This window comes from Rosa chinensis, chromosome 4, assembly GCF_002994745.2.
Source record: "Rosa chinensis cultivar Old Blush chromosome 4, RchiOBHm-V2, whole genome shotgun sequence".
Taxonomy (NCBI): domain Eukaryota; kingdom Viridiplantae; phylum Streptophyta; class Magnoliopsida; order Rosales; family Rosaceae; genus Rosa; species Rosa chinensis.
Window position 1 is genome coordinate 43,631,536 of NC_037091.1, and position 70,357 is coordinate 43,701,892.

At 38.1% G+C, this 70,357-nt stretch overlaps 8 protein-coding genes across 9 annotated transcripts; 5 read left to right on the top strand and 3 right to left on the bottom strand.

The window, feature by feature from the left end:
• Nucleotides 1–2,288: 2,288 nt before the first annotated feature.
• Nucleotides 2,289–6,735, top strand: LOC112201001 (dual specificity protein phosphatase 1). 2 transcript variants are annotated; one of them, XM_040519063.1, is made up of 5 exons: nt 2,289–2,419; nt 2,934–3,080; nt 3,852–3,976; nt 4,474–4,619; nt 5,893–6,735. In XM_040519063.1, exons 2-5 carry the CDS (start codon nt 2,976–2,978, stop codon nt 5,910–5,912), a joined length of 396 nt encoding a protein of 131 aa, XP_040374997.1. In that variant the 5' UTR covers nt 2,289–2,419; nt 2,934–2,975; the 3' UTR covers nt 5,913–6,735. The 2 variants fall into 2 exon arrangements, with proteins under 2 accessions (XP_040374997.1, XP_024197773.1); XM_024342005.2 differs by lacking the exon at nt 5,893–6,735 and having other exon boundaries at nt 4,474–4,719.
• Nucleotides 6,736–9,778: 3,043 nt separating this feature from the next.
• On the bottom strand, nt 9,779–11,017 carry LOC112199364 (probable aspartic proteinase GIP2). The gene has a single exon (XM_024340394.1). It carries the CDS (start codon nt 11,015–11,017, stop codon nt 9,779–9,781), a length of 1,239 nt encoding a protein of 412 aa, XP_024196162.1.
• A 3,217-nt stretch (nt 11,018–14,234) lies between these two features.
• Nucleotides 14,235–15,575, bottom strand: LOC112199365 (putative nuclease HARBI1). Its single transcript, XM_024340395.1, has one exon. The coding sequence runs from the start codon at nt 15,573–15,575 to the stop codon at nt 14,235–14,237; it is 1,341 nt and encodes a 446-aa protein (XP_024196163.1).
• A 7,306-nt stretch (nt 15,576–22,881) lies between these two features.
• On the top strand, nt 22,882–30,020 carry LOC112200364 (dual specificity protein phosphatase 1B). Its single transcript, XM_024341389.2, has 5 exons — nt 22,882–23,037; nt 26,223–26,367; nt 26,463–26,598; nt 27,063–27,183; nt 29,655–30,020. Exons 2-5 carry the CDS (start codon nt 26,263–26,265, stop codon nt 29,842–29,844), a joined length of 552 nt encoding a protein of 183 aa, XP_024197157.1. The 5' UTR covers nt 22,882–23,037; nt 26,223–26,262; the 3' UTR covers nt 29,845–30,020.
• Nucleotides 30,021–41,328: 11,308 nt separating this feature from the next.
• LOC112199366 (26S proteasome non-ATPase regulatory subunit 2 homolog A) lies at nt 41,329–43,923 on the top strand. Its single transcript, XM_024340396.1, has one exon. The coding sequence runs from the start codon at nt 41,329–41,331 to the stop codon at nt 43,921–43,923; it is 2,595 nt and encodes an 864-aa protein (XP_024196164.1).
• A 679-nt stretch (nt 43,924–44,602) lies between these two features.
• On the bottom strand, nt 44,603–50,327 carry LOC112198392 (probable DNA primase large subunit). The gene is made up of 18 exons (XM_024339505.2): nt 50,080–50,327; nt 49,641–49,806; nt 49,457–49,538; nt 49,292–49,351; nt 49,064–49,121; nt 48,699–48,718; nt 48,184–48,267; nt 48,017–48,081; nt 47,762–47,810; nt 47,621–47,668; nt 47,438–47,527; nt 47,158–47,217; nt 46,568–46,627; nt 46,232–46,306; nt 45,837–45,922; nt 45,337–45,430; nt 45,127–45,234; nt 44,603–44,924 (listed from the first exon to the last, which is right to left on the bottom strand). Exons 1-18 carry the CDS (start codon nt 50,207–50,209, stop codon nt 44,877–44,879), a joined length of 1,383 nt encoding a protein of 460 aa, XP_024195273.1. The 5' UTR covers nt 50,210–50,327; the 3' UTR covers nt 44,603–44,876.
• Nucleotides 50,328–52,640: 2,313 nt separating this feature from the next.
• Nucleotides 52,641–55,960, top strand: LOC112200833 (dual specificity protein phosphatase 1). The gene is made up of 6 exons (XM_024341841.2): nt 52,641–52,790; nt 53,142–53,276; nt 53,374–53,509; nt 53,864–53,981; nt 54,542–54,687; nt 55,435–55,960. The coding sequence occupies exons 2-6, from the start codon at nt 53,169–53,171 to the stop codon at nt 55,458–55,460; spliced, it is 534 nt and encodes a 177-aa protein (XP_024197609.1). The 5' UTR covers nt 52,641–52,790; nt 53,142–53,168; the 3' UTR covers nt 55,461–55,960.
• Nucleotides 55,961–57,253: 1,293 nt separating this feature from the next.
• LOC112196052 (transcription factor MUTE) lies at nt 57,254–58,775 on the top strand. Its single transcript, XM_024336328.2, has 3 exons — nt 57,254–57,390; nt 57,588–58,022; nt 58,522–58,775. Exons 1-3 carry the CDS (start codon nt 57,295–57,297, stop codon nt 58,597–58,599), a joined length of 609 nt encoding a protein of 202 aa, XP_024192096.1. The 5' UTR covers nt 57,254–57,294; the 3' UTR covers nt 58,600–58,775.
• The last annotated feature ends 11,582 nt before the right edge of the window (nt 58,776–70,357 follow it).

Sequence of the window (70,357 nt, forward strand, 5' to 3'; positions counted from 1 at the left end):
AACATTGTTTTAGGCCTTTTTTGTTTAATTTATAAAATAAATTACATGATTATGTATGGAGAAATTTTAAATACTCTCCCTCAATTACTTAATGCACACCACTTTTGTATGGGCAATAAGGCCAAGAAAAATGCATACAAATGAAGTTTTTCTCTTTATATTTCATTTTTTATTGTTATCCGTTTCTTTTTTTATAATTTTCCTCTAATTATTGTGTTGGATTAAAACCCATCACAACTTTTATTTTTTTGAAATGGGGGGTGGGGGGGGAGGGGGAGGGGCGCTAAACCCCGTGAGCTAGAGATGACAGATAAATCTTGACCAAAAGTGACACCCACTATTCCGGACGATGAACTTGGCAATCGAGTGAGCCACCTTATTGCACTCACGCGATCGATAGAAAACTTCAGAAACACTAAGTTGCCTAAGGAGACTCTTAATCTCAGAGACGATAACACCATCGGCGGCATAACAATCCTCTTCCATGTTTACTAGAGATACAGCTTCTAGACAGTCAGACTCAACGATCAGAGGGAAGAAAGAGCAATCTAGAGCAAATTCCAAACCTGTTTTGATAGCAAAGAGCTCAGTTGCCAAGACCGAGATATCACATGCCTCTTGCTTGGCAACTGCTCCCATTAGGACCCCCTCATGATTGCGAACCACACCACCTACATCCCGCTTGGCATTACCATTTACTTCTGCCGTAGCTCCATCCACATTAAGTTTGTAATGCTCCATCGGTGGTGGTTGCCAAATGCCCTGTGCACTTCGATTTGTGGCCGAGGCTATATCATGACTAGCGTTAGAAGCTTTGATATCCTCCCAACAGAAAATGGCCCGTTGTAAAAGAATATGAGGAGGAGTGGGAGCAGACCCATGAAAAGTTTGGTTACGTTCATACCAAAGAAACCAACAAACTACCACCAATAGAATCATGTCTCCCATACCAAGCTTAGACCATGCAAAGTCCATCCAATCTTGAAACGAGCCAAATGAAGAATGATTAATGAGATTATAGAAGCATACCTGCTGCCACACATTTTTACTAGCACCACAAGACCAAATAGCATGCAGTGGGGTTTCATCTTCCTCGCCGCAACGAAAACATACCCCACTTTGCAAAAGATGGCGTCTAAACAATATATATCCAGTTGGAACAAAACCCTTAGACATACGCCACAATAGATGTAACATTTTGGAAGGAGCTTTTATATTCCATAATCTTTTCCAATATTGATTCCCAGAAGACATCCCAATATCATTATACCCATACAGAGCTGGTAGCACCCATTCTTTCATAGCTAGATGATACCCACTTTTGACTTCATCACAACTTTTATGTTTGAATCTATTTTCTAATTTTGTACGACAAAATTGGTTGTTCTAATTCATTTTGTGTTATTTGTAATAAGTGAGGCAATTTTTCTAATTTAAATTATTTTTATATTATTTTTTATACATTAAACAATATTTTGATTATCGTGTCCAAATATTTTTAAATTTGGCGTACCGTCTTGTCATGTGGTGTTGTGTCACCGTGCCTAGGGCTGTCAATGGGTCGTGTCGGGTTGGGTTCGTGTCGGGTCAAGGTATTTATCGTGTTGCAAGATACAAACCCAAACCCAACCCATTTAATAATCGTGTCAAAAATTTAAACCCAAACCCAACCAATTTATTAAACGGGTTACCCGTTTCCAACCCGCTTAACCCATTTAATAAATAGGTTGTGTTGTGGTTGACAAAATGACTCATTTAAGGGTTAACAATGCGACCAATTTAACTAAAAAAATGCATAAATTGATTAAATTTGCTAAAAACTCCACAAGACAAAGAATATAAATAATTATATATAATTCATAAATAATTAAATCCAATAATTATAAAGAAAAATATTTCAAATTGTCTAATCCTATGATCAAATACTCCCAACGTCTAAAATTTCAGGATAAAATATAGCATAATCGGGTTATACGGGTTCACTTCGTGTTGGCGGGTTGACCCGTGGCCGACCCATTTATTAAATGGGTCATGGCGGGTTGACCCGTGGCTGACCCGCTTTTTAATCGTGCGGGTTCAACCTGCTTTATTTCGTGCGGGTTTCGAGTCGTGTTATTGGGTCGTGTCGGAATTGACAGCCCTAACCGTGCCTGTGTCAGAGTCGAGTTGGGGCGTAGTCGTGGTTTTTCGTTGTAAATATTTAAAATTTTAATAATTAAACTCTTGTTTTCGCAGGAAGGAAAAAAAAAAGGGGGTGGGGGGGGAAAAGAAAAAAATAGAACAAGTCTGTTCGGAGTTCGGACCCGACTCTCCCGCCGAGTCTCAAGAGCAGACCCAGAACTCAATGATCAAATGCTAGTTCCAAATAGACTCACTCTCTCTCAAGTCCCCAAGTTTCCGATCAATCCCAGCTTTCCCAGTGAGTTTCTCTTCTCTATATTTATCATTTCTATCATTTCAACTTCTAATTTCCTATAACTCTCCAGTCTCCATCATATTGAATTTCTGGTTTCATATCTGTTCTGGATGTTTATTTTGTTCTATGTGATGCGAAACTTACACATTCTAGGGTTCTTTCAACAAGTTAATGTTGAAGAAATTTCCTCTCTTGGTTCGGGCTTGAGCTATACTCTGGGTTGTCTGATGAAATTCAATCGTGGCAAACATCTTTTTAAAGTGTTTCAAACTTCAGTTGAAAGTTATTTATGTACTTGCTAGATTTTTCTGGAGACATTGTATGTTGTGCACGGTATTAGCTTTGCTCTTGCTCTGTGTATATATCCTTTTTGGAACTGTTTGTCTTTCTGTTTCAGTTACTAAGTTGTTGTCCACTGGATATGGTTTTGTGGGAATCTGATGCAATGCAACTAAAATGGCTTTACTTTGTCTATACTTGATTCTGTTTGTTAATGGTTTGGGGGTTTTTCGAGCAGGACAATAAGCGTAGAGGAGTTGAAAATTTCTTGTGACTAGCAATGGCTCGGGTAGATGATTACCTTAGGAAACAAGCTGCTGAATTGTTGCAAGCTTTGAATGAGGGATGCTATAAAGAGGACAATATCCCCTGCCAGATTGAAGAGGTTATTTGATTTTAATTTCACAACAAAGAGTACTTATTTGTTACCGCTTTGCATTGTTTTTGTTGCGCTGTTTCATGCAGTTAGGATATCATTTGTTCTTCTTGCTTTTCAATTTGTAGGGTCTCTTCTTGGGTTCTTTTGGAGCTGCAAATAACGAGGAAGAACTGACCAGGTTGAACATTACTCACATTTTGACAGTGGGTAGTGCAATGCCTCCTGCATATCCAAATGATTTTGTCTATAAGGTTTTAAAAGATGGGAACATTCTTCTGTGCTGTGGTGAAATAAGTTAATTATCTTCTTTTCGCGTTTTCTTTTTCTTTTTCCTGGGAATGTCTTTTGGCTTTTAAACCAGAGTCTACGTTTTTGAGATAATTTCCTTTAGTCTAGTCTCCTAGTTTCTTATTTCTTGCACTCAGTCTACTACTCAGTGTTATCTAACCATTTGTTTTGTATAGCTGGGATGATCCTTTAGCTTTTAAAAATTTTGCATCATATCTTTTCCTATAAAATATAAATTGTTCTCCTTTGGTATAGTCTGTTCTTCTCACACACGAGAAAGCATTCTGCAGTACTTTTCCCACTTCATTATGCCCCGTTTCACCAGCCTTTACATCATGACAATCCCTCAGAACTCCATATAAGTATCTAATGCCTTGAACCTATGAGCGTTTCTGAACCCTGTAAAACATAAGTTTGATATTGTTTCAAGCAAGTGGACTTCTGGAACTGAAATTTCTTTTTACTTTATGATGCTTTTTCAAAATTGAGGTAGTTTCTAACGGACCAAGTACAAACATAAAACAGCACTTTGATGAGTGTTTCGATTACATTGAAGAAGCTAAAAGATCTGGTGGCAGTGTGCTGGTTCATTGCTTTGTGGGAAGATCCAGAAGGTTTTGTCTCCCTGTCTACATTATTCCTGTTTCAGCTTATTGACTCATTTGTAGTGAGACATATATCATGGATCTGATGACCACACACTGTTGATAACTGATAAGTCCCATAAAATGTGAAGCCCTGAAGTATACTTCTACTGATCTCTTTCTTGTAAAACTTAGATGTAAATAATTTTTTGCTTAAACTGTGTAACTCTAATGAATTCTGACTGTAAATGGTTAGAAATTTAGAAACATATGTTTTCAATATTACAGCTAAAAAAACAGATGCTTCTACTTAAACCTTCCTAAACTGTAGTGAAGCTGATTTTAGACTATTTAAGTTAGAAAATATGCGGTGTGGAAAAAAGTGCTAGAAGAATGAAATACTTTGCTTCTTCATAATTAGAACTTGGAAACTGCAACAATTTGGACACCTTTTTATTGGAAAGAATTTGATTTGTTAATATTTCTTTACAAACAAGCTTGGACTTATTAATTGTTTGACCTTGCAGTGTGGCTGTTGTTATTCCTTATCTTCTGAAAAAGCACGGTATGACCCTCTTCGAAGCTCTTGATCATGTGAAGAGTGGACGAGCATGGGCAGCTCCTAATGCTGGTTTCAGTACACAGCTGTATGAATATGAAATGTTTCTTTCTGGTAAGTCATTATCTCCTAAGTGGCTCCTTCTCAAAAATTGAAATAGTAGGTGTATGAATTGCATCCTAAAAAAGCTGCACAGGTGTGGTATATTGTTGGTTTGGGAATTATCTTCAGTCTCCTGAACCATGCGTTAGTACTATAAAGTTTTCCATGCTGCCCCTGTTGGAACTTCTAAATGTGAGCATAGAGTTTGTTGCTAATGACCAAATATCAAACTCTTTCGAAATTACAACTTGATTTGTGTCCGTGTGGGAGACTTGAGCATGTCACGTTACTATATGCTGGATTATAAGGTGGTGTGAAGAGAAAAGTAGAAAATGCTTTACGATAGTAGCTAATGAAGAGAACAAGAAAGTGAAATGTGTGTCGAAATTGGAAAACCCGCTTTATTGTGTTGCTGAAATTAATTGAAAGATTTGTGGTTTTTTCTTTATCCCAGGTTGTTACAAAAAAAGAAAGCATGAGCCCTTGAGATTGTGAATAGGATATAGTTCAATACGATAATCATATGCCAAGAAGGCTAAAATTTTAATTTTAATTGCATTAAGATTTTATGTAGGACTTCCATATACTTTACTATGAACCATGAAGCCTGCAGAATTCTTGCGACTTCTCAAAGGTTAGTTAGATGACCAGTACCTTTTATTATTATAACTATAAGATTAATCAATGAAGAATGCATCTTCATCTAATCTGTAACTCCAATGAAGCTAAACTCTAGATGTGAAGTTAAAGTTGGTGCAAGTTGTTTGCCGGGAACTCAGCAAACAACTTGCACCAACTACAAGCCTTGCTCACAATCTACCCAAAGGAATCCACCACCAAGGTCTAGTGTTAGTTTTATGGACACAGAAGGGGATCTTTGCATGATGCTTGTAATGTAATGAAGGGTGGAAGAGTCTTTAGCTACTGGAAGTACCAAATTTCGGCTCGGGAATGAAAGATGATGACTAGTACTGAGCAATGAATAGAGAAAACTTCACCCATTCATAGCCTCCCAAGTCTTGATGTGTTTGACCAATAAAGATAAGTCTCTTTGTGTCGATTGTTGAAAGTGGTTCATTTTCAATGAGGATAAGGAGGAAATCAGAGACCAAATCTAGAAGACTTCAAGAGTGGCAACTTGACTTTGAATTCTATGTAGCTACATGTGCCATCAACATGTATGCATTATGTATCTTGATAGGAGCATAAAATGCATCGAATTTATAGTTCAAACCTTTATAGTTTATTTCTTAAAAAGATCAATTTAACTTAGTTATTTTCTTAGGTACTTTGAGAAGCAGTTAAGGAGAAAAGAGAGCTACAATGGGGAAATCAAGGCACTTCACATGAAGTAGTGATGCAAAGGATGGAGTCTGATCATTCATTGGTCCTAAAACTCAAGAGAAGATGGAGAAAATTGCCGTGCAAAACAGTTGCAGAGAAGCAGAAAACAGAGTACAAGAGACTGCCTTATTTTCTTCTGTTTTGGGAAGCTGTTTTGAAGAACCTTCGAGTGGAATTATGAAGAAAGGCCTGGCAAAATTTGAAGATCACATGTTCTACTATAACGTCAGTAAAAGATTTGGTCCAGAATGATAAGCAGGAAGCGGGAGGCTGTGCTCAAATTTGGTTCCTCGAGAAGACTGTTTCCATCAGCTTTTCAGGAAGCTTTTTCAAGGACTTTTATACTGGACTTAAGGGATGAAAATCATGAAGTTCTCTGCCTAGAATTTAAGAATATATGTTGTAGAGTAGTTTCGAATCAAGAATCATCCATAAAGGTGGTGTAATGAAGAAGTTACGATGCTGCATAGATGAGTAGAAGATAAGGAAAATCTGGAATTTCTGACAAGTCTTTATGCGAAGCATTTTCATGACCGTTGTTGGGCCACGTTTCAAGAAGCTTTCTAGAAGGTTTTTGCACGGTTTTGAAGGGTGATATCAGAAGTATTATGTGGCAGAATATCACCTTCAAATCTGCTGGGAACCCTTGTCAAACATGGAGAGGAAAATCAATCCTAGTTGAGAAAGGAAAGTGAATTAAAGGTTATATTTTCTGAAGATATTCTTGGCAGATTTTGGGACGAATTTTATTGGATTTTTGCTGCATTATACTTATCAAGAGACTATTAGAAAGACACTCAACAACTATGACAAAAAACCCTAGGAGAGTTTTTCTCTCAACCCTAGTTGTCTACGGCCTCCTTGCCTCCTTCAACAATTGCTTCGTCCCTTTCTCTTCCCGCCTACGTTCTCTTTTGACTATGGCCTCCATTGATGCAGTAACAGCGAGCTTCGCTGCTTCGCTTGCTCTTGCAGATGGGGGTCGTGCCCCAGATCTGGGGAAGATCGGTGGAGGTCCTGTTCGCAAGTCCTCCCAATTTTTTCTCCTTGGCAAGCCTTTGACCCGAAAACCTATCGACCCAAAGGCATTCATGTCTCACTTCAATCGAACCTGGCTGGTGGATAAGGAGTTTCGGATCCAAGAACGGGCTGGTGATCTTTTCTTGTTCTCCTTTGTTTCTGCACGTGATCGTAACAAAATTCTTCGGGGGGGAGTATGGTGTTTTGATCGTGCCCCTGTCTGCTTTGAAGAATATGATAGCGTTAAGCCATTGCATGAGTTTCCTTTTAAGCATCTTCGAATCTGGGCTAAAGTTGCTGGTATACCTCCTCTGTATGAAGAACTCGAGAATCTCATGTTGATTGGCAATCTGTTGGGTGGATTCTTGGACTATGACAAGAAGGAGTTTAAGAAGGGGGTGAATAGGGTTTTGTTCACCCATGACACATCCAAACCTATCCTGCTTGAAAGAAGAGTCTTTCTTGATACCGGAGTTGAACCTGTGTTGCAATTCCAGTTCGAACATCTGTGGGGGAGATGTTCTCAGTGTGGTTTGGTCACACATGCCGGAATTGCTTGTGAGGAGCCAACTGCAGTCAACCCTACTTCTAGGGTTCTTCACTTTCCAACAGGTTCGACCTCAGGGAATTCTTTTGCCTTTTCTGCCAAGAGCAAGGGAGACCTTCTCTATCCTTCCCCAGTCATTCCAAAGAAGAAGAGACCTGCTTTTCGCTGAGTGGAGTGTCTGAGCTCTGATCCTCCTTCTCCCCTTGATCCGGTTCCAACTGACATCAGTCCTACTTCTGCAGGTAGTCATTTGGAGCACAGGTTGGAGAGTACTGGGGCCTCAGGTGAGGAACTTGTTATGGACGTTTCTTGTGATCTTGTTGTCCCTACAGGTATGCAGAAGACACAGATTGATCTGGTTTCCAAGAAACGGGAACAGAGTGGTGCTAACCATCCTTCTCCCAAGAAGTTCAAAACAATCTTGGGTGGCAAGATTCCTACACTGCAGGCAGAGGCACTTGGCCTCATTGAAGAGGATGGTGACCTTACTTTGGTCACTTTGAAAAAGAGGTCTGGTAGGCCTCTTGGAAGCAAGAATAAAGCTCAGAGTGTCAATAAGAAGCTTGGTGGTACTCCGTTGAAGATCACTTATCCTACTAGCATTGGAACAGTTCCCAGCCCTAGCGACAAGGGCAAAGGAAAGATTTAGTCTTTCCAGATTTCTCTGCCTATTACTAGAAGTTTTAATCTTCTACTACTTGCATCTTAGTTTCTCTAGTTGTACACCAATTGAGGTCTCTAGGCGACTAGGTTACTAGCAAACGGAAGTTGGTAGGGAGGATTTTCTTTCTTGTGGTTAGGCTCCATAAGTGAGCGAACGTGTTAACAGTGAAGGTCACCTGTCCTTTGTCTGATAGCTTAGACCATTTATGATTTTGGTGTAAGACAGTGTTGGATGTACGAGCCTTCTGGCCATGGATAAATTGAATGAAGTTATCTCTTTTTCTCAAAAAAAAAAGATAGAGACTATTAGAAAGACTTAAGGAAGGTTCAGAAGATTGTGTGGCAGCCAAGCAAGTGGAATTGGAGAAGAATAAGGAGAACTCAACCTAGTTTTGAAGAGAAAAGTTAGAGGTTTGTAAACAATAAAATAGGAGGCTTCTTGGCGTCATTGGCATACCATATCATACAGGTTTCACGCCTCAAAATAACCCTAGCTCTCTGGTTTTCGAAGCTCCATACAAGCATAAGGAAAAGAAGCCACCAAAGTCGCCATCTGCCACCACCGTGACCATCCATCTTCAAGCAACATCCACCGTGTCTCTTCACTCCTTTTCTGCGACTTTGTTTTCTTATTTTCAATATGTTACTGTGTGTTTACCTTAGAAGAATGAGTAGCTAAATACTTTTGTGTTAGGGGCTAGTTTGAAGCCCTAAACTATGGTTCAAGTTTCATAATAAATTTCTATGTTTTAGTTACTTTGTCGATGAGATTGTTCTTTGATTCTGGATTAGATGAATCTTTTATATGTATGTTTCATGTGGTTGCAAACATATAGGATATGCATGTAATTGGTGCTAGGTTAAATAGCAATTCACCTAATAGTTTTGTGATTTTAACCGAAGTAGTAAAGCCTCTCGCCTAGGTGTGTACCAAAGATGAGGAATGCAACTAGACACGCTTGTTGTACTAGTTTGTACACTTGGATTGACATCCTTCCATATGTGCTTAATGCTTTAGAACTTGCTAAATGTAGGAGCCGCTTGTGATCTCTATGTTGCATGTTTTCAAAAGGTTCTAATAACGGCGCTTGTTCTTGTTAGTACATTATAGGGAAGTAATATAAGGTACTTAGCTTGCTTCTAGCTTTGCAACTTGGTCAATCTCTCTCTTATGACTTAGTAATAAACATAGGAAGAAAAATTGGAACTTGGATTGTGTTTAGTGGTGGATAACGAACTCCTAACTGCTCATCATCATATTCACAAACTTTACTTTAGATTCATCTTTTGCTCTTACTTTATTTTCAGCATAATTAATCAATAATTTCCCCTCAATTGTGTTTTTAAATTTGTTTTATTATAGTTTCTAGTTTTCTTTATTTTCTAGATTACATAAATTGAAGGTGAACCCTTGATCCTTGGCGTGGAACGATCCCTTACTTTCACTACTACAACTTGACAACAAAAAGGGTTTTTAATTGCGTGCTATTTTTAGCAGAGCATATCTATAAGACTATAACTAAAAACCTCGTCTAGCATAAGATGAATTCTGCTTTAACCAAAAATGAAACAAACAAATCTCATTTACATATATATGTTACATTGAATCTTTAAACCCAAAACCCAGTCCCAGATCAGTGCAAGTATTCTGATCCATCAACGTGGAATAACTAAATCCTAGCATAGAAGCACCCAAATCAAAATGTAACGGGGTATCCTCCAATTGATGAGCCCCTAATACAATTGAAGTCTTCTGCTCCAAACCACCATCCAAGAACCCCAAACACATAACTTCATCGCTCACTTGAACCATGGAGTTTCTACCATGAATTCTCCACTTCACCATCTCACTCTGCAGCCCCAAATCAACAACAGGCGCTCTTGAACCAACCCGAATGCCATCGATGTTTTTGGAACCAAAACATAGTCCAAATGGTGCCACAGAATCCACCCTAGTCATGTTCATAGCCACAGCAGCTTGCTCATAAGCTTTGACAAATACAGAATAGACTGAGCTCTCCATAGTAGAGTAGGGAACAACTGTGCTTAGCTTAATCCCTCCAAGACCCTCTTTGTAATTCAGAGACAATTGCTTCCCGTTGACTCTGATTGACTTCAGGTTGATGAAATACTCATGTGGTGAGTCAACTTTAGTAACCAGGGGTGTGTATGTGAGTGAGTCTGAAACTCCAGAGACAAAATAAGAACCATATTCCCCATTGTCGTGTAAAACGACCCCGTTTGATGAAGACAGGCAGAGGATGAACTGCGGTTTGGAACCAAATGCTGCAGCAATTTGCGACGCCACCGAAACTCGACTCCTTCCGAGTCCTAACATTCCTCTAGCCCCAGATGCTAGGCCTTTCAGAAGCAATTTGGGTGCACAGGAAAATAAGAAAAGGGAATCAACGGTGGTTTTGGACACATTAACGAACGGAAGGGCTATGATGTCTTCTGCCAAATCTCCTTGTGTGGCCATTTGGGTGATTCTGTTTTGTGGGAAAGTCTCACACTTGCTGGACTTGCTTTTTAGGGTGTTGGGGTTGGCTGATAAGCACTTGATTGAGCTGTGAGAGATGAGAGTTCTAGAAGATGAAGACCCGGAATCGGAAGCGCAGCCGAGCCAGAGGAAAGGGCCGCCGAGATCGATTACGAGGTTGGTGGGTTGGAGAGGAGTGCCGTGGTGGATCTGGGTCACGTACTGGAGGGTTGATAGATCTTTGGTGACGTGAAAGATGGCACCTTTTTGTTGTGGGTGAGTATGTTTGGATTGAGATGTGTTGAAGTTGTAGGCAAAAGAGCAGAGAAGAAGAAGGAAGTGCAGAAAAGCAGCCATGGGAGAAAAGCAGAGAGGATTGAGGAGAAGAGGGTGAAGGGTAGTTGGAAGTTAATATATGATGCGGAGGTTTGCCGCGGCTGGTTATGAAGGACTTTGACTGAGACAGAAGAATGGGAAATTGGGAATGGATAAGAGCAAGTGCAGCGGTTGCACTTTGCCCGGGCAAAAGCCATGAAAACCGACGTGGTGACCAGGCAAGAGCAAAATCGGTCCTCCACCGGTGAAAGTTTGCCCAGCCATTTATTGGCTTTTCTTGACTGAGGGGAAGAAATAAGTCATTCTGTTGCCTTATTTCATGACTGGGGAAGACGGGGAAGGAAGGGGGAAGGAGGGCTGCCAGCTCGGCCCGATGATTGCCGTGAAGCGACAGCAGCAGCAGGCGGTCCAGGCTAACGCGCTGAAGGCAGCGACTGGGTCTCCAACGGACGACGCGTGGCGCTGCAAATCCCAGGCGAGTGACTACACACTCTTGTCGTGTAATGGATCTGCTTTAGCCCAGCAGGTGCCACGTGCTGCAGACCCGTTGGGTAGTTTTGAAATTGGTGCCTAACGGTCAACAAATCTAATCCGTCCATTTCAATTAAGAAGAGGATCCAACGGTAACTAATTAATAACCAGTATATATGTATGTAACGTTAATAAACGGTAACAAAACGGTAAGAAAAAAAATTCTAAAAATTTCTCTATAAATACCTAGGATTTTCTTTACATCTCACACCAAAAAAATTAGAGTTCATAGTTACACCTTCCTCCTCTTCATATAGCTCTCATTATCCATATTTTTCATTATCCACTATGGCCGAACAAATGGGAGATCAAAATGAAGATGAGGTTACCCAAGACAAAAGGAGATGGACGGATGAGGAAGATGTTCAATTGTGCAAGTCTTGGAAAGTTGTAGGCCAATGTCCTGCTGTGGGCACAAATCAGAAAAAAAATGACTTATGGTTGCGCGTGAAGCGACACTTTGACGCAAATTGGCCGAAGACCCGATCAGCCCAATCTTTGCAGGGAAGGTGGAAAATTTTGAAGATAGAACTCTTTGAGTGGCATTGTGCATTAAGGCAAGCGAAACATTGGTACAAGAGCGGTTCGAATGCGGTTGATGAGGTATGTATTTGTTGATAAATCTTTTAATTTGTTGATACATTATAGTAAAATATTACATGATAAATAATATAGTAATTATAATATCGTTTTAATTGTAGTAATTGCTTTTCGTTACAATTAAGATAATTAATTGATAGATAATAATGTAATTACAAGGATGTTTATATTTGTACTTATTAATTTTTATTGTAAAACGGTGAGATAGTGGTTTATTAAAATTATGACCTTTATATTTGTTGATAAATCTTACTGATACATTATAGTAAAATATGGCTTGATAAATAATTATTAATTATAATATCGTTTTAATTGTAGTAATTGCTTTTCGTTACAATTAAGATAATTAATTGATAGATAATAATGTAATTACAAGGATGTTTATATTTGTACTTATTAATTTTTATTGTAAAACGGTGAGATAGTGGTTTATTAAAATTATGACCTTTATATTTGTTGATAAATCTTATTGATACATTATAGTAAAATATGGCTTGATAAATAATTATTAATTATAATATCATTTTAATTGTAGTAACTTGCCTTTTGTTACAATTAAAATAATTAATTGATAAATTATAATGTAATTACAAGGATGTTTATATTTGTACTTATTGATTTTTATTGTAAAACGGTGAGATAGTGGTTTATTAAAATTATGACCTTTATATTTGTTGATAAATCTTATTGATACATTATAGTAAAATATGGCTTGATAAATAATTATTAATTATAATATCATTTTAATTGTAGTAACTTGCATTTTTTTTTTTTTTATTACGTAGCAAGATGAAGCACATAAATTGTGGCATGCCGGGATGAAGAGAAAAACTGGGAAGGCCAAAAAACACAATTTTCAGAGCTTTGGTAGTTACGTTGCTGTGGAGGGCTTTGCACAATTTAAAGACATCCCTAGCCATACATCTGGAGGAACATCAAATGAAGGAAATCAACATATGCGCACACAACAAATTGCTGAAAATTCCCCCATCAACTTGGACATGGATGTAGATGAGGTAATTGCAGGTGAAACTACAGATCCTAATGTGAGGCCTCAAGGAAGGAAGGCTGCGAAAGAAGCAATACGGAAAGGAAAGAAGGCAGCGAAAGATCAAAGTCCTTTGTCAAACAGTCTCGAGAGTATAGCGAACAACCAAATAGAGGCAACCAAGGGCAAGAAAAAACTCGATGACGAATTCGCTCGAAGTCTCCAAGAGGAAGAGAAAAGAGCATGTATCCTCTTGCAAATCGAATTACGAAAAGAGCAACTCCTACTTCAAGAAAGGCAAGATCGAATTAAAGAGAGGGAAGAGCGAAATAAAGAGAGGGAAGAGCGTATTATGGAGATTGATACAAGTAAAATGACGCCAAATAAAAAGCGTTATTGGTCAAGAAAACAAAAGAAGATAGCGGAGAAAGAAGATCTTGAAGAGCAGCCGCCACCTTCTATGGGTGGATACAATCTGCAACCCAATTTTGGTGGTGCATTCCCACAACCAAATTTTGGTAGTGCATACCCACAACCTCCTTACCCCGGTGCATACCCGCAACCACCTTACCCCGATGCATTCCCACAACCTCCCTTAACCGGTGGATTTCCACCACCTCCCTTCACCGGTGGTTTCCCACAATCCCCTTACCCCGGTGGATACTATCCGCAACCACCTTACCCCGGGGGATATCCTACACAACCACAATTTTCTAATTTCCCTACGGGTGATTCCACCAACCCTAACCTTAATGATGAGCCTTCAAACACAAATTGGATTTCTAGAGAGGATGAGGATTATGATTTAAATAATTAGCCCACAATCTGCATGTTTGTAATTGTATTGTACTTATTCCTAGTTTTTCATTTATGTAAGCGACAATTTAAGGAAATAAAAGTTGTATTTGGAAATTCCCCTTATTAAAGCACACACCTTATATTAAAAATCATAGCACATAATAAGCATAATTCAAATCACATTGACATAAAAAACATAGACATTGGCCAATTTAAAAGCACACCAACTTTACAAAACATAATACAAGCCAAATTCAAAGCACACAAACATAACAAAACATAGATATTAGCCAATTATTCCAAAAAATGCTCATTTATGATCTAGATCTCCATGTTGCCTTGAACGTTCCAGAAATGCTCTATCAGATCCCCTTGAAGGTTTGAGTGACTGTTTGCACTTCTAATGGCATCATATCGATCCATGAATCCGTTGAAGTAATAACCATCTCTACCAACAGGATCGAAGTCATGACCAGTCGGTCCTTCCCAAACCTGGGCCAACCTGGGCCTCATATTGTTATCCTCTTCTTCATCGGACTCCAAATCCTCATCGCTGTCATCTGGTCTTTCATCCTCGATTATCATATTGTGTAATATAATACACGTCAGCATGATGAAATGAAGGTCATCTCTTTCCCAGCCACGAGCAGCTCCTCGAATAATACTGAAGCGCGACTGTAAAATGCCGAAACATCTTTCGACATCCTTCCTGTACCCCTCTTGAGCTTGGGAAAACTTCAGATCCTTCGGTCGTGTAGGCCTTGGAATTGATTTTACGAAAGTTGCCCATTGCGGATAGATACCATCAGCGAGATAGTACCCTAAATTGTGATTCCTGTTATTTGCTTGAAATTGGACTCGAGGGGCTCGACCAGTAGTGACGTCGTCAAACAATGGGGACTTAGCAAGGACGTTGAGGTCGTTGCATGATCCAGGCATTCCAAAGAAGGCATGCCATATCCATGTGTCATAAGAAGCGACTGCTTCGAGGATGATAGTGGGCACATGTTTTCGACCGCTGTATTCTCCAGCCCAACCTGTTGGGCAATTCTTCCATTGCCAGTGCATGCAGTCGATGCTTCCAATCATCCCCGGAAAGCCCCTTTTCTCAGCTTTGGTGAGAAGTCTTCTGAGGTCGGCCGGATTAGGCGCTCGGAGGTATTCTGCCGCGTACAGATTAACGATTCCTCTTGTAAATCGTTTCAGAGCCTGAATGGAGGTAGATTTTGCCATCCGACAATACTCACCACATTGATCTGCCCCTGCACCATAAGCAAGCATTCTTAAGGAACATGTCAGCTTCTGCTGGGGAAGTAGTCCGACTTTGCCTGCAGCATCTGATTTCTGGACCCAGTACGGGTCGGTACCACAAAGATCACTGGAGATGCGGTTGAACAAATTGTGACTCATCCTGTACCTTGTCCGGAATATCTCTTCACTGAAAACTGGACGCTCCACAAAGTAATCTTGCATCATGTCTTTCCCTCTTGATTCCCTAAACCGCTCCTCATTCGGTGCACGCCCCGGTTGAGAACCCCGTGGTCGTGATCCGGAGGAAGCTTCAGCTTCAGCGACTGCTGCTACCACAAGAGCATTAGTTGTACACAGCTCTTCAAGATCTTCATCTCGAGATTGTCGATACTTAGCCCACAATCTCTTCATTGAAAGGAGGGAAGGAGAGGAAATGTGTTGGATCTGGAGAATATGAAAACGAATGAGATTTGTGAATATCAGCTTGTGAGGAATGGTGTGCTGCTCTTGCTCAATTTATTTACAATTTTCACATAAAAAGTGATCAGACTTCAAGGACACGTGTCCACTCCTGGTTCGACGTAATCTGATATGAAATTTTAGATAAGATTACATCAACAATAACCGTTAGATTAAATAGTATGCAAATGATCTGGTCCGTTCAAAAAGTGTCGGTTGTGCCTTCACTCATTTCAAGGAAATTTGTCCGTTGTGCCTTCGCTCATTTCAAGGAAATTTGTCCGTTGTGCCTTCACTCATTTCAAGATAAATTGTCGGTGGCTCATAATTTGTCGGTTGGTCTTTCACTTATTTCAAAATAAAATGTCGGTGTCGGTGGCTCATAATTTGTCCACCTAAAAATATTTTTGAAAAATGTAAATTGCATAATTATGACATTAATTATCCATAAATAGTAATTATTAACAGCAAATTATATATTTTTTTTTAAAATTTTTTTGAAAAACGTATGAACAGTAAAAAATGAATAGTGAATTCAAACAGTGAAACCTACCTGTGAACAGTGATTTTTGGGTGAACAGTACATGAACAGTAAAAGGTGAACGGTGTTGACCGGGCAAGAAAAAAACGGGTGCAAACCCATGTCCAGTGGCAGTGAATAGTAGCTTGACCGGTCGAATTCTTGACTTCTCGACTTTGCTTTTTCTTGACTACGGGTGAACTTGCTCTAAGGGATTTGTGATTTGGTGACTTTAGGTGACTAGACTTGGTGTTGTTGTTTTGTGGTCCATTTCTCACTAGGACGTGGCCAATGTTTATCATGCTGGATAGGCATGTGAGTTAGGATTTCAGCACATTTTTTTATTATTCTAACATTTTCACACTTTTTGACTATGCTTATACACTAACCCATCATCAATTTTATTCCAAGAGAGAAAAGTGTTTTGAGTCAAGGGAATAATCACTTGTTAAAAAGAAGGTATTCTAAACATGTGAAATATCTATAAACTTTATCAAGAATAAATCCCTTATTTACTAGCTCAAGTAAGGTTTCCATGATTGATTGAGGAGAGTCTAATAGTTTACTATTGAAACAACTGCAACACATCAATTTGAGACTACAATTCATGTTATCTTTAATTCACACAAAGCTCAAATTCGACCCAAACATGTTTTTGGAAAGAACTTTCAGCAATTACTACTTCATATTCATAGTTTTACCATAAAATGATTTTTTCCTAGTGTTGATTGAAGTAAGCCTTTATTATATAATTGTAGTTTCACCAAGCTTCGTCTCAACTAGCCAGTTTTTTACGGAGACTTTCTCGCTTCCATTTGTGCTATCAATTCACTAACGCATGTTTATCATGTTGGGTAGGCATTTACCACATCTTTGGTATTGTTGGTCAAAATACATATTACCTTATTGAATTTCTTTATACACTAACTCTATTATTAATTTTTAAGGTGCTCTAATAAACAATACTAAATCCATGACTTGTGTGTGAACTTAAAATAAAAAAGATGAGAGCTTTCTTTCTCATCTTATTGGAGTTGTTTACACATTAACCCCATAATTTTTTAGGTGCTTCAATAACAATGCTAAATCCATGACAAGTTCACACACAAGAAATAAAAAAAGATGAGAACTTTTCATCGAATAAAAGATGAGAGCTTTCTTTGTCACCTTATTGGATCTCTTTACTCACAGCCCCATTATTAATTTTTTAGTGCTCCAATAAATAATACTAAATTTATGACTTGTATGTGAATTTGAAAAAAGAAAAAGAAAATAAGAGATCTTGTTAAAGGAAAAGCACATTTTGTACCTTCGTCAAAGTGACTGACGAAGAGGGAATCAAGGAATTGCAATCACATCACAATCAGCATTTACTATCATTATTGTAATTGATGTTAATTGATGTTTTCGTTGTAATTATATCCCTATATAAAAAGACTATGAAATGAAATGAGTAAACCAATTTCAATTCACTTTTACACTTTTTCAACACTTGACAACAAATTTTAGTATATGTGAAATGTATTTTAATACAGTGTTAAGTTTTGCGAGCATGTGATTCTTAGTTCTTTTTCAACCAATGACGGCAAATATTAATATGTTTTACTTGTTGAGATTTTTGAGCTGTGATAAGGGTTACCTACATCATGAAGCCGATTGTGTTTTGGAAAGACATTTAGCCATTACTACTTCATATTCATAGTTTTCACCATAATATGAGTTTTCCCTAGTGTTGATTGAAGTAAGCCTCTATTTGTTAGATAATTGTAACTTCACCAAGATTCGTCTCAACTAGCCAGTTTTTTACGAAGACTCTCTCACTTCCATTAGTACTATCAATCCACTAACACATGTTTATCATGTTAGGTAGGCATTTACCACATCTTTTGTATTGTTGGTACGAATACATATTACCTTATTGGAATTCTTTATCTACTAACCCTATTATTAATTGTTAGGTGCTTTAGTAAACAATAATAAATCCATGACTTGTGTGTGAACTTGAAATAAAAAAGATGAGAGCTTTTCTCATCGAATAAAAGATGAGAGCTTTGTTGTCACCTTATTGGATTTCTTTATACACTAACCCCATTATTAATTTTTTAGGTACTCCAATAAACAATACTAAATTTATGACTTGTGTGTGAATTTGAAAAAAAAAAAAAGAGTTAAATACTGGTTACTCCCTATACTTATAGGGTTTCGTCGTTTCAGTCCCTGACCTTCGAATTTCACCTAAAAAGTCCCTGAACTCTCAATTTCCGCTCAATTCGTCCCTGCCGTCAAAAACATCGGTTATCTTACTGACGTGGCATTCATTTCACACTAAAATGACGATTATACCCTCACTTACTCTTTTTTTATTATTTATTTATTTTTCTTTATTTTTTCTTTTCTTTTCACCCCTTCTTCTTCCGGCTCTCTCTCTCTCTCTCTGCCCCCTCCTTCTGCTTCTAAAGAAGAAGCAGCCGCAGCAGCAGCCCAAGAGGCGGAGCTGCAAACCCCAACCGGCCTCGTCAAGCCGGATCGGTCTGGTCGACTCGTCTCGGCAGCACGAAGCGTCTCCCGGTAGTCTCTGCTCCGAAATACCGATGACTGCAGCAAGAGGAAGCTCGAAAATTTCTGGGTTCGCCAGTGGGTTTTCCAGTTCCGGCCAAATCGCGGTGCCACACCTATATCAGAGTCTTCTTCTCGACCTCGCCGAAATATCCATGGTGTTTATTTGTTCAGATGATGATCCAAGTCAGAGAATCGAAAGGGGGAAGCTTTTGGGTTTTTTCGGCAAGTTTCCTTGCTTTTCCTGCGGCTCTGGCCATAAACCACTACGCCACTGTCATCACAGCCATAAACCACTCCAGCTTCGCCGACCGAAAGCCCTCCTCTTTGAGCCCTCAGGTTCCAAGCCCTCACTACTCTTCCAATGAGGACGAGAGCCTTCTCCGAGTCATCGATGGATTCAGAGCCCTCATGGAGTCATCGATGAGATTTTGTTTAGGTATGTTTGGGTTCTCAGAGATCGTTTAGAAATAAGTAAAAGGATTAGATTTTGATGCTTGGGAATTGTCAGTATTGGTTAGAATTCATTTGGGTTTGTTCAGATTTTATGATTTGTGATTCTGGTTCTGTTCATTAGTGTTTGGATTTTTGGTAAGAACTAGATGATATTAGTTGGTATTATAAGAATTAATCTGTGTTTGATTTGGCTACTTTGATTGTATATGTTGGGAGTTGAGAGGAATGATGGCTGTGATGGTGGTGGTGGCACTGGTGGGTGGTCGTTGACAATGGTTAACGGAAGAGGCCGGTTGGGGTTTGCAGCTCCGCTTGGGCTGCTGTTACGGCTGCATCTTCTTTGGAAGCAGAAGGGGGGGAGGGAGAGAGAGGGAGAGAGAGAGAGAACGAGGAAAGAGAGCTGGAAGAAGGGGTGAAAAGAAAAGAAAAAATAAAGAGAAATAAAAAATAAATAAAAAAGAGTAAGTGAGGGTATAATCGTCATTTTAGTGTGAAATGAATGCCACGTCAGTAAGATAACCGAGGTTTTTGACGGCATGGACGAATTGAGCGGAAATTGAGAGTTCAGGGACTTTTTAGGTGAAATTCGAAGGTCAGGGACTGAAACGACGAAACCCTATAAGTATAGGGAGTAACCAGTATTTAACTCAAAAAAAAATGACATGCATGTGATTATGTGAATTTGGTTATGAAAAGGATGAAGCAAAAGACTTAATTGTCTGTTGCCATCCCTAAAGATGCCCCAACTACGTAAGAAGGTTCAATGATATTATGAATAAATTGAATTTTGAACTTAACTTAGTTGGGTTCAATCTGCAGTAATGTCAGCTTACTTTATTACTTGAGGAACACCACTAACCAAGGCATCTTTACATAGAGTTTTTAATTGGACTAAATATTGTTTAGTCATTGAGGTTTTAACAAAAAAACTCTTCAATTCTTGGCCTTCTAATTTCACACGTTTAGTCATTGTACTTATTAATTTTGGACCAATAGGTTATTTCCGTCACTCTCCGTCCAAAAACTCCATTAAATAGCTAACGTGACAGTCATTTCGCGGCAAAATGTCTATTATACCTTCATTTTTTTTTTCTTAATTTATTTATTTTTCTCTTTTTTCTTTAATTTTAAATCTTGTTTATTTTCTTCTCTCTCTTTTTTATCTTCTACTTACCCATTTCCCTTCCTTCATTCTCTCTCTTCTCCTCCACCTCCATCTTCATCATGAGCTCCATTGTTCAGAACCTCCAGAAGAGAATGCCTGCAAACCAGGGCACCTTACCCATCTCCCAGGGCTCCGGCCTCGACTAGGCTTCGACTCTTCTGCGAAGGCTCTCGTCCCTCTCCCTCACGTTCCAGCCCATCTCCTCCCCGGCCACAACCTGGGCCCTACAGCAATCTAAGTCGGTCTCCGCCATGGGCGAGTACGCCACCATTAAGAGATGGTAGGACTGGGGCTGAACTTGGGTCCTCTCCAGAAAGCCCATCTTCGCTCAGGATCTGGAGATGAACGAGGAGGAGACAAGATTCTCGGCTCCGACAACAGAGGCAGCTGGCGACAAGTCTTCTTCAAGGTCCAGGCCGAGCTTCGGAAGCTCATGAGCTCCGACAACCTCACCACTCCTCCTTAAACTTATAGGCCGCTAGCAAAAAGGATTCGGGAGCCCAAAACACCATAGCCTCCGTAATTCCAATTTGGAATTGGAATCATACAAATGGGTCCTCTAAATCTTCACCCGAAAATCTATTTCTTGATCTAAATTGTTGCTGATTCCCAAAGTTTGATTCTTTTATGGTTGATTTGGGGATTTAGGGTTTCAATTTGGGTTCTTTTGGATTGGGTCTTGATTTGAGTTTGGGGTAATGGTATTTATGTTTTGGGTATATGGCTTGCTTTTGATTTTAGGTATATGGCTTGCCTTTGATTCTCTATTTTCTAAAACTCAGTGATTTGGGTATGTGGCTTGATTCTCTGTTTTCTTTGTTTATGTGAGGTGTTGAAGCAGGTGGCAAATGGGGAGGGCGGTGTTGGAAACGTCGCAAAGGAGGTCATAGAGGGTGGAGGAGAGGACGGCGTAGGGGGTGGAGCTGGAACAAGGAAGAAGGAAGAAGGAAGAAGAAGAGATAAAAAGATTGACAAAAAAAAGAGCCCCAAATCGGATCATCTTCTCTCTCGGCCTCAATTTCCGGTCCGAATCGAGCTCCAAACAGCTAATGTATATGTTGTATATGAATCAGACCCTTTAATCTGGGTGTAGAGGACAACAAGAAGAGAGAGGAGGAAGAAAAGGGCACGACATTGAGGAGTCTCGGAGGAGGAAGTCAGGAAGATTGAGTAGGTGATCGAAGGAGGAGAGAGAAGAGGAGGAAAAAATAAACAGAGAAAAAAAATATATAAATTAAAAAAACAAACGAGGTGAGGGTAGAATAGACATTTTAGTGAGAAAATAATTGTCACGTCAGCTATTTAAAGGAGGTTTTGGACGGAGAGTGACGGAGAGGACCTATTGGTCCAAAATTAATAAGTACAAGGACTAAACGTGTGAAATTAGAAGGCCAAGGATTGAAGTGTTTTTTGGTTAAAACCTCAATGACTAAATAGTATTTAGTTCTTTTTAATTTTACTAAGGTCTCTAGGCAGGAGCTTAATTTTGATAGTCTAAAATGGATGAGTTGCCATACATTGTATTCCTTAATTTATTTATTATTTAATAGATTAAAACTCACTTCATAAAATATATATATATATATATATATTAAATAAATAACCACCACAATTTAAACAAGAGCAAAAGTGATGATAATTTGCAGTGGAGGACAAAATGTAGGTGACTGTGATACTATTCACTATTCAGGAGGCTGGCGCTGCAGGAAAGGCATAAACCTGATTATTCTTTGATGGTGTTGTTGACGTGATTAAGGAGTGTGTTTGGTTGGATGCAGTGATTCTGAGTGAAACAAGTCAATTAATAGGTGCTTTATCCATTCCTTTATGATATGCCATATTTATCCTCGGAAAATGGTTGCATTATTGATCCATCTGGAAGCAATAATGTTTGTGGAGGATCGATTGGCTTTCAGGATGGTGCATACTGGGTTGAGTCTTTGGTGGAGGTCCCAACTGACGAGCAACAAAAGACAGCTGATAAAGATTGTTCAGATTGGTTGGAGTCGATCAATTTTAATCCTGAGGAAAACAACTTCTTTTGGAGTGAAATGCAATGGTGTTCGTAGCTGATTGACATTGGCATGGATTAAAGTATTGTAGAGAATTGGGACTGAGGAATATGGCAATTTATGGTGAAGCACTCAATGTGATTAATGGACTAAATTCTTCTAGATTGGACCTTAGTGATATTGGATGAGTTTTGGATGCAGTTAGATTGATGATGATGGAATTTAATATGGTTTGTGAAGAAACGTTCTAACATGGTGGCTCATAAACTGATAAGATCAGCTTTGTCGTTGGTGCAAGCTATGTTTTGCAAAGAAATAGAGCCTCCTTAGCTCCATTATTTCATTAATGTTATGTAGTTTGCTAGAGCTTTGTGGTGGTTCTCGGTTGGAGAACAATTTGTCCCCATATTGATGTATTCATTTGAGTTAATAAAATTACTCCTCCAAATATATATATATATATATATATATATATATATATATATATAAATTAAAAAAAAAAAAAATTAGTTGGAGATGAATCGAAGAAATCACACTAGTTCCTTTTTGTTTTGTTTGGGCCTTTGGGCCTCCAATTCACCTAAACCAAAAGAAACCGTAGCGTTTTCTCAAAGTCTTTCCATTTCACCAATTGTTTCTGTGTCAACTCTCCCGCCGTGAGAAAGTGGCAGCCGCCTTGTTTCTCCTAGGAGGCCAACCCGAGCGGTAAGCTTTCTCATCCTATTTCTCTCTTCAAACTCTGCATCGCATTTTTGGACTGCAAGTTTTCTTCTTTTTCTTCGCTGAAAATTGTGTAAAATTGGTGTTGTACTGGTATTTGATTCTGGAGACTGTTCGTTGTTGGACATTTGAGTTCCGAAATTGAGTTTGATGAGCAGGAGTGGTTGTTTGATACTATTCTTCATTGATATTTGAGAAAATTTGAGTTTGATACTACTCGCATTGTTCATGTGGTGATGATCTAGATGTTTGCTGGTTCAATTTGATGCGAATTTCTTACATATTATACCGTGTTTTGGTCACTTGAAATTGAATCCCTCAGAGTACAATTGTGTTTACGCTACTTCGATTTTTGCTTCTGAGTTGTATAGATTTGCTTGTTTGTTTTTCTTATTCTTTTAATCTCTGTAGGTTCACATTAGAGTTCACAATCCAATGTCAGATAATATGCAAATTATGTTGGAGTCTTTAAATTTCTTTCTTTATTCATTTTTGCACTTTGATTGTTTTCTGTTAAGATGTTATTTCAGGAAGTAGTCAATGTTATAGTTTTGAGTAATCAGCCATACACTTCCCTTAAATGGTGGCCCTTTCTTCAATGTCTCAATTTCCCTTCCCATCAGTTTGCCAGAAAAAAAAAAAAAAATCACAAACTCTCAAACTTGCAGTTCTCTCGTGCATCAGAGAGATAGCTGACAATCACCTGCAGAGAAACTGGTGACATAGAGAAATCCCTAGTCAAAATGTGGTAATCAGGTTTTGCAGAGATGCTATCCTACCCAATCCCAAATGCATCTTACAGGGCCTCTCTCTCTCTCTCTCTCTCTCTCTCTCTCTCTCTCTCTCTCTCTCTCTCTCTCTCTCTCTAATCAGGTTTTGCAGAGATGCTATCCTACCCAATCCCAAATGCATCTTACAGGGCCTCTCTCTCTCTCTCTCTCTCTCTCTCTCCCTGTATGTGTGGTATTCATTGCACTCAGCCTACCTGGTTTATGTTTAGCCAAGCTCTCTCTCTCTCTCTCTCTCTCTCTCTCTCTCCCTGTATGTGTGGTATTCATTGCACTCAGCCTACCTAGTTTATGTTTAGCCAAGCTCGTGAGTTGTATAAGATTAGGCTGAACCCCAGTATGATTTTTGTTGTTTTGGAGGCATATAGAGTTGAAGGTTTTTCTGTTAATCTCAATACATTCAAGGTTGTTTTTAATATGTTGAAGAAGCTAAGCTTGGTGATGAAGCTTTGACGGCTATAGGGAAAATGCCAGAATTTGATTTGCAAGTGAAGCTTTAAGGTTGTTATGATAAGGGTGATTTGGAAATGGCTGAAAGTTTGGTGAAAGAGATGGGTATGGTGAATTTTTATCCTTTTTGATCACATACGTGGAATGATGAAAGATTTTGTAATCTGGGTCGGTTGGATGATCCTTGTCAGTTGTATAAGTTTATGAAGTAACATGGTTGTTTGCCTAATGTTGTGGTGTACTTGGCACTACTTGATAAATTCTCTAGGCACACAGATATGGTGAGAACCTTGAAGTTATTGGACGGAGATGGAGAGGGAAGGTGGGGATTGTAGTCCTAATGTTGTATGTCTGCGATTCAAAATCATTGTGACAAACGTCGGGCAATGGAAGCATATTTTGGACCAAATAGAAGTTTGTAGTTAATTCCTGACTCGTGTCATGGTTAGTTCTTTAATTAAGGGTTATTTTGCAGAGGAGCAAGTTGAAGACGAGTAATGAGTTGATTGATAGAGTTGTAGGAAACCGAAATGTTACAGAAATTGATTACTATAGTTATCTTGTTGGGTCCTTAAAAGTAGTTAGAAGATCTGAGGAGGTAGAAAAGTGTATTTAGGATGGTGCTTGATAGTGGGATCAAACCAAACAGTTTGATGCATAGCATTATCAACAGAAACCTTTGTTTGAATGGTGTACAGTAGATTATATTATTGCTCATTTCATGAACTTGAGAAGCTGGAATGCTTATCTTCCGTTGACTTTCATACTTATTCTATTCTTTTAGTGGGGCTTTCTCAACAAAGGCACTTAGTGGATGTTGCAGCTTTCAAGGGTAATGCTCAGTAAAAGAATTAAACTGAAAGCTCCCTATGTTGACAGTATTGCTCAGTCCTAATGAAATCCAAGCGGAGATGCGGAGTTAGTCTAACAATCGGCAAGAACTGTAAGGTGACATCGAAGAAAAAGAATATTTAATTGTCTCATTGGCTCTTGTTGGTTGATGAACTGAGTTGTTCAACTGAAGAAGAAAAATTCTTTTGTTTAATTGGTAGTATTTACAAATGACGAGACCTTGTTTCAATCTGAAATGGAATACAGTTCTTGGAAGTGGAAGTGGAAGTGGATAATGGCAATTCCTGGCCATATCTGACTACTAGGGGGAATGCAAATGTCTTTCAAAGCCTAACACCAACTCATTGATGAGAGAAACTTCATTTATTGGGAATTGTTTCATAAATTATAGCATTTATCATGACAAACTTTTACATTGTGTACTGGATTAGTTTGGAAACCTTAAAAGAACCTGAAGAAGGTCTTGAATTTATGGTCCAGCCAGGAAGTCATCTTGAAATCTCTAAATGTGTTAAAAAGTATGTGGTGCCTTAACTAAAGAGTCTGTATAAATGAGCGGCGATGTGAGAGTAAATAAAGTTCATCATAAAGTTGCATAAATTCGATACTAGAACCAACAGCTTCACTTGAAAGTTCATCATACAGATGCATGTCATCAGCCGAAAAGCTTCTCTTGTTAGGGCATGAGAGATGTACGGTTATACTCGAGTAAGTCAAGTTCATCATAAAGGTGATGGATCACAATGAAGAGCAAGCTGTACCAGAATCTGATACCAAGTATAAACAGTTGTGCTTGACAGTTCATACAGATGCATGTCATCAGCCGAAAACTTTTCTTGTTCATCATACGCTGAAGTTCCCCATACAGTTGAACTTGCTCTAGTATAACTAGCTGCTAGAATCTTGTTTTTCTTTTTGAACTCTGGCTGTACCTGCCTTGTTCCTGTTGATAAGTAGTTGTTTCCCAGAATTCCTTTCTGTGGGAGAATTTGACTCACTTTATTAAATTGTGAATTTGGGACTCATAGTATGTCCAAACTTAAATTGCTGTCTTATCATTTTTGTATTCTTTTGTTGAAGGGAATAAGTGTACGGCCGGGGGAAGTTTCTGTAATTAGCAATGAATCAGGTAGATGATTCCCTTAGGAAGCAAGCTGCAGAAGTATTGCAATCTATGAATGACAGATTCTCTACATGGGACAATGTTCCATGCCAGATTGAAGAGGTTGTTAGATTTTAATTTCACAATCAGTTTTACACCATTGAGTTCAGTCCCTTTTCCTGCACCTAGTAATTGTTGTCATGGTTTCCATTATCCAGGGTCTCTTCTTGGGTTCTATTGGAGCTGCAAACAACAAGGACGAACTGAAAAAGTTAAACGTGACGCACATTCTGACAGTAGCTAATTCTTTGCCACCTAAGTATCCGAATGATTTTGTGTATAAGGTATTGAATGGTAAGAGTCTTCTTCCTTGATCTGGTGAACTAGGCTTTCTGTTTTCTTTAAGTATAAGATTTTTTAATCTGCAATCTAGTATTTGATATAATTTACTTCAATCAATTGTCTCCAAGTTTCTTGATTCATGCACTCAGTTTGCTACTTGTATGATATATCAATTCTTTCGTAAAGCTGGGATTGTTTCGATCTCTTTTATAATTTTGTATCATAAAGTGATTTTCAAATTATCTTATCATTTTTAGTCTAAACGTCTTTGGTATACTCCAGGAGAAGCATTGACACACTGATTTGAAGCACTTACCCTCCCACTTTATAAACGTTCGGTTTCACCAGCCTCTAGTTTGCAGTCCATGACATTGACTTTATGAGCTATACATAATATAGGTCATAATGATTGTTTCAAGCCAAGGTTCTGGAATTGATTTTTGTATATTTTTTTGTGCTCTTTGAAATTGAGGTAGTTACGGACACAGAATGCACAAACCTACGACAGCACTTCGATGAATGTTACAACTATATTGAAGAAGCTAAAGGATCTGGAGGCGGTGTGTTGGTTCATTGCTTTGTGGGAAGATCAAGAAGGTGAATTTCCTCTCCCATTTTATATTATCATTTGCAGATTTTCTACTTATTCATAGTGAAGAATTATCGAAGGTATGTCAAACTTTGTCAATTAGTTGCATAGACGGTGAACCCTTGAAGTGTGATTCTACTTGTTTCTTTCTTGTCAAACTTGTTGTATATAATCCTCTAGCTTTAACCAATGAATTCTGAAAATAAATGCTTAGAAATTTGAATGTGTCAAGTTATTATAAAGGTAAATCTAGTTTGTTTTAGCCAAGTTTGGTTGAATCTCAATGAGAGTAATGCTTTATACAACCTTTAAAATGAGTTGGTAAACATGCACTGTTGGGAAGAAACTACGGTTTTGAAGGAAACATTTGCTATATCTTGTTTTGTGCAACATTAATCAGATAGATATTGGCTTATTTTTTCATTACTTTCTTAAGATCCTGAATTCTTTCCCTATAGCTTCCAGGTTATTTATTATTATTATTATTATTTTTGTAGCAGAGTATCAAGGTTTTGATGTCGATACTGTTAATCAATTGCATCAGTGAATCCTTGAAATATGATTTACTTTTAAGGGCACTGAAATCTGAATATAATTAGAAATTTTTTTGTGTTAGTTGATCCTTTTGGGTTCAGCAGTGTCAAAGACCCAGAGCATAAGAACAAGCTAGCTAAAACACTAGGCATCTCAGAAACACCAGCAATATTATCTGCAAGGCATTTATCACAAACAAAACAAAACAAAAAATATAAAGTTATCATCTGCAAGCAAAGTAAGAATCAAATCAGAAGGGTTGTCTGGGATCTGTAATCCAATATCATAGGCATAACCCATCCTAGCTAAACCATCTGCTGCTGAATTTTGCTCTCAGTCTTTCTGAGTCACATTGCAATTACACTTTTGCAGCAACTGATGAAGCTAAAGTGAGGATGAGTGTCGCAGACGGGCTTCCTAAGTAGAGCTATAACACATTTTGAGTCATGGTCAATGAGACCTTGAAAAACTTTCCATCCATGAAAATACCACATAATAACTAATATTAGCTATGAATCCCTCAAGCCAAGGACCATTGGAGTCCCTGAGAGTACCTCTTGCACAAATCTTGCCTTCCAAACACTGTCTGCCACCATCAGTATTGAGCCGTCCAAACACTGTCTGCCACCATAAGTATTGAGCTCGATCACATCAGTAGGAAGACATTGCCGATTGGATGGGGAATTAACTCATAGGTTTAGTGGATTCAGAAAAATATGTTTCAGTCCATTCTGAACTTGCACAAATCTTGCCTTCCAAACACTGTCTGCCACCATCTGTATTGAGCCGTCCAAACACTGTCTTCCACCATTAGTATTGAGCTCGATCACATCAGTAGGAAGACATTGCCAATTGGATGGGGAATTAACTCATAGGTTTAGTGGATTCAGAACAATATGTTTCAGTCCATTCTGAATATAACCCATGATGTTGTTTTGTTGTTTCAAGGCCACAGAGGCTGAATAAAAGAAGAGTCAAACAGCTCGTTACATCTCCCTTCAGCATTAAATTAAAGTTGGATACCAAACACTGTCTGCCTCCATACCAGTAGTAAGACATTGCCACTTGGATGGGGGATTAACTCATAAGTTTAGTGGTCTAAGAACAATTTGTTTTATTCCATTCTGAATATAACCCATGATATTGTTTCGAGGCCACATAGGCTGAAACAAAATAAGAGCCAAACAGCTCGTTACACCTCCATTGAGCATAAATTTAAAGTCGGATACCAAGGTTTAGAGTTATGTGTTTGAGGTCTAGCTTTGAGGTTGGCAAACATTCAAGCTTCAAATCGTGGAGTGTTAATGAAGAAGAAATCATACCCCTGATGAAACTGTATTTTCAGAGAAGCCGCAGATCTTATAAACAAATGATCCAGTGATTCCACATGATTCTTGCTTCTGGGGAAAATTGGATTACTTGGTAACTTTTTCTGCATCCATGAACCTTAGTTAAGAGTTTTCCGTGAAACACAACCAAGCCAACAAATCTTTGCACCATTTTAACTGGCATGGGTCAGCAGACAAGCCAACAAAGCGGCGGATCTTGTTATGTGCCCCTCGGACTGGGTTGTCAACCTGCCTTCTTCTTGCTTCATGTTATACAGTTTAATGCTGCCAAACCCCCCACCCCCACCCCCCACAAGAATTGTCTTTCTCCTGGGTCTGTTGGTGGCTCATCTGTTCTGTTCTATTTTGCTTTTTAATTCTATATTTCAATGCCAAAAAAAAAAATCCCACTTTGTTTGCATATAATATAGATTGGAACTTAGAAACACCATGGATTTGTATACCTGTTAGTCACTTGCTATTCGCACTGTTGGAAGCAAATACAGCTCTGAGTGATCACTTTTCTTGCTTATATATATTAGTACTTGAAATAGCAAGAAGTTGTATCCTTTGATCAGATAGAACTTGGCTTATTAATGTTTTTCTGATCTGTGCAGTGTGACTATTGTTTTGTCTTATCTAATGAAAAAGCATGGCATCAGCCTTTCTCATGCTCTTGAACAAGTGAGGAGCAAACGACCACAGGCAGCTCCAAATGTTGGTTTCATTTCACAGTTGCAGGACTTTGAAAAGTCTCTTCAGGGTTCACTATATAGTCGGTGCTTAAATTACATTATGAAAATGTAACCAAAAAACAAAAATGGTTTGTACATTCTGAAGTAGCTGGACTCTTTGGAGCCAAACTACCATATTGCCTTTTGAATCTGAGCATATAGGCTATACTCTATAGCTTGTTGCTAATGATCAAACATCAAATTCAGGGATATTGTTGTCCTTTATGATCACTGATGGATTCTGTTTCTTTTTCTTTTTTAATCTTCATAGACCTAAATTTGAAGATAGTCTAGTACTTCAAACTCATTTACTTATCGCTCATTTTATCTTCCAGCTTATAATCCAGTACTTCAAACTCATCATCTTCGTACTTTTTTTTTTCTTGGGTCAAGCATCATCTTCATACTAATAATTCAGTACTGGTGACACATCCATCTATAGTTTTCGGACCAACTTGTGATTCACCAGACACGGTTGCGGACACTTGCAATACTAGAATTGAATGATTTTCTTCATTTCGTGTGTTCCATAATATGGGTGCCCACAAAACTTCAGCTCAACCTGCTTTAATGGCTTCTCCACATCTGCTTTAATAGCTCAACTAGTGCCAATAATTACATGTAAAAAGTCTTGTGTCTTGCTTCTTTTCTATATAGTTTCGCAAAACCAATGCATCTGTAATTTATCAAGATCAATTGAGTGGCTGTGAGAGGCTCAACCTCAGAAAGATTAATGTCTTTTTCTCAAATTCAGATGGAGATTTAAGTAATTCAAAACATCACTTGAAATGTAATTCAGTTACCAAGTCGTCTTATGCATCTGCAAGTTAAGAGTTTTTGATTGATATTTCAAAAGTTAGATTAAACATATACAGAATGCAAATCGTGTCAGATTAGTTTCTTGCAGCTATTTGCATATGCCTGTCTATTTGCATATGCCTGTCCGTCAATGGATATCGACTCTGCAACAGAAAAACTGAACAAGCATGTACTGGAACACTACAGAAATTCAAGGTTTTGGAATTCTTAGGCAAACTTTCAAAATAAGACTGCTAAGTGTTTTGCCTCATGCTCATGCTCATGCTCATGCATACATGAATAGATTCAATACAACCAAATATTTTTCAGTTCTTGATGGTAGTCTATAAAACATTAATGTACCTTTTTTTTTTTGGCCTAAAAAACATTAATGTACCTTTGAGGGTAAGTCTGAAAAGTATTGTTGGATGTTTAATCCTGAAATCGCGTCAAGGTGCATGCCAACTGATACATCCATACATAGTTCATATTATATCACTATCATGCTAGAACAAAAGCAAAAGAAACAAATTCTATGATCAAATATAAATACACAATCATTACTTCACAAACGGTGTTGAGCATTTTCCTCTTTTCATTCTTTCCTTCATCTATATTTTGTTGAGAGAAGCCATTGTAATCATTGCTATTGTTGCCTTGTTGGTAAATTCCACTACGGGTAATTCCACCATTGCTATTGTTGATAGACCTGGTAAATTCCACTACGGGTAATATTGTTGATAAACTTGGTATTCCTCTACGGGCTATTTCTTCTCTTAATTGTAGTATGGATAGTTGTGTGTGGTATGACTTGGTTCAATTTATATATCTTGTTAGATTTTTTTTTTTTGAAATAATATCATGTTTATATATTAAAATTCAGGCCAGAAAGAACCATTATATATCCTCCTTCTACCATCTATGGGTAGATAAAGAGTTTGTGGTAAGTCACAGCGATACATAGATTAGGTCTGATCAGTTGACCGTACTCATGCTCACTTATTTAAGCAAGCCTACACACTATGAAATAACATAGTAAATAAGCAAGCCTAAAGGTAAAAACTTATAGTTGCCCTGAAAACAATAGGAAATAGAGTTCCCTAAACCAAGGGAATTATTGAAAAATAGACAAGCTAAAAAAATACTAATAAGGCCTAGGCAAAAAAACCCTGGCCCAATGCACCGAGCTCGTGTGTGATAAGCAGGGAAGTCCAGCCTCCTTCCTCTGGCTAAAAAAAAAAACAGTGCTACTGTCATGCCGCCAGCCAACGACGCCCACCGACCTGCCCGCTACCGAGATGTCAGACACCGACCCGCCTACCATCTTTAACGACCGGACGAAACACCGCCAAGACAAAGCAGTATCCGAGCCCGATGTCCTGCCATCTCCAGCAGAAGACTCTGCACCAGCATCGATCAGGCTTCTCCACGACGTACTGTATTGCCTCAAATCATCGACGAGAAGGAGATCTGACTGGTGCCCTTCACCTCCAACGCACAAACTCGACTAGGCTCCCGTCCAACGACACCTACATCCCGATGACAAAGCACAAGAGGCCCATAGTCCCAACGAGGCCCGAGGTCCTCATCTTATCAACGAGGGTGGGGGTCTACGTCGCGCCGCCAAGGAAGGCCGCCGAACGAGCAATTGGACGGTAGAGAGAAAAACTCCGGGTTTGGGTTCTTAGGGTTAAGAATTTTACTCCTTCAACAAACCTGTAACTCGTCAAAGGCCACAAAAGAGGAAAACATATATATCTTGTTAGATGTGCATACATACACCAATTTAAATTTAACCTTGAATTTTTTATTTTATTTTTTTATCAGAGGTGAGGTAGCAAGTCATCTCGGTTACGTTAGCGAGTTAATAACACAACCACTCAGTCAGTATTCGGATCAAGATCTACGAGGAAATTACAGCAAAACTAGACTAATTTCCCGCCGCAGGTGCACAAACCCGAAGGTCCTTCAAACATGTTGGCCACAAACTAGTGGGAGTTGAGACTCGAATACTAGACATGAGGGTTCCATGCTAGGTAGCTCAACTAATCTTACCACTCCAGGTAGTTATTTAAGAGAAATTTTAAATACACACCCCTAACTACTTAATACACATCCCTATTATTTTATATTTCAAATTAGATTTTACAGGTAGTTTAAATTACCAAAACAGACATTTATATATTAGAATAAGAAAAAAGATAGTCATATTTTCCTTATATTGGTCTATCATTGTGTATAAATGAATAGATAAACACATCAAATTTCTATATATGGCCTCCCCATTTGATACAAGAATAAAGTTAGGAACCATTTAATTTAATTTTTTCTTAAATAAATTGTAATTAAATGGGGTGAGAAACCATATAATTTAGAATTTCAGAATCAATGGCATTAAGTGTTTTTAAAACAGATCGCTTTACTCCCATTTTCTACTTAATTTCTTTTTTTTTGTTATAAAATTATGATTAGTCAACTTGTTTGTCCCCTCGAATGACAGCTTCGTAGTTCCACCACTGTGGAGAAACTACTGATATACTTTTTGGTTGAATGTTGAACTCCAAATTTTATACTTGATCGATAGGGTGATCAATAGGGTGTTTGGTGGATGAGAACTCAAATGATACATAACCTATTTCTAGGCATCTATTTGAAGGGAACAATAAATCTTTATATATTTTCAAATAACTAATACAAGTAATCAATATGGACATTTAAAAAACGACAATATACTAATCGTATTAAATAGTAGTCTTAATATAGTCAAATAATAGCATATTTCATAGTTTTTAAGATTAAGAATATTTTAGGTACTTTGAGTTGTGTATTTAGTAAAATATTAGAATAAAAAATTAAATGGGTGGTGTATTGAGTAGGGAGTGTGTATTAAGTAGTTAGGGGTGTGTATTTAAAACTTCTCGTTATTTAACTTTGTACTTTTCAAAAAAAAAAAATATTTATTCATAACTTATCAGTTAATAAATATTTACTAATATTTTCACAATCATATTATATTATTTACAAGTCTATTTTCTCAATTTGGCGATCCAGCCGCAAATGTTGTTAACTATAGACGAGAATCTTGAACCACTGTTTATTGCTATTAGAGTGTTCCGGCCTATTAGAGTGAGGCAATTGATCATCTAAAAACAATCATAGTTACTAGCCCACTCAACACCAGTTCTTCATCTAGCCTCTTGTGATGTAGCAAAGTTGTCAACAGAAAGTATATGCTTCTTTCTCCCATCATTAAAGGATTTGTGATCTTGAAAGAAAATCTGAAGTACAAATTAAAGCCTGTTTGTTTTGTTAACAATAATAGTTACCTACTTTTAATACATATGGTTTTGTTTTGTTTTTTTTTTTTGTTTTTTTTTTAAACGGGGACATATGGTTTTGTTTTGTTTCTTTAGTTTGAATTAGTTTCCTCCATTATCTAAAAGAAATGAAACATTTTAATTTTTCTTGCTAAAATGAAAAAAAAAAGTTTAATCTATATATTGTTGTAGAGAAACTGAATTTGAGAGGAATTTGCTGTGTACTCTCATTGATAATAGGGGCCTCTTTATATAGAGGATTACAATGCATAGAATCTCAATCATAGAAGGAAAGTAATTCTACATTGATTAGGATTCTAGATCCTTCTAATTAAATCCTATTACCACTAGGTCAAGTAACCTAGAGTTTGAGCTAAACACAAATTAGGTTTTCCTTCAACACTCCCCCTTGTGTTGCCCAAACGCGGTGCTTCTCTCGTTGCCTCATTAAAAACCTTGCCGAGTAACAAAAACCCAGTGGGACAAAAATAACCTCGGTCGAAGGGGAAAAAGAGCACAACACACCCTTCACGATTCGAGACGAACATGTAGACATCTCCCCCTGATGTCTGCACCTCCCCCTAATGACTACGATCATGGGAGTTCAGATAATTTCCGCAAGCCAATTCTTGCCACATGTTTCTCGAACGTGGTATTGGGCAATGACTTAGTAAACAAGTCTGCCTCACTGTCCTCAGATCGAACCTAGTTCACTTCTGATCTCGAGGAGTATCTGTTGTTGCTGATTATGCTTGGTGTTGTCGCTTTTGATGTAGCCTTGCCTCATTTGTTCAAAACAAGTAGCATTATCCTAAATGCTCGTAGGCTCATCTGTGGTAGACTTCAAACCACAACTTCTCGAACATGCGTAATTATGGATTCAATCCATATACATTCACGAACCACTTCGTGAAGAGCAATGATCTCTGCATTGTTCGAAGATATAGCGACTAGGGTCTAACATGTAGACCTCCAAGATGTCACGGTCTTTTCCCATGGTGAACACTTAACCGGATTGGGAATGACCATTGTGTGGGTCAGACAGATACCCAACATCAGCAAAACCTTCCAAAACACATGTCGTTTTGGGATGGGGATAGAGAACGCAGGCCAGCGTTGGCGGCGTTTCTGGTGTGTGATGGGTCCGAATCCATCATCTCTTCGTAGGGATAGAACAAGCCCATATCAATCGTACATCTCAAGTATCGAAAGATATCTTTTACACCAATCCAATGGCGTCGCGTTGGCGCAGAGCTATATCTTAGCTAACAAGTTCACAACATATGAGATGTCCGGTCTTGTGCATTGAGATAAATACAATAATGCGCCTATTGTACTAAGTAAGGCACTTTTGCCTCTAGCACATCTTCGTCATCATCCTTTCGACGAAGTTGATCCTTTTCAGGATCAAGACTACGGACGATCATGGGGGTGCTTGAAGGCTTGACCTTGTCAAAATGCCTAAGCATCTATCGACACGATGCTCAAGTTCCAAACTGAGACATAATCGTGTTCTCCCAAAATCCTTCATCTCAAACTCAGATTTCAAGTGTTCAGCGGTTTCCCTTAACTCTTTAAGGGCTTCTAAAAAAGATCATGTCCAACGTGAACCGCGATAGAATATGAAACTTGTCATAGAAACGAGTGGGCATATCCCTTCCCAATCAAGTAGTCACTTTAGTGAGCGTTTCAACCTCTTTGTAAACGCCCTCCATGGTCTAGAGCCACTTGACTTGGGTAAATGAAGTTCACCATGAACCTTCATGTATATTCCGTATCTAGATCCCTATAGAGATACGTAGTGACCACATTTGTAGGCTGCATGTTCAGTTATTCGGAAACTACCAAACTGACAGGGTAGTGGAGTGCAATGACATCCATTACGAGAGAATATGTCTCATCGTAGTCGATTCCAGGGCGTTTTGTGAGAAGCCTTGCGCCATAAGGCGAGATTACCATCTCTTTTTCTCACTACGCTTTCTAACGAAGACCCATTAGTCAACAGGTTTTATGTTTAGGAGGTGTTGGCATCTCTAGCTCGAAAACCTTCCTCTTCGTTAGAGAATCATCTTAACCTGGATCGCATCTTTCCATTTAGGCCAAAAACTCTCTACGTTAGCATTCATTCATCAACGGAGCATGGTTCGATATCATCTGACTTAAAAACTCATGCGCAACAAAATACACAACTACATCATCAATTCTAATGGAGTTTCTATCCCACGTCTCATGTACACTAGTGTAAGTTTCATAGAGCTCTATATTCTCAGGAATAGGGTTTGACGTTGAGGTGTCCCCCAACGATAACCATAACCCGGAAGATACTCATGAGACGGATTTTGAGTCTTGATGATTAAAGGATTGGAATGTGCCAAAGTATCCTTCGAACCCACGAGCCTCCCACTCATCCTAGCTGGGGCCAGGGCCTGTAAAGCCAATATGTGTCTAAATCCAAGAGATCTTCTCCCATAACTTTATTGGATTTAATAGCTCGAATAGTGACATAAATTCCACTAGAGAGACACATAAACTTCTCTAAGATGCGTCTTTGTTCGCAATCATTAGAGGTAATGCAAAGGAACTCATTTCCGTTCTCTACATGCATTTTCGCATGGAATTCGTTGGCTATTCATAGGGTACTATTTGCCTTAAGAGCGTAGAGAGTTTCTGTGACAACTGTAATCAAGGTGCCATTTGGCAAGTGGAACTTGGGCTATTCCATGTCCTTAAATTAATACGGATGGTCTAGCCATCGTAGTCACAAAGTCATATGCTCAAAATCAAAATTGAGTCATAATGAAAAGAACTTGAAATTTTATTCATAAGCCAACGAAATACATCATTGTTTCTATGATCAAAGAAAATCTAATCCAATAAAAAGGAATATGGCAATCGCCTACATCTCTTGGAAAATAAAAAGACTTAATCAAAATCGCCAGTTTCTGGGTCTTGATCCTTGTAGTCTTCCACCCTTAGATCTAGATCACCATCTTGATCTTCTTGTGCCATGTAATTTGCTTCCCTTACTTCACGATACGTCTTGTATGCGTTTGCAACATTCTGGGGTGCGGTACATGTTTTGGCCCAATGTTCAGTTGATCCACATCGAAAACAAACATCATGGTGGTCAGGCTCCCTTGATCGAGGCGCCATTGGGGCGCGATTTGAACAACCTATCCTTTTGGTGGCTTTACCACCATGGTCGGAGGCTCCGCCTCTCTCTCTCTTCACACGTTGACCTCCACGGTTCCGTGCACGCCTCTCTTGGCGATTTCCTTCCTCTTTAGGGCGAATATATGGACCAGAACGTCCAGAATAGTCCCTATCCTTAGGGTTTCGCTCCTTGCGTCCTCCATTGGGGGCGCGACTATAGTTAGACTCCGGAATAGGCTTAGTTCCCACGGGTCTAGCATTATAGTTCTTCACAAGGATATTATCGTGCTTTTCAGCTACGTTCATGGCGCCAATGAGCTCATGAAACCTTGTGATACGTCCTGCATATATTTACATCAATCCGATAATTCTTTGAAACCATCAGTGCAGAGATGGGGAAGGTAGAGAGAGTCTTCTCGTTCAACATCGTATCAGTTATGGCTTGGCCACAATACTCCATCAGAGACTTGATACGAAGAGCTTCCGAGTTATAATCAAGCACAGACTTGAAATCACAAAAGAGGAGGCTATGCCATCGCACTTCTAAATCAGGAAGCAGGGAGTCACGAACGTTACCAAATCGCTGCTCTAGTTCTACCCATAGCTTTCTTGGGTCTTCCTCATTGAGGTATTCATTTTGGAGCGCGTCATTCATGTGCCTTGTCATGAGAATTATGGCCTTAGCTTGTTTTGCTTCAAAAGCAGTAGCTTGCTCGATTGAGAGCACGTTCTGACCAGGCTCTTGGATGGTTTCCAGAATTCCATCAGCCTTAAGATGTTGGCGCACATCTCGGACCCACCTATGGTATCCAGCGCCAGTTGTCTCGAGTGGAACAAAGCTCAACTTGTTCAGGTAACTCATCCTGAAAAACAACACAAGATTAGGGTTAGTTTCGAAGCGAAAAGGCTACCACAAAAAACTATTAAATTTCTGAGCGTAGTCGCTTCTAAGAAATTAGGGATTTTCTGAGCGTAGTCGCTTCCAAGAAAATCGAATTCCAAGAGGGGTTTTGGATTAGATCGAAACGACGATGTATATGGTCGATCGTTTTCTTCTCAACAAACTCTAAGTTTGGAGGACTCTACAAGCTCTAAGCTTGGATTGAGCACGAACCCCCACAGTTCGGCTTTTGGTCTCCCCTATGTAGAGAAAGGGGGGTAGAAGAAGGGATTTTGGCAGTCCCCGAGAAAAGAAGAAGAAATTGAAAAACTTCACAAAAACGGGAACTTTTAGAAAAGTTTACCTTAAAAAGATGGCCGGAAAAAGTCGTCACCGGAAGTTACTGTAGCTACCGGGGGGGTACTGTAGCTGACCGGAAAAGTGGCCGGAAGTTGGCCGGAAAAGTCGCCTGAAGTCGCCGGAAAAGAGTTGACCGGAGGGTTGACCGACGTTGACCGATGTGCTGACGTGGCAGGTTGCTGATGTGGCAGATCTGTTTGGCGGCTTGGCTTGGTGGCTCGGTGGGTTAGCTTGCTGCACGTGGGCCCAACTTTTGGGCTTGGGCCTGCAGCAGGTGGGCTGCACAGGATCTCCTTCCCTTTTTTTTTTTTTTTTTTTTTTTTTTGCCGATTCAGGTTTAGTAGGATTCCGGTGGCCGGTTCGGTGGAATTTTGGCCGGTTCTAGTGATGAAATTTCCGGTTCCTGGTTTCTGGGGTGGAGACGCTGCAGGTGGTCGAGTATGGCTGCAGGAGGTGGTGAGAAAAGCTTTGAACCGGGCAGGGGAACCTTTGCTTTTTCCGGTGGCCGGTTCGGTGGTTTGCCGGCCGGTTCTGGGGGTGAGGCCGCCGGTTTCAGACTCCTGGAGTTGAGATCTTCGAGTTGGGCGGCTGAGGTTTCTGGGATTTGAAGGCTACGAATTTAGGGTTTCAGGGTTAGAGCTCGTGCTGATAACGTGTTGTAGAAAAACTGAATTTGAGAGGAATTTGCTGTGTATTCTCATTGATAATATGGGCCTCTTTATATAGAGGATTACAATGCATAGAATCTCAATCATAGAAGGAAAGTAATTCTACATTGATTAGGATTCTAGATCCTTCTAATTAAATCCTATTACCACTAGGTCAAGTAACCTAGAGTTTGGGCTAAACACAAATTAGGTTTTCCTTCAACATATATATATATATATATATATATGACCAATAACTAAAAATGTATGACATATAGAAATGCAACACGCAACTTGTTACTTATGCCAATGCATAATGATTTTCATGCAACATATAAAACATATGAACTAATAGGGATATGATTTTGCATGAATTTGAACGAGAATTCCCCTTCAATTAGTAGGCATCGATACAACTGTAATGGCATATCGATCATATTCATATTGACCTTAATTCAAGCAGAGGGAGTGGAAATGAGTGTTTTTTTGCCACGTATTTCCTCTCCTGATCATTTTAGACCTTTTTTTTTTTTTTTAAATGAGGAATTCATAGATTTAAATAAGAGCCTAACTTAATTGGATATAGAATAGTACAAAAGAGGACTACTCCATGTAAACAATTTGTTCTTTTAGACCCTATTATATTTCCTCATACATTTTTGTTCTTTTTCCTTACTTTGCCTTTTTTATTTTTTTTTATTGCCACATATTGGAACTCACATTTTCCATTCATATGAAGATAATTTTTTTTATCAATTATTATTTCTATTCATAAAGAAAACAATAATCATGCTACAACCAAAATACAATAAGATATTTTAAAAAAATCGCTTCATGACACATCACAAGATCCAATTACAGATTTGTCGGATGAAGATTTGATGCAGCAACAACTGGAGCTATATGTGGAGCAACAACTGGAGATGTATGTGGAGAGGGTTCAAGATCGTGATCCTGAGTTGCAAAAGGTTGCACTTGTTCAAAAGCCCTTAAAATAGTATATCTCTCTCTTTCTCATATCGTTACATCATCATAAAAGAAAACGTGTATTATAAAGAAAATTATTTTTGTTCACAATGATAATTAGCTACTTCTGATACATATGGTTTGTTTTATTTCTTTAGTTTGATTTAGTTTCCTCCATTATCTCAAAAAAATGAAACATTTAAGTTTGATTGCAAAAATGAAAAAGAAAAGTTTAATTTGGGATCTAAATAAACAAAAAAAGGATCTAAATTTAAAAAACAATAGGTTCAGAGTATAACTAAAATGAAAGAAAGATTTTAATTCCATATATAGATGACCAATAACTAAAAATGTATGACTTGGGAAATGCAACAGGCAACATGTTACTTATGGCAATGTGCATAATGATTTCATGCACCACATAAAATATATGACCTATTAGGTTTTTTTTTTTTTTTGGCTGATACCAGGAGCTAAGAGAGGCAAAAAGCCCCTTTAACCCCTAGAACTTATTGAAAGAAAAGAAAAATACAAGAGGAGGGGGACAGAAACCAAAACCAAATCTAGCTACCGCAAACGAAATTGCGGCAGACCTAAACGGTCCCTATTACAATGAGCATGAATAAAGGAGGGAGGCATATCCCACCACACCAAGCTAGTAGAAGTTGAACCATAATTTGCCAAAGCATCTGCTACCTGGTTACCTTCTCGAAAAATATGAGAAGAATGGAATTGCATTTGAGAAATACAGTGTAAACAGTTAGCCCACTCAATACGAAGCTTCCAAGGGACCAACCTATTAGGGATATAATTTCCCATCAATTTGAACGAGAAGCCCCTTCAATTAGTAGGCATCGATTAGATTGTAATAGCAGATCATATTCATATTTACCTTAATTCAAGCATGGGAACTGGATTTTAATTTTTCTTTTTGAGATACCATATAAGGTGGCATGTGTCATTCAATCGCTTCTGATCTTGCAATGTTCAACATAGCATTTTGTTTTTCTTCTTTATAAAATTGAGTAGTCACCTTCTTCTTTATGATATGAAAAATTTTCGTGGCTAAAGGCGTCGGATATTCGTAATCGTATTGTAAAGATGGCTACGATTATGGCCTCTCATATGAGCAAATTTCTTGGACGCGAAATTTGGCTTGGCTTGCATACTGACAGAACGCCAATTTTTTTTTTTTTTTTTTTTTGGGCTTTTATGGTGGTCGGGAGATAGTCTAATTATATTGCTTTGTCTTTTCGTACAAGATTAAATAGAATTGACCAAATTGGATTAGATGTTCACTTTACTAGCTCTATAAGATTAAGGAGTACAGCTCCTCTTTAAAAGCACAGTCTAGGATTTACGTAAGTTATTACGTTCAACTTTTCTAGTGAACGAGCAAATTAGAGAGAAAATATTATAAGCTTGGCGATCCAAACATGGATTTGTCTGCGGAGGATTTGGCAGTGAAGCAAAAATTGGAGCTATATGTGGAGAGGGTTCAAGATCCTGATCCTCGGCTGCAGATGGTTGCTCTCGAGAGTATGAGGCACGAAATTCGTTCTTCAACCAGTTCAATGACGGCTGTTCCAAAGCCCTTGAAATATCTTCGCCCACATTACACAACTCTAAAATCATATTACGAAATAATGGGAGCTTCAGATTTGAAGATAAACCTGGCAGATATACTATCTGTTTTGGCACTGACCATGTCTGCTGAGGGAGAGCGGGAAAGCTTGAAGTACAGAATGTTGGCTGGTTCAAACGTTGACATTGGTTCATGGGGTCATGAATATGTCAGGAACTTAGCTGCAGAAATTGCTGAAGAATATGCCGATAATAAGCTGCAGTTTCAGATCAGTGATGAAAACCCTAATTGTGACCTAATGAAACTGGTACGACAGATTGTTGCTTTTCACATGAGGCACAATGCCGAAACTGAAGCGGTTGACCTCTTGGTTGAGATTGGAGATCACCTTAATCTGTTATTTGAGCATGTTGATAAGACGAATTTTAAGAAGACTTGCCTTTATCTGACGAGTTCAGCAAGATACCTTCCTGCCAGACCAGACGATGCGTACTTAGCTTTGGATATTGCATACAAGATATATCTGAAGTTTGGAGAATATCCAAATGCACTTCAGATTGCGCTTTTCGTTGATGGCCACCAGTTGATAAGGGAAGTGTTTACATCTTGTGATGATGTGCTGTGTAAAAAACAACTTTGCTACATGCTTGCTAGGCATGGTGGTAATTATTCAGTGCCTGATGATGATGATGATGATAACATGGATGGGGATAGTAATAACCGAGAGGTAATGCAGGACATTATTAATAACACTAAGCTCAGCGAAGGTTATCTTATCCTTGCTCGAGATCTTGAGGTCATGGAGGCCAAAACTCCACAGGATATATACAAGGCACACTTGCTTCATGGTCAAGTAAGTAGTAGTGTTGATTCAGCGCGACAGAACTTGGCCGACACATTTGTTAATGCATTCGTAAATGTGGGCTTTGGTCAGGATAAGTTGATGACGAGAGTTGAACCACCAAAAGATCATTGGCTTTTCAAGAATAAGGAGCATGGAAAGATCAGCGCTGCTGCAAGTCTAGGTATGATTTCACTGTGGGATGTTGACTCTGGATTTGCCCACATTGACAAGTACCTGCACAGCAATGACAACCATGTTATTGCTGGTGCCTTGTTGGGGATTGGAATTTTCAATTGCGGTGTCAAACATGATTGTGATCCAGCGCTGGCAATTTTGGGGGAATATGTAGATAGAGAAGATCCATCTATCCGCATTGGTGCAATAATGGGACTAGGGATTGCATATGCTGGTTCAAAGAATGAGCAGATAGGTAGTCAGCTGAATCCGATACTTAATGACGCAAAAGCTCCACTTGATGTGGTCACATTCACTGCAATCTCATTGGGGTTGATATTCATTGGTTCCTGCAATGAAGAGGTAGCTCAAGCTATCATACTTGCACTAATGGACCGAACTGACGCAGAGTTGGGAGACCCCCTTGCTCGCCTAATTTCGGTTAGCCTTGGCCTTGTGTACCTTGGGAAGCAAGACAACGTTGAAGCCACTGCTCAAGTTTCACAGACATTTAATGAAAAAATCAGAAGACATTGTGATATGACTCTGCTTTCTTGTGCTTATGCTGGAACAGGAGATGTTCTCAAGGTTCAAACCCTTCTCGGCCATTGCTCGCAACATGTTGAGGAGAAGGGTGAAACTCACCAGGGACCTGCTGTGCTTGGAATTTCTATGGTAGCAATGGCTGAAGAATTGGGACTTGAAATGGCAATTCGTTCATTAGAGCATCTTCTACAGTATGGACAACAAAGCATCCGGAAGGCAGCTCCTTTGGCCCTTGGTCTCCTTTGCATATCAAACCCAAAGGTCAATGTTATGGACACATTAAGCAGACTTAGCCATGATACAGATTCAGAAGTAGCAATGGCTGCAGTGGTTTCCTTAGGTTTGATAGGTGCAGGAACCAATAATGCCAGAATAGCTTGCATGCTTCGCAGTCTTTCAAGTTATTACTACAAAGATGCCAACCTTCTCTTCTGCGTGCGCATTGCTCAAGGTCTTGTACATTTAGGAAAGGGTTTATCGACTCTAAATCCATATCATTCCGACCGCTTCTTGCAATCACCAGCAGCACTTGGTGGAATCATAGTCATGCTGCACGCATGTCTTGATATGAAAGCCATCATTTTGGGGGAGTATCATTATGTTCTCTACTATCTTGTCATGGCTGTGCAGCCAAGAATGTTGTTGACTGTGGACGAGAATCTCAAACCCTTGTCTGTCCCTGTTCGAGTGGGAAAAGCTGTGGATGTTGTTGGGCAGGCTGGCCATCCAAAAACAATAACCGGTTTCCAAACCCACTCAACACCGGTTGTTCTGGCAGCTGGTGAGAAAGCAGAGTTGGTGACTGAGAAATATATTCCCCTTTCTCCCTTCCTTGAAGGTTTTGTCATTTTGAAAGAAAATCTGGACTACAAGGAAGACTAGTTTTGTCGAGCATGACAGCAGAAAGCCGAGTTTGATATCGGTTTTCATTTGTTTCTGGTTTCCTCTTGTTTATCAAACCCAATAGCTTACCAAGGTTTTTCATTTCAATATAAATGTAATATTTTTTTATACAATTATGTTATTCAAATCAGTTAATCACTAGTAGTTTGTATCTGCTCAGATATTAAATTCCTCTGTTAGTATAGCTTATAACTATTTACTTATCTATCTACATATAGTTGATCTCTCTGTCTCTCCAAGTCATATCACAAAGTTCTTAATCAGCCCTTGTTCCTTCTGAAGGGTTTCTAAGGATTTTACTCCTGTACGTAGTATCTTCTCAAGTACTATTACAATTGTTCAATCAGAAAAAAGAAAAGCATAAAATTTACTCATATGAGTTCGTATTTCATACAAAGGTTTGCAAATTTGTTGGTGAAAATGATCCATTATACTTTTCGATTTGGGATGAAGTTAGGCCTTTCTTCATCAGAACAATATGTTCGTAATTTAAGATGGTCATATTGTACCTCCTTCAGTCAGTTTACACTTTCTTTGCAGCCAGTAATTTTGAGAGATTTGAACCCTGGAATCATTATAACGGTGAAAATGGCAAACAAAGTACTGTTGATGATGTGGGGTGATCTATACTATAGTTTGTGTAGCACCAAGACGAGCATTCCAGGAAGAGGAACAAATTGCAACAGATGAAAAAAGATCATCGAGTTCTCAACTATTACGCATTCAAATACCTATAAATTATAAATCAGGATAACTTGTCCTCTATCCTTACAAGACATTTCATACATATCTAACAGTACATGATATCTTGCGCTTCATGATTACTTCAGCCCAACCAGCAAGACAACAAATTTGTGCTGTGCTGAGCTGAGCTGAAGCACAGCGGCATGTTAAACCACTTATAGATTAATGTAGCTCAGAGCTCCTTCTCATCAAGAAGATTCTATTTGCATTTGCGTGTCATTCGCTGTAGAATGATTCTGCAGAAAAACTTGGATAAGTATGTACTAGAACTATAAAACTCACTCTAAGGTTTTGGGAATCTAAGGAATACTCTAAAAGTGGGAGTGCAGCAGATTTTTGCATCATGCTAATGCATCGATCAATGTATTCAATACAACCAAATCTATCCATTTATGCTACAAACAGATTTTTTTCGGTATCTATAAAACATTAATGTACCTTTGACTTCATAATCATTTGGCTGTCAGAGAAGTATTGATTTGGATGGTTAATCCCAGCTTCGCATGATGTCCCATGGACAGCTTCAAACGTTAAGGTGCATGCCAGCTGATACATACATTGCCAAGTAGTCCAAATATTTCAGCAACATGCTAGAGCAAAAACAAAATCACTTGCATTAAACTGTTATGCATCTGGTAACATATTCACCTGATAATGCTTATTCCGAACTTTGCTCATTACATCGCCAAGAGCACGACTGTTCACTCCCATTCTACTGAGAGCAGCTGTCAGATTCTCTTCACTGTCACAGGAAAAATAATGAGTCAACATATACAATTTTAGAAAGTAATCATCCATATATTTCCAAAATAAAAATGACCAGTACTAGTGAACAAGTACTGTGTTCCCAAGAAAGGAGTTGTAACAACTAACACGATAGAGGAAAATCTAAAGAAAATGGTTAAAGGTGGAATGATCATTTGGCACTATACCAGAACTGTGATGTTAGATGGTGTTTGCAGCAATGTGACTGCAAAAACCATCATAACTTTGTTTGTTTGCTGCAATAGTTCTATCCAATCTAATATAACCAGTAATGTCGTGCATGTCAAGTTTAGAGGTCATTTCTTTATGACTTTTAAAATATAGACTGTTTTAGACTTTTTAAACAGAATCCCGAAAAGTGATAAATTTTGTCATGGAATTACCTGAAATGCCGATATGGGCATCCATGATGATCTCCTACGCCAGGAGTAGATGAGATGATCTTTTGACAGGAATAAGGCGTGTAATCCTGTAATGTCCAAAAGAAACATATTTGATGGTGACCATAACACCAGGCACCATATATAGAGCTTTGCAAGGTCTTAAACAATAACAACTACTAAAAGTTTAGCGCATCTACGAATAACAGGAACAACAAACTCTAACAACCAGTAATTATGTTGAAGTTCCCATTTTGGTTTAATGTATTTCCATATATAAATATACAAAGTATCCTATGATTTTATTCTAAATTCATCATTCAGGATTTGCATATCTTAAATTCAGTCAAGTATATAGCATCTGTAGACTCTTGAAAATATAAAGATTGATGTCATACCGTTCTTTTTCCTTCTCTTCCATAATTGTGGCGTATGCTATATGCATATTCTTTGTCAAACCTCTCAGCACCAACCTATTGCAAGATTAAGTACTAGGCGTCAGATCAGAAAAGTATGGAAATCATAAGGACCAGACATGTTGTAGCAAAGCATTATACTCATATATTCTGCAAATCAAAATGCACCTTATTTTTTTATAAGATGGATAATAAGCTGGAAATGGATTGCTATCTTGATGGCCTATAACATTCGTTATCAAATAATAGTTGAAACTTTGTGCCCTTATGGTGATGAAGAATTAGTAGATGAAATGCTCTAAGAACACTAAAACTCACCTTTCGTGAGAACTCAGCTTTCCAAAATGCAAGTGCATCATCCAGCTTCAACCCAACACCCTGCACATGGAGGTTGAGCAAAACCACATGTCAACAGTTGGTTAATTGGAAAGAAGGGCTTAGAATGACAGATTCATGATTCTTATGAATATTTGGTGTGGTGCTTGTAAAATGTCAACTGACAGTTTCACACATCATCATCTCTGCATTTTCCAAAATCACCATCAACGTGATGCAACTAACATAAATTGGCAGCTGAAACATACACAATGAACCTGTCTGACATCCAACCATTTTAGATACTAATAGCTATTATCTCCATTTTATGTACAAAGAGATAATAAGTACCAAAGTAATCCAAGCAGTGCATAATATGTGTTGTGGGTAAACACAAAGAACAATTCGTATTGATACCCAGTTGACCAAATGTGCAAAAATAGAATAACATGTCAGAGATGATTTCCACTACATGCCTTTATTTGAAATGGCATTGACACAAACACAGGAAACGGACCACATTCTCATCATATTATTACAATTCTATTATGTACACAATTAAACACTCCCATAATGGGATGTATGGAAAATACCTTGAGAAAGAGACCCAGTTGCATTCTCCCTCCATGCTTTAGATGATGCTCCTCTCTCAGCTGCAAACAAGTAGCATATGTGAAATAATTAAAATAGAAGGGACATATAAGAGCATCATAAGAAAAGAAGTAACTGAGACAAAAAGAAGATGATAAGAGGGGTTAATCGATCAGCTTTCTATGTTTGCCCTCTTTTAATTATCTACTTGTAGAAAATTAAAAGAGGGAAGAACAAGCCGGAAAAAAACATAAAAAGCTTAATGAATGGCCAATCGTTTACCTTTTCAAAAAGGTGGCGCATGCACATAGGAAAGGAGCTCTTAGCTATGTCATCAATTTCTCTTAAGGATATCTCAGCAAATTCTTTTGGCTACAAAGACAATCAACAGACCTGATCAACTTCAACTTAAACAAACTGGGACCTATGGGTAATAGACCAAGATAAAACAAGGTAATGAACTACCTGAGAATAGTCCGGACCCAGGTAGCTTGTGGATAGGGCTTCAACTATCTAAACAGAAATGAAAGAAGAAAAAAAATGTCAAAAGACCTAACTTGAAACAAATGCTACTTGGACATACAAGGTTTGCATCCGAATACTCACAGGAGTCAACCGATTTTTCTCTTGTTCTACTATAGTTGATGTCCATTTTCTGCGAGCAGGCGAGCAGAAAGTTTAACTTCAGATAATTTTAAAACCTGATTACTTATATATATTTTTTTTGGTCTGACATCACTTATCTTGAAAATACAAAAACAAAAAATTATGCCAAGTAACTATCAGGGATAACCAGTAAGGTTTTGAACTTTCAAACTATAAGAGGATATATGCTTTCTGAATTTAAATAGCCAGCATCACCTGTTAGTCAACATCAGTGCTTTTGACAGATGACTGCGGAAATGTGTGGCAACAAGGGAAACCACCTATAATTGGGGGAGGAGGGAGGGGAAGACAATAAAGGAGAATGATTATTATCCTCACTCTAAGGGAAGGTGCAAGATTTAAAAGAAAGCATTAACTTTAACCTGACTCATAGCTATATATGCATGCCCCTTGCTGATGAATACTCTACGGCTACCGACAAGTTCTGGAACTTCTGCAAATGGTACCTTCATGGGGGATGGGGAATAAGACATCAGATGAGATATGTTCTTTATTTGAAGACTATAAGACCAGGGAGGTCCTTCCTAAACACTCCAAACTATGCATTAAGATAAATCTAACCATCATAATCATCAATGATCTACTCTCATAGCAAAGCCAGATAGACTTCAATAATTCCTCCGATAATTTATTTTTTTTCTTTAATATTTGATGATATCCACAAAATGATACATGGAATAAATACAATGGAAAATGTGACTTTGTTCTTGAGGACCACATGGACCAACAGGAACCTCAGACGTGGTTTGTGGATACAACATACAAAAAACTTGGAGGACTTATATCCCAGTAAAACAAGACCAATTCTCATGATTCGTGAATACAAGCTTAAGAATATAAGGTTTCAGAATAGAGAACTAGTAAAAGATGAACACACCTTGTAAAATATGGCATCAGCTGCAAAAAAAGGAAAATAAGGAAAAGGAAAAGAGTTAGAATGTAGATTGCAATAACAGAAAATGTAGATTATCACTTTTTGGAAACATTTTTCAAAGAAACAATGTGCATTATCCTTAAAACAAGAACTAAGAGATACCATAGGCACCTCACTTCTGTACATACCCATAATGTAGAACATTTTAACAGTGCCTCCAATTAACATTGACACGATTCTCAATCTATCAGAGACAATTTATTGACTCGAAATTATTGTGAAAGACCATACATACTGGAAACAGAGAAAACACAGTTTATTGAGATACAGTACGTGACCAATTGAGTGAACAGAAACTCTTCCCCTACCGGTGGGTAAAGATTGACTCGTAGAACGCGCAACCTGGGTCAGTTTGTCCATTACACTCTGCAGAGGAAGATAAAACAATTCAGTGATGGCAGCATATACTAAGGTGTTGAAGATTTTTGAAAGTGTCTGACTGTAATACATCTCAAACGGTTCTAAAATTAAATGCAAATGCATGTTTCTGTATGTCAAGCTCATAATACTACAAGCCAAACGAGGTATGTAATTACCTCAAGTTCTGAAATATCAACTTTCTTGTAGGCAAGACCAAATTCTGCCATTAGTGACCTCTGCAGACCCAAAAGAACAATTTTAAAATTGAAACTCATGAGAAACTGAGAAGCAAAATGAGGCAAGTCTTTTCATCAGAGATCCAAAAGAAGTATGCTGATTACCTGAGCTTCAGGCCTTTCATTGCGAAAACGGTGACGAAATAGGGCAGTCTCCATGGAAAGAAACCATTTCCTCAGTTCCTCCCTGATGTGCAGATTAAGAAAGTAACAAGTATGAAATTAGATTAAAAAAAAACCAAGAATCTTTCCGACTAACATGTTACAACAAAAGGCGATAATATCTTACGTTCTGCAATAAACAAGACGCAGAACAAAGTGTGATATTATGTCCTTGTTGATGTCCTCTGATGCCTGAGGGTGCCTCATATTTGTCTTCCAAAGATCAGTCACCAATTTCTCCATTTCTTCATGTTTCTTTCCTCGTGATAATCCATCCGATATCCCTTTAAGCACTGCAAAAGCCAATAATTTCCATCAACTGCCACAATCCTCGATATATGTAGCGCATTCTAACTAAACCCCTTAATTCCAATCAACAACAAAATCCTCTCCATTCAATTCCAAACTAATCGAATTACGTCAAATTCAGTTTGGTTCTCAACTCCAAAACACTTAATGCACTGTGAGTATTTTCTACCCGAAAATAATGTTCGGCGTTCGATCCAAACAAAAATTCGAGTGAAAACCTGACGAAATTGAATTGAAAGAGAAAGGGTAGGGTTTACCTCGGAGGCGATCGATGGCGAAAAGCTCGAACTCTTCGAGGCGAACATCAAGGGCCGGGGCGGAGCGGTAGAGAGGGAGCGTCGGAACGTCGTCGTATCCGGCGGGTTTCCGGGATCGAACCGCTAACATTTTTTCGCAATTGGTTTTCAGAGGAGAGGCTTTCAACTTGTTTCAATTGCACTTGGATGAGCGGCCACTGTCAAAATTGCTCTCTTAGCTGGGGCCCACTGCGTCGTTTCTTTATTTTTATTTTGCGCGCCGAAACAGCCCCTCACACGGAAAATGGCGCGAAACTTTATGCGCGGTTCATGTGTCAAAGATATCAATGGAAATTTTATCAAAATTTTGTATAAAAATTATAAAATTAATTAAAAATAAAATATTAGAAAAATGTAAAAATTAATATCAACGCTTGTAAACAAACAAAATTAATAAGGGGTTTTGTCCATTTACCCCATTTCTAGGGATTTTTTCCCACTTACCCCATTAAATTTTTTTAATTCCCTCTTACCCAATACACTCTAAAGGAGTCTTCCCTAATACCCTATTAAGATTTTTTTTTTTTTTTAATACCATTTTACCCCTCACCCCTTTGTTACTTAAAGAGAGAGAGAGAGAGAAAATGGAAGAGAGAGAAACCATAGAAGACTTCGCCGGAGCCCGTCACCGGCCGCAGGAATCCTGTCACCGACCGCCGGATTCCGATCAACTTTCGCCGAATTCCGGTCACCGGCTGCGGCCCATCGAAATTTGCTGAAAATCTCACCGGAAATTTTTTTGTCCCCAATAGACATCTATTGCCCCCTAATAGAGGGGCAATAGACGTCTATTGCCCCCCAATAGACGACCATCAGCCATGTATTTCCCCCCAATAGGACTTTCAGTTGCCAGAATGAGAACTGATTTCCATAAATTTAGACAAATAAAATTTTGATTACAGAAAAAAAAAACAAGGAGATTACATCAATTATTGCCCCCCTAATTGCCGTCTATTGCCCCCCAATAGAACTTTCGATAGTCATAATGGGAACTAATCTTCTTAAAATTAGATAAATAAAACTTTGATTAAGCAAAAAAACGAGTAGATTACATCAATTCAAATGTCTATTGCTCCCCAATAGACATATATTGCCCCCCAATAGACGTCTATTGGGGGGCAATAGAATATTATTTTTCCTGTTTTCTTTCCTTTCGGGCCTTCTGTTGCAAAACAGAAGTAGCACCATTTTGATTTGCCCCCAATACAACTTTTTTTTCTTTTTTTTTTCCCCTTTCCTTCTCGGATTTCTTCCCACAGTTTACAAAAGCGAGAAAGTGCTTTTTTGAAAAGCAAAAGTAAATAAGCAGTTTGGGGAAGAAGAGAGGAGAAAAAGAAAACAACCCCGAAACCAGTGGCTGGAGCAACAATCCCAGTCGCAAACTCCACCATTCTTCTTCTTCTTCTTCCCGATGCAACAATCCCAATCACTGCTTCACTCAGTGTTATACACACATGTCAATCCACACAGCTCCGGTGAGCCACTGGCTCACACAGCCAAGTCGAGCACGCAAATCGTGAAATCAAAACGCAGCGAATAGGAGGTCTGCATCTCGATCTCATATCGTCTCCGGTGAAGGTGAGTGAATTGGAGCTGGGCCGGAAAAGCTCGTGCAGCGAATATGGTTGCAACAGCGGAAGGCAAAGATGAGATCCGGGCCGAATGAGAATTGGCCAGTGCAGAAGCTTGATCTTGACCGTGAGGGCGAGGTGTTCGATTTGCAACATGGTGTTCGACAGATTCAGCGAGAAGATAGAGCTTGGGTGTCCTGAGCAATTGCTTGGGTGTGAAGAGCAGTCTGCTCTTTGTCGCGAATTGCCGGAGTTCGTCGTATCGTCTGCGATCGACGTTGTGCCGGAGGTGGATACCGGAGAGAGAGAGAGAGAGAGAGAGAGAGAGAGAGAGAGAGAGAGAGAGAGAGAGAGAGAGAGAGAGAGAGAGAGAGAGAGAGAGATGAAAGAGTGGCAGAAGCTTGTAATTCTTTAATTAAGTTATGGGCAAAATAGTCATTTTCCTTAAAATTGGGTTAGTGGGAATGAAAAATTGTTGCTGGGGTAAGTGAGAAAAATTTGGCTCATTTTGGTGCTTTTGGGCAAGGACCCAATTAATAACGCTTGTAAAAAAAAACCAAAAATTTTAAGAAAATTTTGAAGATATTTTAATTATTGCCCCCAACTCCTACTAATGTTGCTCATTGGCCCACCTTACCATTTACATGATAAGACAGCTGTTTAGAAAATTTACTCATATTTAAGCTATTAAAAAGTTTTCTTGTCAAGAATACTTAACCAACAAACATGTATAGCTAATAAATAATAAATCGTCACGTGAATAAATTATTAAAAAGTTTGAATATTTCAATATCTTCTTGTTATTGATCTGACCAATCGAATTGTCACACACCCACACATAAGATATTTTCCAGATTATGACACATTTTGTAGTTTAAAGTGTTAAACAGAAATATTTAGAAGTTGACGGGCTAAAGTGCTATATGCTCAAAGTCCAGGGATTAACTTCAAATTTCACATAATTGCAAGACCAAAGACCAACGAAGCGGAACCTATACACCAAGTTCACGACGATCAAAATATCAAATGCCATCGACAAACAGACGCCCTCATTCTCAGACCCCAATTTTTGTGTCTACACGCAGCTGGAGCTAACCGAGAGTGAGTTCTCTTCATTTCTAGCAATTTCAACTCTCTAATTTTTCGACTCTCGATCTACTTCAATTCTCTGCTCTCTGTTTCTCAAATCTCATCTAATTTTTCCAACGAATTATTGATTAAGAATTTGGATGCTGTATTCGAATTAAAGTTTAAATTGTAAACGGTTCAAACTTAAGATTTTTTTTTTTTTTTTTTTGTGAGATATGTGCTATGTCATATGATGAGCTCTGGTCTGAATCTTGTTGATTACAATTTTTTTGGTGATTTGCTTTTTTTTTTTTTTTTTTATCGGAATCTGATGCGATGTGTTGAGTCTGACTGTCTTTTACTTTCGGTTTCTTACCTCTGTAGGGAGTGGAAAGTTTCGTTTCGCTAGTGATGGATCCGATAGAAGATTCCCTCAGGAAACAAATATCTGCTTTGTTGAGAGTTATCAATGTGACAAAGTGCTGTAAAGAGGACAATGTTCCATGCAAAATTGAAGAGGTTCTTCATTTGAATTTACAATCAGATTTTATATTATTTAACTGTGCATATATACAGCGGCGAGGGTCATTTTCTTTTATTATTTTTGTGTCCCCAGGGTCTCTTCTTGGGTTCCATTGGAGCTGCACATAACAAGGACGAACTTAAAAAATTAAACATCACACACATTTTGACTGTGGCTGGTTCATTGGCACCTGCATATCCAAATGAATTTGTGTATAAGGTTTTGCATGGTAATAACTTTCTCTCCTCTTTTCATTTTCTATCTCTCTACATATCTTCTACGTTACTGAACTACAGTCTGCGTTGTGTGATAATTTGCGTTAATTTATTGTCTCGAAGTTTCTTGTTTCTTTTACTCAATCTACTACTTGCATGATTTATCATTTTGTTTTCTATAGTTGTGATGATTGTTTAGCTTTTTTATTATTCTGCACCTATTGACTACCCCCCAATGCCTCCACTTAATAAAAAAACTATTGCCTTGAATCTAAGAGCATCTAATGCATATCGCAATTATTGCTTCAAGCCAAGGTTGTGGAACTGATTTGAATTTATCTTTTGGTGCTCTTTGAAAATTGAGGTAGTTGTGGACAAAGAATCGACAGACCTGAAACAGCACTTTGATGAGTGTTTCAATTATATTGAAGAAGGTAAAAGATCTGGTGGTGTGTTGGTTCATTGCTTTGTGGGAAAATCCAGGAGGTAGTATTCTCTCCCTGTCTAAACTATTGCTTCCAGGTTATCTTAGTTATAGAAAAAGAATATCGCTATTAAATGTCGAGCACCATCCTATTCCATAAGAGTGAATCCTTGAAATATGGTTATACATGATCTCTATAAAATTTGATTCTATGTATATAATAGGTAGCCTTAAGTATCTCTGATTCTAATAAATTCGGAAAATAGATGCTTACAAAATATCTCTTTGTGATAAGAAAACAGAACCATTATGTAGTTTCAATTGCTGGTTAATACTTTTACCTAACCTTTGAGCTATCTCTTTGCGATAATAAAACAGAACGATTTTTGTACTTTCAATTTCTGATTTTAACTTCTACCTAACCTTGATCAAGATCACGAGTTAGGTGGTTTTACCTCAGTTTGGTTGAACATGGATCAGAGTTGAGCTGTACCCAACCCTCATTAACTTCTGAGTGAAAACACTGCTTCTTTATTACTCCATATAATTGGAACTTGGGCACTATTGCAATTTGTGACTTTTATGAGATGCAGCTGGACTTATCTATTATTTGACCTTGCAGTGTGACTATTGTTCTTGCTTATCTGATGAAAAAGCATGGTATGAGTCTATCTGAAGCTCTTGAACATGTGAGGAGCAGACGGCCACAGGCATCTCCCAATGCTGGTTTTATGTCACAACTGCAGGACTTTGAAAGGTCCCTTCACGGTGCGCAGTTAAATCATTACTCTTTTTATCCAACTAGGTGTATAACTTAGTGCCTAAAATAGCTGGAGTAGTATGCCCGGTTGCCTACTCTTTTATTCCATGAAACATCTGCATTCTCCTGAGCCAAAAAACAGCATAAACTTCTCATGCTGACATTCTGACTTTGAGCAGTGTATTATAATGCAACCCTGTGGGTGAAAATGTTTTTTTGTCTGTCTAGCCCGTCCAGTGTAGAATAAAGAAGCTTATATTAGTAGATGCTATTATATGCTGTCATATAAGTCGGGCCATGAAAGAAAGAATAACTATTTTAGAGAATAACATTTCCAGGTAGAATTAATAAAAGGTTCAGCAATCAGCAGCTAGTCCAAGTGAAGCACAAACTATCCTTTCTTTGTCTTGGTGTGAAATATTCTGCAGTTTCCTGACTGAAGAATTCATTGTTATCACCTGAGCTGCATGGTGTCATTACTTATTTGTTTTCCTTCACGGAATCATCTTATGTGCATTCTTTGTTTTTTTTTTTTTTTTTTTTTTGAAGGGGTTTGGAACCCAGCCAAGCTAGGAGGCTCATCCCCACGCCTGACTTATTGTATTATAATGAAAATGATGCATAGAGGGGGACATAGAGCCTTGACCTCTAGCAATATTACAGACATCCTTATAGAATAAATGTGCATTCTTTGTTTATATTTTGCAATGAATTTTGTTCTAATTGTGTTTTCCACATATTTCTTTCTACTGTAGCAAATGAAGAGAACAAGACAAATTGAAGGACTTCAACTATACGAGGAAAGACTACCTCGAAGAACCTCGTCGCTCACCATGTTACCTAGATGAAACCTTTTGTGATATAGAACTTTTATAGTTACCAAAAAGAAAAAAGAATGATAGCCCTGATGCTGGTGATTAAATTTTAAGTAGATTGTGAATAATTAGGATAGAGTTTAATAAACTAGCCATGTGAAGATGATATGATACGCAATGAAGCAAGAAGGGAGAAATTCAGTCTGCATTTAGCTTTTATCCAGATCAATGTCACTATGAACGACAGTGTATGGATCTTTGTGGGTATACTTAATACGGAGCAACGGAGACTTCTAGTATGTGTTTTCGTGACTGTGGTCTCTTTTATCCACTGCCTTGATCCACTTGGCTACATCCGCCCCTTGTACTATTTAAATAAAAATAGAAATTACAAATATTTCCACCATTTATCATTACTTGTAAGAGAGAATAAAACATAAATGGAAACCCTTTATTTTAATGCTTGCAGTGGAAGGAATCTATATATTTGGGATGGATGTCAATCCTCGGTACATTTTCATTTTGTGTAAAAGGGAACAGACATTTACAATGAGCCTTGAATCTCCTACAACCTTCTACTGCAACTTCTGCAAAAACTAAGCAAGAGTAGCTAGCTAGCTGTAAAGGCTTGCTCTGTGTTTCCTTCTCTCTCATTCTTTACTCTACAATGTTTTGGGCATGAACCCCATTTATTTATGCACTAGACTATTAATATCACCAGAATGTCATACCAGTGAAGTGATGTTGACGTACATTCCCTGTGTCTCTTTTAAGTCTCGAAGTCTAACACTCTTACCCATACCCACCCACTATTTTGTTTTTGTTACTAGTAGAGGGAAAGAGAATGGGTTACCCTCCTAATTGTTCTTGGCGCCTACCAATATCGTTTTAGGCTCGTAATTGATCATCTTACACAAACAATCAACCAAATCACAACTCGTAATTCTTTCAACTTGCCTTTATATATCAACTAGAACTCCAATCCAATAATATTTGCTTAAACACTAGAATAACAACAAGAATCAGATTGAAAGACGATCGTATCATGAAATGAGATTACTAAGATTACAAAGGGAGTTAAAAGATAATGTAGAAACAAGAAAACTAGCTGTAGCTACTAACATACACTGCTCATTTAGTAAAGCACATGACGATCCTAGCTAGCTAGTTATAGAGTCGGAAGATCAACTTGCAGCCCACAACCACCCAATTTAGCTTCTGTTGGTGTCTCTCACGTACTTCCACGCTTAATCTTTTTGTGGCTATAGAAAACCTAAATACATGACTTCATACAAGTTAGTAGTATAACTAACATGAAGAGGTGAGCATGCGATGCATGATATATAGAGAAGAGAGTAGCGATATATAAATGTGCATGAGATATGAAAGACAGGCATAAGTAACTACTAGTACCACTATGATCTTACTCTTACTACGTACCCTGTATCATCTTCCTTCTGTTAACTGCGCACGGGGGCACGTAGTTGCACCCAATCTCATAAACGTGAGACGCGTAGTAATATTCTCTCTCTCTCTCTCTCTCTCTCTCTCTCTCTCTCTCTTTAGAGAGACACAGGAAAATGGAGTAAAAATATCTTCACGAGAATGCGACATAGAGCATTTATTATGACCCAACAGGTGGTTTCGGCAAGCCGACCCTAAACTCTTTCCTTGTTTCAATGTATCTTTATGGTATAAATAGCAGAGTTTTCGAGTTCAAACAAAGTGGCTGATGCGATAGAGAGGATTAAAAAGCTTGAGAAACACAGAGACAGATAAACAAGAACCAGACCAAAAGCCATGTCTCACATAGCTGTGGAGAGAAACAGAAGGAAACAGATGAACGAGCACCTCAAAGTTCTACGCTCTTTAACACCATGTTTCTACATCAAAAGGGTATATCACATCCTCATTAGCTACCTAGGAAATGAACATATTCTCCCTTGTTCTTGTTTTTGCTGGCTTCAATCCTAGAGAAAAACCCTACAACGAATTGTTACGAAAAGATGTGTTTTTGCTTATTAACTTACTCTCTTATCTCTTACTGTGTATGATTCAATCTAAGTCGGTGTTAAACTTGTTGTTAATGGTAGGGAGACCAAGCATCAATCATCGGGGGTGTGATAGAGTTCATCAAGGAGCTGCATCAAGTTTTGCAGTCTTTGGAATCTAATAAACGGAGGAGGAAGAGCCTAAGCCCTAGCCCCAATCCAAGCCCGAGCCAGCCACTGCTACTACTGCCACCGCCGGCGCTGCCCCAACTTGATCAAAGCCCTAAATTCAATTTTGGGTTGATTGATCAAAATCATGACCGTGCGGTCAAGGAACTAGGAGCATGCTGCAACTCTCCGGTGGCAGATGTGGAAGCCAAAATCTCGGGGTCGAACGTGGTGTTGAAGATAATATCCAGGCGAATTCCAGGTCAAGTTGTGAAGATAATTAGTGTGCTGGAGAGGTCTTCATTTGAGGTTCTTCATCTCAACATCAGTAGCATGGAAGACACTGTCTTATACTCTTTCGTGATCAAGGTACTAATTTAATTAGATTATATAATTATCACAAACTAAACCTATATATATATCATTAAAAATCTATCCAGGACAAGCTAATGAGAACATTAAGTCTCCAACTTACAAGAGAAAATTATTTAGGGTTTTGATTACCCTCGTAATGTTCCTGGGAGAAATAATTTTAATACATCTAAAAGTGCTAAATTTTATTCATCTGGAATCAACAAAAAGGACTGAGATTATGGTATTTGAATCATATGATCATATGCAATATGTAGTATAAATTCACGTATATATCATCGCCAATAATTAACTAAGCTATTGATTCCATTATCAATTTTGAATACAAGAGGCATGGTCACGACTCATGATCTTCATGAATAGGTTAGTAAGCACATGTTGGTTTCCCTTCAGCAATATTGATCAAGGACTGTAACTAGCAATGAATTAAAATTGTATAATGAAATTGCAATCGTACATTGATAGTTTGCTTGTTTGCTTTGTTGCTTTGCTGCAGATAGGACTGGAGTGTCAGCTGAGCGTAGAGGATCTAGTTCTTGAAGTTCAACAGAGTTTGCGCTCGGACACTGCTTAATTAAGCAGATCAAGGACATTAACCAAAACTAGAACAAAATAACCAGACGATATAGAGTTAGTTTGATCGAGTAGGTACTGCTTAAGTTAGTTTGATGCATGGTTAATTTGCTATAGTATGCAAATGAAACGGGAAAACAATCTTTTCACTGAAAAATGTTGGAATAATAAGCAATGCTTATGCCCTACGTATGAACTCTCTTTTGGTCTGGATATATAAACTCTTTTATAGACTTAATTTACTCTTACATGCATGATATGCCACCACGTATCTCATATTCATGGAAGAGTGTAAATAGAGAGTAAATTAATTCTATCTGAAACGAATAAAAAATCATAGTAGGTCTGTAATATCATATATATTGCAGAAATATACATACAACGTACTAACATGCATGCATATATACACACACACACTGCGGAACAGGTGTTAGAATTTTCACAAAATGAGTACTATAAACTATCTCAGAATAAGTACATGTAAACACATATACTGTAATTTGCGTATTAGAAGTGTTGTGGTAGTCGCATTCTAATTTAAGATTACAACAGTGTATCTATCATAATATCTGCAAATTTACATGAACAGAAAATCAACTATGACAAATATAGAATTGACATGTTATTTTGATCCTAAGTTAGGATGCGTATGACGTTGCAATCTCATAACACAGTAAGTACATATATATATCGCAACAAGCAATATAAATTGAAATCAAAGATAAAGAGATCGTAGAGATACTAACTAGATCCACTGCCTCCTTGCATTGTTCTTCTCCTAGATTCACCCTTGATCTCATATTGTTAATGGGACAAATTGATTGAGGTGTAGTGCTCTTGCAGGGATCAATGAAAGCGTTGTAATCCACTTTATATCAGAAAAGCAGTTAAGGCAGTTTCTTCCATCAAGGAACTGTCTTATAACTTCATTGTCTATATCTGATGGATTATTCTAAATAACCATACTATTTGAATTCAAATTCAAAACAGATTGCATTACTAAAACTATTTTCGATTACAAGTTTTATTTAATACTCTAATGTTACAATCTGAACTCTAATACTCCTCACAATGTCAGCTTAAGTGAAAATGCTGATGTCTGGTTCAATAAGGTCTTACAACAGGCCTGATCCATCTACATTAACTGATCGAGTCTGATTGAATCATTCTCAAATACTCATGATTCAACTATTAGTTGGTGGGTATTGTTTGATTAGAAATCAGATTTGATTCTGCATGTTAAGATGGTAATGTTCTAACTAGAACATTAGTACGAACTATGTCTGAAGAGTCAAACTGAATTATATGTATACTTCAATGACGGGCAAGAACTAGCAACTCTTTCTCTGCTGTTGTGAAGTAATGGAAAAATGCTCATCATTGTTTTGCCAAAGTTGTAAATGGCATGGAAGGATCTATTAATATGTTGTCCTAGCCTCCTAGGACAGTAAGACAACACTAACACCATAATTTGAATACGAAATGCGCATTTTTGGCATAGATGACCTAGCTAGGAAATATCTAATATCTTTCAAAGTCCAACGGGTGCCGGATTAGAAATCCAATCTATATATCTTATCAACCTCTATAGAGTCGAGTCGATCAGGTTCAATGACCAGGAGAAGCAAAATTCTTCAAGCACTTATAATAATGTACATATAGTGAGTCTACTATTGTGAGAAAATAATTTGTTGTACTGATACATTAACTTACGGTAAGTTAGAGGAACCATGCGAAACATAATACACATGTCGTCTTGAATCTGCTCATATCTATACTATTATTAAGAGAAGAGGCTTTGTTAGCTAAAACTGAAAATTTTGACAGATTTAACCCTGAAAGATTAAAAAACTTTGACAACAAATTAAATCACAAGAGTAAATTGAACAATTATAAAATAGATTTTATTAAGAAAATTGAAAAGAAATTATCCCACAACCTCTCATTTTCTCTCCCACTATTTTCTCTCTGCAATAACAACCCACTGAATATATTTTCTTTTGCATATAACTTTTTTTTTTTTACAATTAAAATTTTTCTTACACATACAGAGTATGTGATTGCAGACTAGTTTTTTTTTATCAAGAGCCATTAATTTCAAGAACATTTGGGCCATAAGCTAACAACTACATTAAACTAGGTTCCGTGCTATGAATGAATGCTAATTACATTATAAAAACTCCAACAATCTGGTTTAGATAAAGAGCCAATTACACCTTTCAAAAAAAAAAAAGAGCCAATTACATTAATCCTAATCCAAAGTCAAATCATTAAAATAAACCCGATCGAAAAAACAAAAAAATCATTAAGATAAAGAGCCACTGGAATAAAAAACATGTACTGCATTGTGGGCCTCGGGGATGAAGATTGTGATGGGCTCAATCCTTTGTGGGCCTCATCTCCCAAACAGTGAACTGCAACCTTTCACCAACTCCTTTGACATTTGCAAGTCTTCCTAATTGGTAAGTGACCAAATCTGTGGTCATACAGTGACTTCTTTCTTTCAAATGTCTACTCCAACTCTATCATAGCAAGTGATAGTGACTTGGTGAGACTGAACCTAATTTTGGCACATGATAATGATACTATATGATTGGATTGGATTGCCAGATATCTAAGTGGGTTAATTTGTTACTTATTTCCACTAAACTAAGCAAACTATCTAATCAATCTTAAAAAGCAGCAGAAAGTATAGCATTCAAAAAAGCCACAAATCCGTGATTAATTATCTGCTCATGTCTCTGTCCTCAGGTCTACATGAACTAATAACTAGTAAAACTTCACTTTCTCTCTCTCTTCAACTCCACCCGCCGGCTGCCGCCATAAGCGGAGTTTAAGGGGGGCCAATGCAAGCAGTCACACTCAATTAACATACAACATAATTATTAAACTGTTGACATAATAGAATCCGGCTAATAAGTACTGATTCAAAACTAAATTTCTTTGATTGCCAAAAAAAAAAAAGAGTACTGATTCCAAACTCACTTCTCAAAGAAGAAATTGCCAAACCAATTACAATGAAACCTACAAAACTGGTACTTATGAGTTCGGGATCTCCAGGATTTTGGGCAGTTGTTGTTAAACTTAAATTTTAAGAAAAATTTATGAATCTATTATTAGAGGAAGCTGAACCATAAAGACATGATACAATTACTAGTTAATTTTTGGTTGAGCCTGCCTAGATGGGTCCATGCATATATTATTATTGGATTTTGATCATGAATCCTTCAAGTTCATGATTGCTAATTCACAGAGTAGTAACTACAAATTGATTAAAAAAAAAAAAAAGAGTAGAAAGTACAAATAATCCACTGCATGTCCTGTGCTGTGAATAGTCTTTTTCAATTGCTGCTAAATTGTTCTGCATCATAAATCATAATGATTGGAACAGCTCAAGAACAGAGACTATGATTTCGTGATCCTCAGAATCCTACCACGTGAACAGCAGAAGATTAAATCTGAAGCAAGATTGAAAAGACGAGTAAATTATGATTGTTCGGTAAGTTTTATATTCGTTTACAAATTGACCAGAAACACACCCCATTCATGAAGGAATTTTGGTGATTCCCACATGGAAAATACATTCAGATGTGATTTTACTGATCTGATGCATTTTGTTCTTTCTAGCTTTGGCTTCTTTTGTGTTTTTATCGATGTTACTTTCAACCCAGAACGAGATTTTATTGACTGAGGTAGAGCCAAAATCTGTATATCTGCAAATAAATCCTAATTGTCATGAACACACCCAGCCAAAGTGGTCCAACAGTTATGAAATTTTGCACCCAAATTATTGCAATAGCAGCCAAAATTTTGTTGAACCATAGACTCGTAAATGTACCCCGTTGTCTCAAGGTGGCCAAGTTCATTGCACAATTTATCGTATTTCCTAACTTTACATAGTTAGAGCATCTCTATTGTGATTCCTTAGCTATTTTGAATAGCATGTTTAGCTTTTTATCTATTTTAGTAGTTGTGGCTCTCTATTATAATTTTTAGCTATCTCGCTCCTAAATATAAAGAGGGGGATGATGCTCTCTATAATTTAAAACATTCCTTTTAAGTTATTTTATATAATTTATAAATACATTTAAACTATTTAATATTCATTTAAAAAATAATATAAATTCAAAACTAGCTAAAATAGAGAACATTGATGCAGACGTAATTCTAAAGTGGCTAGTTAAAATGACTTTTTATCTACTTTAGCTAAAATTTGACTTAAAAATGGCTAGCATTGCTAATAGTAATAGTTAATTTTTAAGGGCCGCGACCACTTACCCGATTTCAGCATGAACATTGCCCACTTACTCCACCAAGAGTTTTTTAACCCCATTTACCCAATCTAACATCTAGAGACAATTTTGCCCCCTATTATTTAACTCTATCCTCTCAGACTCTCTCTCTCTCTCACCGATTTCTTCTCTCACCGTAGACTTTCCTTCTCTCCTCGCCGGAACGGTGTCAACCTCATTCCATCCCCGCAACGCAGTGGAAAACCGTCTCCAACCATTCCCTTCCCCATGCCGGAATCAAAAGCCCATACGCAGATCGAAAAATTTCGATCGGATCCAACCCATATCGGGCCAGATTGCGCCGAGCCAAGCAACGTCACCACAATCCCATCAACTCCAGTCCACCACCGAATTTACGCCGACACACCGATCCTAACCCCCAGCCAGCAAGAAAAGAACCATCACCGGCCAACAGACATGATCTGCTCTACCATCCCACCGATCCTAATCAATTCCAGATTCGTTTTCAGGCGGAGAAAGAATCGCCGGCGCTGCAAGTCTCAGGATCTGGCATTGAAGCTTGCGAGCATGAGGGCAATGGGGCAGCGGTGCTTGGTGCTGGAGCAGAAGATCGCGGCCCAAAGCTTCAAGATCTAGGAGCTCCGGTCGGATATCGAGTTTGTTCATCCCCAGTCGCTCTGATCTGGTGCCCAGAGCAATTTCTGGGTGCCCATAACACTTTTTTTTTTTTTTTTTTTTTTTCCGGTATCCTGAGATTGCAATGTAACTGTGGGGTTTGTTTAATGGTCTACTGGGGGGCAGTAGACACATTATTGGCCCCCAGTAGACTTTGATACGAGGGACATGGATCACTATAGTGTGGTGTTTTGATAAGTTACATGTTGTTTTCAGTGTATTAAAGTCAAATTATCTGTGAATCCTACAAAATGGTGCATTTTTGGTGGTCTATTGAGAGGCAGTAGAAACATTGGACTTTGTATTGGGGGACAATAATATGATTATTGGGAGGCACTAATATAATTATAAATTGATCAATTGTGCCTGTAGTGTATTCATTTTGGTTTTGGGAGTTCATACAATTCACTGGACGGCAATAATATGATTTTTGGGAGGCAATAATATGATTACTGGGGGGCAGTAATATGATTACTGGGGGGCAATAATAGCCGGATTCCTGTCATTGGTCGCCGGATTTCGGTTACCGGTTCCTGGAATCCGGTCAACGGTCGCCGGAATCCGGTCACCGTTCGCTGGAGTCCGGTCATCGGTCGCCGGAGACCGCGCCGGCCACTGGTCACCGGAGCACAGCAAGGTGGAGGGTGACTTCTCTCTATAAGTGAGAAAGAAGGAGAGAGCAAAAAAGTCTCAAAAAAAAAAAGAAAAAAGAATTAATTGGGTAAAGGGGAAATAATCCTTTAGAGTGTTTTGGGTAAATGGGGTTAAAAAACAGTTGGTGGAGCAAATGGGCAATTTTTAGCCTAAAATCGGGTAAATGATCATTTTCCCTAATTTTTATTTAACAAATTAATTTCTTCTATTTTCTTTAAAAAAATAAAGATGAAATGTAAGCATTGCTACCGCTTGAGAAGAGCATTGTAGCGTCTATTCTCTTTAGGTATTGCATTTTAGTTTAATATATTTATGGGATACTGGGATTGTCATTGGTGATCATCGGTGGTGCTTTATATTGATTCGGTTCCATGCTTGATTGGCGCACCATAAGATATTGCTTTTCAAAGTATTTTTTAAGAGTGACGGGTCGATTTATTAGCTGACTCTAATAATTATTCGTGTTTAATTCGTTATTTGTTTTGAATATTGATTATATTACAAATATTATCGGTCAAAGTGGGTGTGAAACATAACTACATCCGGATTCGTCAAACCACAAATTTAATGATAATGAAGCAAAACCTCAGTCGACCTCACTCATGCAATGCAAGTGAGTGATGCAAAACCCTAAGCCTAGTCCGGCAGATCTCAGTCTCTCCACATCTTTTTCCTGACAAAAACGACATGAGCAGCGCACAGCGGAGCTCCCGCGGGTGACGGCACACCGTCGTCATCGGCCAAAGTCCAAGTACGAGAACCTCATCATCACGCCACGTGGACGGCCACACAGAGAGAGAGCAAGCTCAGTTACTGACCGAGTGACACGGACGCCAAAGTAAGTGTGAGAAGAGAGCAATAATGAGGGGAAGGCGTGGTCCGGTGTGGTGGGGTGTACTGTGAGCTTGCCGTACAAAAATCCCAAAAACCTAAAAAAAAAAAAAAAGAAAGATTCCCGCGGCTAATGGGCTCACCTGACCTACGACTACTCTATTCTGTGTCCAGTGACAAGTCGTGTGATGTCCAATATAGAGGCGCTTGGCTAACTGACCACTTTTGCCGTTACTTTGATGACGTCATCCATTTCCAGATCTCTATTTTCACCACTTCCCAATTTCCATCGGCTCGTCCTTTACTCGGCTCCGCTTCTCGGCTCGTTGCTTCCTCACCTCGCTCGCTGGCTCCTTTCTAATTTGATTTTTTTTTTCTTTTCCTGAATTTGTTTTACTTTTTAGTTTTTACCTTCTTATTTTTCATATTTGACTCTTTTTATGGTTTCACCCACCATTTCTTACTTAAACGGCAAAGTCAAAGTGTGTGACAAATGACAAAGGGTACACACAAAAGAAAAATTCAAAATACCATGGTATCGCAGACTTTTTTATTTATTTGATATATGTAATTTTCTAAGGATTAAGGGAAGTGAAATTTACACTCTATTTTGCAATTCACATTCTCTCTTTCCATTTTTAGTAATTTAAAAATAACATAAATGATAAAATGAGGAGTATATTTCACTCCCTATGATATAAGTATACATATTTAGGATAATATTTTTGAGTTTTTATCGTATCTAGAACAAACGAAAACAAAATGTTCAATATCAATCAATAAGTACACAACTACACGTGCATTAATTAGGTTTTGCAAGTACCGATTTGCAAACTTGTCTTACCCAATGTGGCGATTTGATGAGTACATCAAACATATTTCTTATCTTATTATCAATCCGACGCCAAGATGATTCTTATCATAACAAATATTACATATTTTGCTTTGTGTGGGAGTGTCGAACGATCGCTTCACTAGCACGCGCGTGAGCATATTAACCCTAACACTCAAACGCCCTAAATTAACTCTACCATTTCTTGGTGATAACAGACAAGAGAATAAATATATATACACAAACTCCTGCATTCCTCTTCTTGGCTTCAGGTATTTTGCGTGCTCTAAATATTCGTTCTAGTCGTATATTTCCAGAACAGATGTTGACGCAAGGACAAACAAGAATTGAATTTCGTGTGAGAGTTGTGGCAGATCGACGTTAGTTCCAGTGCGGCGTGTCGCAGATTCACAAGGCCAGGCCACCACCCACCCCGCTGAACCCAGTACGTACGTACACTGTGTTACGCCGAGAACAATAAATTTTTTTGCCAATTTCTTACGCTAAACTCATCTCTTTTCTCTCTTACGTACTTCAACTCCTCTGCCTCTGCAAATCTGGTAAAGTTAATCACATCAAGGTCATTCTCGAAAAAAAAAAGGAGAGAGAGGAGGGCCCGAGTTCGTAATTAAATGCATGCATGTAAAAGCTTAGAATAGAATCATAGATCTAGACCTAGCTTAGCTAGCTAGCTACTGCTTCTGCCTCTCTCTCTCTCTCTCTCTCTCTCTCTCTGTATAGCTTAGCTGTTGTGTAAGTAAACATGTACTCGGTTTTGGAATCACAATGCTCGATCAGATCAGTCAGTACCATTGTACTAATATGCAGCAGCAAAGAAAAGAAAAGATCGATGCTTTCAGATTCTCTCGTAAATATGAAACGGATTCAATGCCTGCAATTGCTAGGTTAGGTTTGTTGCTTGTTCGTCTAATCGAGCTTCATTAGTCCTTTTCTTGCTTTGCTTTTGGGTCCCCTTCGTCCTTTGATGAAGAGAACTGTGCTACTTACAGATCAGAGGTTGGATTAATTAGCTGCGTTTGCAGGTGTTAACGTATTGGTGTAGAGAGAGAGAGAGAGAGATTGATTTTTTTGTTTCTTCTTTCTTTCTTTTTTAAGTTTTTAAGAATAATTGTTGTAATCGATGCAGTGTTTCATTTTCATGACGAGAGATCAGACATGAGACATGTCATGTGTGGTGTTATCCGTTATGATTGAGAACACTTCCTAAGTTAGGAGGATTGCAAACTTTTCCATGTCAAGTTGTCAACGACTAGAATATCAATTTTTTCTTTTTTTTTTGGAATTTATATGATAGCTACATCCTTAATGAAAATTCCAAAATCGCATCCAATAAGAATTACCAATTACAATCTCATAAAAACCAAGGAGATACTCGTTGTAATTTTTTTCCATATTAAAAAAAAAAATCTCATATGCTTATTTTCTTGAAAACAATAAAAATAAGCATAACAAGGAAACAAAAGAAACTGGATTCCCTAGTAACTAAATATAACTCCATTTGATAAACGATCTTCAAAACTGCATAGAGAATCCATTAAATGAAGGGTCCTAGCTTTCATAATACATTAATACATTTTATCCTCTCTGGAAGCATTTATCCAAAAAAAATTCTTTTAATGGCTAGTACAAATGATCCCATGAAAATTTTTCTATGCACTGACGGTGTAAATGACCCAACACTTATAAGATGATTTTTACCTTTAATATTTTTATTAATAACCTAAGAGTGTATTTAATATAATCTAACCATTCATTTATGTCAGTGCACTGAATCCTCCTCCATGATCCAATACCTATTAGATGATTTCAACTCTTGATATATTTGTAGTCAATATAATTTTTAATAACAAAAAAATGCACTTAATGTTATCCAACTATTCATTATTATTGATGCAAGTGCACGTTAGTGCTCTAAATTATTTCCTGCATTTACCTACCTTCACACATGCAGTGCCTATACTTGGCCTATACTTGAACAATTTCGCGCTTTTGATAAAATATCTTGGTTCCCCAATTTTTTGAAATAAAGCAAACCAATAGAAAGTGTGGAGCATTTAAATGGCCTCGTAAAGCAAAGCAAAGCTTTAGTTGAGTCTGTTAGCTTAAATGATGCCCTATAAAAACAAAATCGCCACATTTGATGTTATGAGTACCCATTTCTATAAGTCGCTATAAGGATTTTTTTTTTTTTTTTGAAAAGTAAGGAATTTTATTAGTTACATTAAAAATAACCGAAAATCGATGACACACACACACACACACACACACACACATATATATATATATATATATATATTATCAAATGAAATTTCATTACTACTTAAGGGGGTCTATTCCTAAAACTCTCTCTCTCGAGTCTTGAGAACACAAAGGTTGTGGCGGCAAGGCACCACCAAATCTCGTCTGCTGGCTCTCCGGCGTCGCCTCGACGTCATCGGGATGCTGCCGGACGGGCAACATATGGTTTAGAGCTCTGGAATCCCTTTGTCCGTGGTGTGGTAGTTGTAGCTGGCCCTATTTGGATCGAGATGGCTATGGGGCTGGAGGTTTTGTGCGCTGGTTTCAAGGAAGGTGACTACAGAGGCGGCTAGTTTCGCTCCAGATGACGGCGACCTTTGCAGCCATCATTGATGGGGTTGGAGGCTTCGATGCAGGGACCCTTACTTGTTTCGTGTTGGGGTCGGTGTGTGTTGCAGCTCATCCTTAGTCTTCTAGGTGGTGGCACAAGATGGTTGGGCGGTGGCGTCGGTGAAGGGTCATAGCCGCGGTAGGTGTGCGTGGAGCATGAAGGCCATTGGGTTGTGGAGAGAAGATGGGTTGGGCTTAACTGTTGGGCCTAGGCAGAAGAGCAGATGGGCTGGGCTTACTATTTGTCCCCTTACTTTGTTCAATGATTTCCTTTTTTAAGGGAACTCTACTTTCTTTGTTTTTAGGGTAACTATAAGTTTCTACCTTTAGGCTTGCTTATTTACTATGTTATTTCATAGTCTGTAGGCTTGCTTGAATATATGAGCATGGGTACCGTCAAATGATCGAACCTAATCTATGTATCGTTGTGATTTTTCACACACTTTTTATCTACCCAGAGATGGTAGAGGGAAGATATGTAATGGTCCTTTCTAGACTGAGTATTAATATATATCGACATGATATTCTTCAAGAAAAAAAAAATTAGATTTTAAAAGATTTTGTTTGAGTTTTTATAATCAATGGATTTACTTAATCCTTAATCCACAGATTGTTTAAATTCTATATGAACACTGATTGATTCTAATAGATTAATTTACTAGTATTTGTTTAGATTTTACAAGTCCTTATGATGTTTTTGGTAGGTTAATTTTTTTTTTCTTCTTTAATATTTAAGCAATTGATGTACGGATCCAACTATAATGCTATATCAATGACAAAAAAATATGGCAATCTACCATTATTTATGTTATGTATAATGATATATGAACAATAAGAGAAAACCAATCAACCAAAATGTTACACAAAAAATAAAGTAATAAACTAATGACAAAATTTATTTCATATCTAATTTACAAAAAAAAAAAACATGTGTCTATGTATTATCTTAACAATACCATTGGAAGTAGCTTAATTAGCTAGAAGGATTAAGGCTTCTAGAGCTATAGTGATATAAAAAAATATTAAAAAAATTATTAGATGAGAGCAAAGGCAGAAGATGATAGTGGAAAAATAAGTCTAAGGCAAAATGGATGAGTATCACCTATTGAGGGATGCTTCTTCATTTTTTTGTTTTTTGATGAAGAGTTTCTTCATTTTTTGAGTGAGATAGAATCCATCAAAATATCTTGGGAAGTGGTTGGATTATTTTTGAGTTTTAATATGTATAAAAAACACTATAAAATCCTCCAAAATTCAGCATTTAATGAAATCCTTAAAAATTCGTATACTTTTGAATATCAGCATATTTGAGTGAATAATTTTAAATCTTAATTGAATACATCAAGATTTTAAAGGACTGTTTAAAATCTCAAATTTTTTTTTTTGAGAAACTGTCAACTCAATTTTATTAATAATAAACAGAATAAAAATTACAATTGATAGATGTAAAAACTACATTAAAATATAAAATAACAAAAGAAATACTAGATGCAACAAAGCATCGGAAATAAAACCTAACAAGGGTACGAAGGGAAGCACCAGACAGAGTCCGGGCTATGTAAAACGGAACCAATAGTATGGTCAACCATACTTCCACGCAAAGATATACGTCGAATAGAGGGTAACCTTCTATCAAGAGAACCGCCGGTAGTGTGACCGACCTTACTTACTGCACGTAAAATAATGCGTTGAATAGAGAGCAATCTTCTACCTAAGTAACCGAAGAAGTAATTCCAGCATGCAGATAAATTTAGGGCCCAAAAGAAATCTCCCGGATCCCAAATGCTAATCCTAACAGCTTCGGGCTCATTCACCACTTGCCAAGCCCCAATAAGGAAGACCCAGCCCAAAGCCCTAGTTGGGCA

Bases quoted from the DNA above. Each gene is read 5' to 3' on its own strand.
- LOC112201001 (XM_024342005.2), top strand. From the start codon at position 2,976: ATGGCTCGGGTAGATGATTACCTTAGGAAACAAGCTGCTGAATTGTTG. The intron at 3,081-3,851 runs GTTATTTGATTT...TTCAAAATTGAG, and splicing joins TCCCCTGCCAGATTGAAGAG to GTAGTTTCTAACGGACCAAG. The intron at 3,977-4,473 runs GTTTTGTCTCCC...TTGACCTTGCAG, and splicing joins TTTGTGGGAAGATCCAGAAG to TGTGGCTGTTGTTATTCCTT.
- LOC112199364 (XM_024340394.1), bottom strand. From the start codon at position 11,017: ATGGCTGCTTTTCTGCACTTCCTTCTTCTTCTCTGCTCTTTTGCCTAC.
- LOC112199365 (XM_024340395.1), bottom strand. From the start codon at position 15,575: ATGAAGAGATTGTGGGCTAAGTATCGACAATCTCGAGATGAAGATCTT.
- LOC112200364 (XM_024341389.2), top strand. From the start codon at position 26,263: ATGAATCAGGTAGATGATTCCCTTAGGAAGCAAGCTGCAGAAGTATTG. The intron at 26,368-26,462 runs GTTGTTAGATTT...TCCATTATCCAG, and splicing joins TTCCATGCCAGATTGAAGAG to GGTCTCTTCTTGGGTTCTAT. The intron at 27,184-29,654 runs GTGAATTTCCTC...TGATCTGTGCAG, and splicing joins TTTGTGGGAAGATCAAGAAG to TGTGACTATTGTTTTGTCTT.
- LOC112199366 (XM_024340396.1), top strand. From the start codon at position 41,329: ATGGATTTGTCTGCGGAGGATTTGGCAGTGAAGCAAAAATTGGAGCTA.
- LOC112198392 (XM_024339505.2), bottom strand. From the start codon at position 50,209: ATGTTAGCGGTTCGATCCCGGAAACCCGCCGGATACGACGACGTTCCG. The intron at 47,528-47,620 runs GTAGTTCATTAC...TTGTCTTTGTAG, and splicing joins TGGGTCCGGACTATTCTCAG to CCAAAAGAATTTGCTGAGAT. The intron at 44,925-45,126 runs GTACATTAATGT...GTTTTTCTGCAG, and splicing joins AAATGATTATGAAGTCAAAG to AATCATTCTACAGCGAATGA.
- LOC112200833 (XM_024341841.2), top strand. From the start codon at position 53,169: ATGGATCCGATAGAAGATTCCCTCAGGAAACAAATATCTGCTTTGTTG. The intron at 53,510-53,863 runs GTAATAACTTTC...AAATTGAGGTAG, and splicing joins TGTGTATAAGGTTTTGCATG to TTGTGGACAAAGAATCGACA. The intron at 53,982-54,541 runs GTAGTATTCTCT...TTGACCTTGCAG, and splicing joins TTTGTGGGAAAATCCAGGAG to TGTGACTATTGTTCTTGCTT.
- LOC112196052 (XM_024336328.2), top strand. From the start codon at position 57,295: ATGTCTCACATAGCTGTGGAGAGAAACAGAAGGAAACAGATGAACGAG. The intron at 57,391-57,587 runs GTATATCACATC...TGTTAATGGTAG, and splicing joins CATGTTTCTACATCAAAAGG to GGAGACCAAGCATCAATCAT. The intron at 58,023-58,521 runs GTACTAATTTAA...GCTTTGCTGCAG, and splicing joins TATACTCTTTCGTGATCAAG to ATAGGACTGGAGTGTCAGCT.